Source organism: Loxodonta africana, chromosome 5 (assembly GCF_030014295.1).
Source record: "Loxodonta africana isolate mLoxAfr1 chromosome 5, mLoxAfr1.hap2, whole genome shotgun sequence".
Lineage (NCBI taxonomy): Eukaryota > Metazoa > Chordata > Mammalia > Proboscidea > Elephantidae > Loxodonta > Loxodonta africana.
Window position 1 is genome coordinate 117,553,553 of NC_087346.1, and position 72,089 is coordinate 117,625,641.

Below are 72,089 nucleotides of genomic sequence, written 5' to 3' on the forward strand. Positions count from 1 at the left end.
ATTTTTGGAAATGTGATCTGCTTTAGAATCACCTCAAGTGCTTCTTAAAAATGCCTTTTCTCAAATCTTGCCCAAGACAGCTAAATTAAACTCTTTGGGAGTGGGAATCTGCATTTTAATATCTCCTACAGATTTTATGCCCAGTAAAGTTAAGAATTATTCTCTTAAAGTCAGACTTAAAAATTCAGTTCATTTCTATCTGATTTGCCACTGTCGTCAAGAAGAAAATACTTATATTGTGAAAAAATGATAATCACTATTTACTCAGTGCTTATCATATGATTAAAAAAAAATTTTTTTTTTTTTTTTATCATATGCCAGGTTCTTTGCTAAGCAATGATACAGCCAGGTAGCAAGCAAACAAGTGTTGCAGATGAAGAAGCTTAGACTAAGAGATGAAGCAACTTCCCTAAGATTAATCAAAGAGTGAGTGGTGAAATCAGAGCTCAAATGCAGGTTTCTTTGACTTCAAAATCAGAGCCCTTGACCTGTGGTTTTCAGAGTTGAACAGCAAGTGCATCAGAATCACGCAGAAGGCTTGTTAAAACAAGTCATATCTGTATTCAAAGATGCCATCTGCAGACAAAAAATGAATTACATGACAGCCAGTATTGGGCCTGAAGTTGGTCTGAACGTTGAGTTCAAAGGCACACATACAAACTCGGTCACTACGAAGTAGGCTCAAAGTGCAAGACACTTGAACTCACCTATCAGAGGGACATTTTCTGAGGCTGGCATGATCTCTGCCACCATTAGTTGAAATACAGTCATGGCCAAAAGGATTGTCACTCCCAGGGACACCTTTTCTCCAGAGGCTGCTGGGAGGTAAAAACTCAAGGGGGCCAGAAAAGATATGAGGACACACGGGATGAGGAGGTTGACGATATAGAACGAGGATCTTCTCTTCAGAAGGAGAGTGAATGTCACATCCGGGTAAGGCTCAGAGCAGCAGCCGTAGGAGATCACATTCTTCACAGCGGGCATACCATGGACCTCCCACTCCACATCCTCAATGAAGTCAGAGAGGTCTCCGCTGTCCAGGGCATTGAATATGTCCACCTGATTGCCATTGTAGGTCCAGGAACCAAAGGTCAGGTTGCACTGCTGTTTATCAAAGGGGAAGTAGGTGACATCCACCACACAGGAGCTCTTGGTGATAGCTGGTGAGTCCCAGGTAATCAGCCCATCGTACCGCAGGACCACATTGGTGTTCACTGGCTCTGAAGATTCATCATCTGCCCTGAAAGTCAGAGAGGAAAATGCAAGCTGCTTTCTAGAACTTATCATCTTTCTTACCCCAGATAGCTCACTGCCCCATGCCTGTTACTTGAGTGTCTTTACCAGTAGATCACCATTTTCTCTGTCACTCTAACTTGAAAACTTGGAATCAAGTTTAATTTATATTTCTCCATTTCCTGTAACTAGTCAGGGCCCAAGTTTTCTCAGATTACTTAAAGCATCTCTACTGTATCTATTCCTCTCCATTCCCAATGCCACTCTCTTGGTCCAGGTACATCCAAACATCCAGACCAAAAAAAAAAAATCCTTGTTGAGGCTAAAATATGACAGGGAGGCTCTGTTTTCCTGATTTTGATAACTTTGGGAACCAGAACATTAAAACAGTTTTGTGTTGCTGTTATAAGAGTTGTACATGTTTACTAACGGACCACAACTACCACAGTCTCCACCAGACTGAGATGGTGCCCAGCTACCACCACCAACTGTTCTGACAGGAATCACGATAGAGGGTTCCAGACAGAGCTGGAGAAAAATGTAAAACAAAATTCTAACTCACACACACACAAAAAGACCAGACTTACTGGCCTAACAAAGACTGGAGAAACTCGAAAGTATGGCCCCTAAACACCCTTTTAGCTCAGTAATGAAGTGACTCTTGAGGTTCACCCTTTAGCCAAAGATTAGATAGGCCCATAAAACAAAACAAGACTAATTGGGCACACCAGCCAGGGGCAAGGACTACAAGACAGGAGGCTACAGGAAAGCTGGTAATAGGGAGCCCAAGGTTGAGAAGGGGAGAGTGTTGACATGCTGTGGGGTTGGTAACCAATGTCATGAAACAATATGTGTACTAATTGTTTAATGAGAAGATAGTATGTTCCATAAACCTTCATCTAAAGTACAATTTAAAAAACTAAAAAAAAAGAGTTGTACATGTTTGTTGTAGAACATTTGAACAACAAAGAAAAAAAATTCAATCACTCATAATCTTAGAGATAACCATTTATTATAGACATGTATTCTTTTTTGCTTTATCAACATCTACACCTGTCTTTTTTGGTTATAGAATCTCAATTTTCCTCTAGGGAATTACTCTTTCTCCACCACCACTGCAAAGTGGCGGAGCTGTTGATCAAAGGCGCCCCAGCCTCCCCAGGCCAGGGGCTGGCTGTGTGACCCAAGGTAGGTCCACCTGTTTCTCTTTCCCTGGATTTCAGATCCAAAGTGACCCAAAGACCAAAAGCAGTTGAAACAGTCACCTTTTAAGATCCTCTTTTAAGATTTGCCTTTGCCATCCATATTTGATGTCTCCATGTGGATGTTTCTTGAGTCCCCCAAACTGAACATGTCCCACACCAAACTCATTATCTTTTTTTCCCAAACTTCTTCCTCCTCCCTCTCCTTTACTCCCAATCTCATCTGAAAGTTGTGTCATTCTTTCAACCATCTAGATTATGACAGCTAACCTTAAAGCTAAATTCTAGACAAATCCTTCTGAATGCATTAGAGTACCCAATTCTTCACTGGTCTGAAATTCAACAATTAAAATCATTCATTAAGATCCAGCCATTAAATCTCTCCCATAATAAATGCAGATTTCAAATTTCTGTAGCTAACTCTTTACCTAATCTAAAAATGCCAGGAATCTTTGTAGCCCTTTTATTAGCCACCATCCCCTACTAGGGCTTTGAGCTCCAATTCATTTACCCCTTCACTGATTTAGTAACAGACACTGAGTCAGTATCTGCTTGGACTATTATGTTGCTGAAGAGCTCACAGCCTCCTGAAAAGATCTGTTGCTCAAGTTATTAGGGAAATTTTCTTTTGTTGAGTAGAATTTTCCTTCCTTTAACTTCTATTTATTGTCTTGGTTTTGTCCTCTGGAGCAATTTTCTCCATTGTCTCTATCCTTTTCTTTATGACTGTTCAAAACAACCATCAAGTCTTTCCATAGACTCCTGTCTTCCAGACTAAACACCAGAAAAATTCAGCTGCTCCTCATTGGCATACCTTCCAAGCCCATTGCCATCCTGATAGCTTCCTAATAGGTCTAACCCCATGGATGCAGATACCAACAATGAGTCTAGATGCCAAGCATCTTCCTGCCCAAACTATTCTTATCACACCAGACTGAATCACCTGTCGTGAAGCTCCTTTCCCTCCCCACCATCACTCAAGAAGCCCGTTTTGTGATCTGCAAGATACTATAACAGCTCCTGATAAGTGATGACATTATATCTGGGATCAGAAGATTCCTCAGGGTCACAAATTCAGATAGAAGGGCCAGAGTCAGAGAAACAGCCTTGACTGAGGTTTCTCCTTTGCCTGATTAAATAACTTGTCTATTCTCATTTTAGGAGTCCCTGAGTGGTGTAAACAGTTAACATGCTTGGCTGCTAACTGAGAAGTTGGTGGTTCAAATCCACCCAGAGGCACCCCAGAGAAAGGCCTAGTGATCTACTTCCCAAAAAAATCAGATGAAGCACAGTTCTAATCTGATACACATGGGGCTGCTATGAGTTGAAGTCAGCTCTGGCTTAGTATTCTCATTTCAGCTGGTTAAAGGAATGCAAATGCTACCCAACTATAGCTTCATTTAGAGCTCTTTAAAAACTACTGAATTACTGGGAAGGAGAAAACAAAGGAGAAAAAGAGTCAGAAATGGAATCGTCCACAATTGGAGAGCAGAAGACTAAAGAATCAAACCCAAGGAGAAGGAGTAAGTTGACTAATCAGTGTGATGAAAAGGCTCTATGTGAAAAGGGGATTTTTTTATACAACATCTCAAGGCCAATAATCTGGAGGGGAAGAGAGGGTAAACGGGGACAGAATTTATAAAAGCCACAGTAAGTTTGCGTGAGCTCATGAGCAGGTAATTAGCTTCTCTAATAACAAGGTGCTGGAGTAGGCCCTGGTGGCACAGTGGGTAAGAGCTCAGCTGCTAACCAAAAGGTCAACAGTTTGAATCCACCGGTTGCTCCCTGGAAACTCTATGGGGCAATTCTATTCTGTCCTATAGCGTCACTATGACTCAGAACCGACTCAACAGTATTGTGTTTGGTTTGGGAAGTAGGCTTAATTTAGATTGTCATGTATTATGAGTTGAGTTGTGCCCACCAAAAAGATATGTTCAAGTCCTAACTCTCCACACCTATGGATGTGAACTTGTTTAGAAATAGCACCTTTGCAGATGTAATTAGTTAAGTTAGCATCAGGTCATACTGCGGTAGGGTGGACCTTAATCTAATATGATTGATATCATTGTAAAAAGAGAAGAGACAGACAGATGCAGAGAAGAGAACACCATGTAAAGATGCAGACACAGAGAGAAAATGTCATGTGGAAAAGGAGGGAAAGATTGGAGTTATGCTGCCACTAGCCAAGGAACACCTGGGATCACCAGAAGCTAGAACAGACAAGGAAGGATTCCTCCCCAGAGCAAGGCCCTGCCAGCACTTGGATTTCAGACTTCTGACCTCTGGAATTTTGAGATAATAAATTTCTGTTATTTTAAGCCACCGAGTTTGTGGTGCTTTGTTACGGTAGCCCTAGGAAAGGAATACACCATGCAAGCTGGCAAAGATGCATTTCAGTAAAAGCTGGTGACTGCCTCTGCCAGTCAAAGCAGGATGGAGAAGAGGACCAGCATTCTATTTGTTTTCCAAGGAGAAAAAATTGTTAGAACTTATAGAATGCTATGAGAGATTTATGTTAACTGTATTCTTGGATTACTCTCCTACGTCCTGTGAGTGAGAGAGAGGTAACTGACAATATGGCTTATTTTGTTGCTGTGTGTGTGTCTGTGAGAGAGACAGAGAGCATCAACATGAGGAGGGAGGTGGATTGTAGAGATAAAGCACCATCCTATGAATGTTATCTTGCTTGGGGAGGGATATGGAAGATTCCTCTGACCACTCAGAATGAGAGAAAGACAGCAGGATCAAGGCTATCTATGATTCGGGAGGACGTGACCCTTAAACAAGTTCTCTGAGTAAGGAGCAACACGGGCTAAAATCCAGCTTCAACTTACCAGAGTTGCTTGCTGAAGGGAAACTCATGCCCACCAGAAGGCCCAGGGGACTCCCATCCCCTGCCTTAGTTGCCCCCATTCACCTTGTTCTGAGTTACAGGAGAACCTTTAGCAACCCACAGAAATGGGTCCCAGAATAAAACAAGAGAGAAGCCCCTTCAAGTGGATCAATTGAACTTGATTTTGTGATGCAGTGGTTTGGTTCCTTCTCAAAGTGCGGCCCACGGGCCAGCTGTACCAATATTATCTGGAAGTTTGGTAGAAATGGAGACCCTTGGGCTCCACCCTTGACCTACTGAATCAGAATCTGTATTTTAACAGGATTCATGTGTATATTACAGTTCGAGAAACGTAAACTTGATCTATGCATTTACATAAGGCTCCTTGCTCTGAGACCGAGAACAGGCCAACTGGTGGTCTTATGATCTAATTTATCCTCCGTCCTACACAAAATCCAAAATCCACAGCCTACCCTCTAGCCGGCCCATTCTGATTTAATTTTAGTGATATTATTGTTTTTGATACATGATCTTGGACAAGTGGGGGCCTTCAATTTTTTCACCTGAAAAGGAGGAATTTAGATTGATTAGATTCAAGAATCCCCTTCTAGTTCTAAGCTTTTACAGTCATAAAATTTAGATAATGAAATAATTGTAACCTATGGACACGGATTGGTACTTAACTCCGTGCATGTTTTAAATATTCCTTTTTTTTTTTAAATCATGTTTAAATTCTGTTCAATCAATAAGTTGAAGCTCATTCTTGATAAGCCACAGCTCTGATTTGCACTTACTTGTTATACAGGACAATGTCTGGCCTCCACACCAAGTCACTGGGGATCCTGATAGAGTCCAGCCCATCATACAGGTCTCTATCCCACTTGAGATATGCGTCATGCCAGATTTGGCGGATCCATAAGTAGGCCGTCAGAATTTGATTTCTTTCATCCTGCATAATGAACCTAGATGTAACTTTGTCTAGTGGGCACCTCAACCAAATGTCCTCCATTATGGATTCAATTGTGTCCCCTCAAAATATGTGTTAGAATTCTAACCCCTATGCCTATGGATATAAAGTAATATAATGAAATAACTTTCCACAATGCAATCTAATATAATGTAATCAATCAATCAATCAGTTGAGGTCATACCAGTATAGGGTGAATTCTAAACTTAATCACTTCTGAGTTGTATCAAAAGCAGCACAGACACACACACACAATAGAGAAGACAACTGTGAGGATCATCCATCTGCTTGTGGTGTTGCTGTTAAAGCAGCATTAGGAAACTAAGACAGCCTCCATCTCTAGAACACTTGCTCTTCACAATAGGAATTTCAAGGGCACTAACCTATTTTCAAGGAGTACTGGTGGTGTAGTGGTTAAGCATTTGGCTGCTTAACCAGACCACTCTACAGGAGAAAATGTGGCAGTCTGCTTCCATAAAGATTTATAGCCTTGCAAACCCTATGGGATAGTTCTATTCTGTCCTACAGGGTCACTATGAGTCAAAATCGACTCAATGTCAATGGGTGATTTGGTTTAGTCTTTACTGGAACAGACTGCCACATCTTTCCCTGAGTAGCAGCTGGTGGGTTTGAACGGCCAGCCTTTTGGTTGGCAGCTGAGTGCTTAACCACTGCCCCACCAGGGCTCCTTTCCATAAAAATTACAGCCTAGGAAACCCTATGGGGCAGTTCTACTCTATCCTATAGGGTTGCTAGGAATCAGAATTGACTTGACGGCAACAGGTCTTTTGGTTAATCTGTTTTCAACATGTGAGGTTTTTCATTCTATCTCTTTGACTACCAAAGCCATATTTTTTTCTGCTTGATTTAGGGTTCAAAATGTCAAGTGGACAAATCAGATCTTTGCATGGATCAATTACCCAAAATTTTCTGAAAAGCAATCAGCTAATGATATATTTGAATGAGAAAGTCAGGAAATATCTGCAAAGAACAGAAGGAAATCCTTGAGGTTTTATAGCTTTGTGTAATTAAATACCCATAAGCACTAAATAAGGCATGTCATCCTAAAACTCTAGTTTTTTTAAATTAAGGTAAAAGTTACATAACATAAAATTCACCATTTTAACCGTCTTTAGGTGTTTTAATACTAATAATTTTAATACTTAATAATCCAATGACTTGCAGTAGATTCACAATGTTGTGCAATCATCCCTAATTCCAGAACATTTTCATCACCCCAGAAAGCAGTCAGTTCCCATATTTGTTCATCCCAGCCCCTGGCAACCACTAATCTGCTTTCTGTCCCTATGGATTTGCCTATTCTGGACATTTTATACAAATAGAGCCATCCAACATGTAACAACACATTTCTTCAGACCATCTAAGAGGGTTACAGTTAATGGCCAGGATTAGGTAACATTTAGTGAAATTAATTTTGTGGAAAGCTTCCTCTGGAGCTGCCTTCTCCCTCCAGCTTGCACACAGAGCTGTCGGTTCTCATCCCCTTTCCAGTTCTGAGTAAAAACATTCTCTTTGGAAAGGACTGTTGGTTTTCATTCTAAGCAACACTCCAAAGAGTCACCAACATAGGTTACTCACCATATCCTTTATCTGAGAAAGTGTAATCTGCAAGGTGACATTCAGGACTTTATCTGTGTCTTCCACTGGACGGAGAGCATTGGAATAATCTTCAAACAGGTCATTAAACAACTTCTGAGCATATTTTCCATCTGCTGACTCTACAGCTGCTCAAAAAGAGGGACCCTGGATTAAAATTCGGAGTGTCATATGTATTTCAAGGCAAAGAACGCCAGACTGAGGTCTAAAATTGAGGATGACCCAGCATCAGTTAGAGACAAACTTTGGATTCATGGGAGTTGTTTTTTGGTGTCCCCAACTCAGATCAGGGAGTCCTTGGATGGTGCAAATGGCTAAAAGTACAGCTACTAACTAAGAGGTTGACAGTTTGAATCCACCTAGAGGTGGATCGGAAGAAGGGCCTGGTGATCTTCTTCCATAAGATCACCCTCCAACTGCCCACTGCTGTCGAGCCGATTCCGACTCATAGTGATACCACTGGACAGAGTAGAACTGCCCCATAGGGCTTCCAAGGCTGTAAATCTTTACAGAAGCAGACTGCCACATCTTTCTCCCACAGAGCCCCTGGTGGGTTCAAAATGCCAACCTTGTGGTTAGCAGCCAAGCACTTTAACCACTTCACCACCAGGGCTCATTCTGAAAGATCATAGCCTTGAAAACCCTGTGGGGTGCAGTTTTACTCTGAAACACATGGGATCCCCATGAGTTGGAACCGACTCTTTGGCAACTGGTTTGGTTTGGTTTTTTGGCCTAGATCAATACGAGTCAGTAAGAAGCAGGAACCATTTCCATGCAGTTAAATCATTTGTTCTGTCTTTCCTGCCCCACCTCACTCCACCCCCCACTAAAGAAATGGTCCCAGATGAGTCCAGGCGGTTACTTGCTGCCAGCCCCTCACCTCTCAGTCTGGAGGCAGCAAAGCAAATCCAACAAAAGGAGATGCAGGAATGGGGCCAGTTCATCTTTCTCCTGAGTCTACAAAGTCCCAGCCAGGCAGCGCTGTCTTCTACTTCCCTCTGTGAGGGGGAAGGGTCTCGGCACAAGACGCTACTCTGCCCAGTCTCACCGTGGCAGGTGGAGAGCTCAGGCGTGCATTGCTGAAAGGACCTGAGATCTTGAGAGCCAGGCCTGCTCTCACTCCCCCTCCAGTAATCTGAAACTGGCAGCTCCAGTGGCTGAGATGCCTGGAGCCGGGGTGGGTTTACATCGGGCAGTGTTGTTCTGGGGGAGCCATCCCAGATGAAGATCCCTAGGAGAGATAGGAGCATAACTCAGGGGAATGTCCGACACTCCAGTTCACCTAAGCAGAATGGGAGCTTTCTACATATGCAGCAAGCAAATTCAGTCTGAGCCAAGGGACTCATTAGCTGCTGTAGAGCTGGAGTCAGCCTCGACTCATGGCAACTCCATGCACAAGAGAACAAAAAACATCTGTTGCAGATCAGACTGTTGTGATCCATAGGGTTTTCAGTGACTGGTTTTTGGAAGTAGATCTCAAGGCCTTTCTTCTTACTCCATCTTAGTCTGGAAGCTCTGCTAAAACCTGTTCACCATCATAGCAATACACAAGCCTCCAGTGACAGAGAGGTGATGGCTGTGCATGAGGTACATTGTCCAGGAATCGAACCTGGGTCTCCCACATGGAAAGTGAGAATTCTATCACTGAACCACCAATGCCCTGGAGTCCAGGGACTAAGGGAAGCTAAACAGATCCAGCCATGGGGCAGCCAGACAGAAAGGCCCTATATGCTTCTAAAAAATCAAACCTGTTGCCATAAAATCAATCTGACTCATAGCAACCCTATAGGACCCAGTGGAACTGTTCCATAGGGCTTCCAAGGAACAGCTGATGGATTTGAACTATCAGCCTTTTTGGTCTGCAGCCGTAGCAGGCCATGGCTCTTAACCACTGTGCCACCAGGGCCTCTATGTGCTTCTAGCAGCACTTAAAGAAGGGAAGACAAGCAATTCCACAATCTCTAGAACATATTGAATTAGCATTTTGGTTTTCTTCTCTACCTTCTACTTCTGACCATTCTTCAGTGGTCCTATTGGGCCTGGACCTTCTGTAGTAAATCTCTGTGTGTGAGTATATGTGTGAGGGGATGTGTCAGATGGGAGAAGAGCATCCACTCCCTTAAGAAGCCACAACACTGTGAATTGGACTTGGAGTCAAGTGCCACCCCCAACACTTACTAGCGCTATGATTCTGGACAAGTTACCTAATATCCATGAGCCTTCCTGAACTATTGACTGGGGAAAATAATATTTCTTTTCTCCCAGAGATACTAGGAGATACTGTATGCAAAAGCCCTTTGTAAACTGTAAAGTGCTAAGTAAGTGTTCTACCACTTGTCTGTCAGTTTGTAGTACTACGGTAGCTTGCTTGTTGCTGTGATGCTGAAAGCTATGCCCACTGGTATTTCAAATACCAGTAGAGTCATCCATGGTAGACAGGTTTCAGTGGAACTTCCAGAATAAGACAGACTAGGAAAAAATGCCTGGCAATCTACTTCCAAAAATTAGCCCGTGAAAACCCTATCACAACAGATTATTTTCTGAGATAGTGTTGAAAGATGAGCCCCTAGGCTGGAAGGCACTCAAAATACACAACAGCCACAACAATGGACTCGAGCATACCAATGATCATGAAGATGGCACCTGGCAGCGTTTCATTCTGTTGTATACGGGGTTGCCATGAGTCAGAGCCAACTCAACTGCAACTAACCATAACATGTAAGTGTGAGGAATTTTTACCCCTGATTAGCTTTGCAGATTCAGAACTCCTACATTTTCCAAGTCACCCAGGATTTACCAGCTTTAAAAAAACTGGTTCAAAGGCTAACCAAATCAGTATGAGAATGATTCATAACCAATGATGATATTGCTAAGAATAATAGCTCTTTGCATTTGAATGCTACTTTATATAATTTCACATTTATTTCTCATATGTGATCTAATTTCGCTCCCACAAAAGAATGTCGATTTCCAGTTGCCACGTGATTTGGGAATTCATGTCTGTCCCTCCTCTTGCTGGGGGGAAACCATCTTTGAAAACTATTCGATTGCCTGGAATCAGAGCAAGGAAATTATAGAGCTCTATTTTTTTTTTTTTTATATCACCAGGTTATAGCTGTCCGATGAGTCACCCTGTACCTCTTTGGGAAGATATCCTCTGAGTGGAAAAGCCACTCAAGGCATCAGTTAAATGTGTTTCTTAATTGCCTATGCCCTTGTGTTGATTGTGAAGACAGTATTTTCCTAACGCCTCTGGTGAGTCACCCATCAAATGACACAATTCTTGCAGCTCGCGCTCAGGCCTCCTTCAGCAAACATCCTCTCTGGGATCTCAGAAGCTGAAGGTACTGTCAAGATTGAGTCTAATGTCTCAGTTTCACATGAGGAAACTGAGGCCCAGAGATAAGAAGTGATGGTTGGCCCTTGGCAGAATGCAGGCCTTCTCTCCAACCCAGATTGCTCACCACAACACTAATGCTGCCTTTCCTTCTCATTGTTTTTCATCAACTTGGCATTTGATGCCAGGTAGGTGGTGACTACCTTTTGGGCAGAGACTCTCACCTTTGTATTCTTTTATTCTTTACAATACTCAGAGCAGCCCCTGGTGAATAGGTACTCAGTGAATACTTGGTGCTAGCTGCTATAGTTGCTGCTTAAAAGCTCCCTCTAAGGTGATCATCTCTGGTAATCTTTAGTCGATTTTGAGTAATTTAGTTCATTCAGGGAAACCCTGGTGGCGTAGTGGTTAAGTGCTACGGTTGCTAACCAAGAGGTCGGCAGTTCAAATCCGCCAGGCAATCCTTGGAAACTCTATGGTGCAGTTCTACTCTGTCCTGTAGGGTTGCTATGAGTCGGAACCGAATGGACAGCAGTGGGTTTGGTTTTTCGTTAGTTCATTCAGCTGGACACCACTTTAAAAAAAATGGCAACAGTTAGTGCTCTCCTCTCAATGTTAACTTAAACCAAAAATTTGGGGAAAGGGATATTCGGCCTTTTAGAACAAAGATGATAATGACTAGATGGTAAAAATTTCATTCTAAAAACAGCTATGCATGAAAATTAAGAACTTCTAAACTGAAATAGTTTAACACTGTTTACTTGAATTAATATTTGAGCAGATTTGACCAAATTGAACTTAACTGGGACACTCAGGAAGCTCATGCATGTTTTCCCAAAGACCTGTCCAGCTTCAGCCCAATCAGTATCCGTTGCTCAGCTCCAAACCATACACTTAAAAAAGACCTGCAACCTAAATGGTCCTAGAGCTTTTAGGATGCTTGAATGGAAAAAGAAATCAGTTGAATCCACTGTTTAGGGTTTAATAAGGCTGGAGAGGATAGAGTGAACTGAATTACATTTCTGCAAAAAGACATGTTTTTTGGTCTTTGACAACATTATCAGTTAACATAAGATCATACTGTAGTAGGATGGGTCCTAATCCAATATGAGCAGTATATTTATAAAAGGGGAAAAGAGACACTGAGAGACAGATACAGGCAGAAGATGGCCACGAGACTACGGAATAAGTGTTGGGGCTATGCTGCAGCTGCAAACCAAGGAACGACTGCGGCTACCAGAAGCTGGGAAAGACAAGACAGGATCTTCACCTAGAGACTTCACAGACAGCTTGGCCCTGCTGACACCTTGATTTTGAACTTCCAGCCTCCAAAATTCTGAGACAATAGACTCAGATTGTGGTATTTGTTATGGCAGCCCTAAGAAACTAATACAGCAGGCAAACGTGGGTTGGACTGATTTTCTAAAATGTCGGCTCAGGCAATGAAAATAATCCAAATAAACTTCAGTTATCCAGGAATTTCACATCCAGAGTATATGCCACTTTCTATGAGTCGGAATCGACTCAAGGGCACTGGGTTGGGCTGAGTGTCCCAATTAACTTCAATTTGGTCATATCTGCTCAAATATTAATTCAAGTAGAGTGTTAAACTATTTAAGTTTAGAAGTTCTTAATTCTAATGCCAGCCCCTACTTTTTCTGAGGCTCATGAATGGAAATTCTGAATAGCAACTCACCATAGTTTGTGTAATATCATTACCCAAGAGATTACGTTACACCACATGTCTGTCAGTTTGCTGGATGCTGTGATGCTGGCAACTATGCCATATTTCAAATACTAGCCTGGTCACCCATGGTAGACAGGTTTCAGCAGAGCTTCCAAACTAAGACAGGTTGGGAAGAAGGACCTGGTGGTATACTTCTAAAACACATGGCCAGTGAAAACCTTACAAATACCAGCAAAATATTGTCTGATACAGTTCCAGAAGATAGATAAGCCCCTCTGGTTGGAAGGCACTCAAAAGACAACTGGAGAAGAGCTGCCTCCTCAAAGTAAAGTCGATCTTAATGACATGGATGGAGTCAAGCTTTCGAGATCTTCATTTGCTGAGGTGGCATGACTCAAAATGAGAAGAAATAGCTGCAAACACCCATTAAAAATCAGAACATGAAATGTACAAAGTACGAATCTGGAAAAATTACATGTTGTAAACAATGAAATGACACTCATAAAGATCAGTATCCTAGGCATTAGTTAGCTGAAATAGTCTGGTATTGGCCATTTTGAATAGGACAATTGTATGGTCTACTATGCCAGGAATGAGAAATTGAAGAGGAATGTCACTGCATTCATCGCCAAAAAGAATATTTCAAGATCTATCCTGAAGTACAGCGCTGTCAGTAATAGGATAATATCCATACGCCTACAAGGAAGACACATTGCATTGGGTAAATCTGCTGCAAAAGACCTCTTCAAAGTGTTGAAGAGCAAAGATGTCACCCTGAAGACTAAGATGCGCCTGACTCAAGCCATGGTATTTTCAATCACATCATATGCATGTGAAAGCTGGACAATGAATAAGGAAGATCGAAGAAAAACTGACGCCTTTGAATTGTGGTGTTGACGAAGAATATTGAATATACCATGGACTCCAAAAGAATGAACAAATCTGTCTTAGAAGAATTACAGCCAGAATGCTCCTTAGAGGCAAGGATGGCGAGGCTGCGTCTAACATACTTTGGACATGTTGTCAGGAGGGGTGAGGCCCTGGAGAAGGACATCATGCTTGGCAGAGTACAGGGTCAGCGGAAAAGAGGAAGATCCTCAACGAGGTGGATTGACACAGTGGCTGCAACAATGAGCTCAAGCATAACAACGATTGTAAGGATGGCTCAGGACCGGGCAGTGTTTCATTCTGTTGTGCATAGGGTCACTATTAGTCGTAACTGACTTGATGGCACCTAACAACAACAACAACAAGGAAGACCAGCTAATATGACTATTATTCAAATTTACTCAACAACCACTAGGCCAAAGATGAAGAAATTGAAGATTTTAACCAACTTCTGCAGTCTGAAATTGATCAAACATGCAATCAGGATGCACTGGTGATTGGGATGCAAAAGTTGGAAACAAAGAAGAAGGATTGGTAGTTGGAAAATGTGGCCTCGGTGATAAAAATGATGCCAGAGATCACACGATAGAATTTTGCAAAACCAAGCACTTCTTCATTGCAGATAACTTTTTTCAACAACATAAACAGTGACTATACACCTGGACCTCAATGGATGGAATACACGAGAATCAAATCAACTACATCTGTGGAAAGAGATGATGCAGAAGCTCAATATCATCAGTCAGAACAAGGCCGGGGCCGACTGGGGAACAGAGCATCAATTGCTCAAGTTGAAGCTGAAGAAAATTAGAACAAGTCCACAAGAGCCAAAGTACAACCTTAAGTATATCTCACCTGAATCTAGGGACCATCTCAGGAATAGATTTGATACACTGAACACCATTGATCGAAGACTGGACAAGTTGTGGGATAACATCAAGGACATCATACGTGAAGAAAGCAAAAGGGCATTAAAAAAGCCAGGGAAGAAAGAAAAGAGCAAAATGGGAAGTCAGACGGGACTCTGAAATTTGCTCTTAAATGTAGAGTAGCTAAAGTGAAAGGAAGAAATGATCATGTAAAAGAGCTGAACGGAAGATTTCAAATGGCAGCTCCAGAAGACAAACTGAAGTATTATAATGAAATGTGCAGAGAACTGGAGTTAGAAAACCAAAAGAGAAGAACACGCTTGGCATTTCTCAAGCTGAAAGAACTGAGGAAAAAATTCAAGCTTAGGGTTGCAATATTGAAGGATTCTATGGAGAAAATACTTAACGATGCAGGAAGCATCAAAAGAAGATGGAAGGAATATAAGAGTTACCATACCAAAAAGAATTGGTCGATATTCATCCATTTCAAGAGGTAGCATATGGTCAGGAACCAACAGTACTGAAGTAAGAAGTCTGAGCTGCACTGAAGGCATTGGCGACAAGGCTCCAGAACTGATGGACTATCAGTTGAGATGCTTCAACAAATGGATGCAACTCTGGAAGCCCTCACTCATCTATGCCAAAACATTTGGAAGACAGCTATCTTGCCAACCAACTGGAAATGATCCATATTTGTGCCCATTCCAAAAAAAGGTGATCCAACGCAATGCAGAAATTCTCGACCAATATCATTAGTATCACACACAAATAAAATTTTGCTGAAGATAATTTAAAAATGTTTGCAGGAGTACATTGACAGGGAACTGCCAGAAATTCAAGCCGGATTCAGAAGACAATGCGGAATGAGGGGTATCATTGCTGATGTCAGATGGATCTTGCCTAAAAGCAGAGAATACCAGAAAGATGTTTACCTGTGTTTTATTGACTACATGAAATTATTTGACTGTGTGGATAATAACAAATTATGGATAACATTGCAAAGAATGGGAGTTCCAGAACACTTAATTGTCCTCACTTTGAACCTGTACATAAACCAAGAGGCAGTCGTTTGAACGGAAGAAAGGGATACTGCATGGTTTAAAATCAGGAAAATGTGCATCAGGGTTGTATCCTTTCACCATACCTATTCAATCTGCATTCTGAGCAAATAATCCGAGAAGCTGGATTATATGAAGAAGAATGTGGCATCAGGATTGGAGGAACACTCATTAATGATCTTTGATATGCAGATGACACAACCTTGCTTGCTGAAAGTGAAGAGGACCTGAAGCACTTGCTGATGCAAATCGAAGACTACAGCCTTCAGTATGGATTACACCTCAACTTAAAAAAAAAAAAAAATCCCCACAACTGAACCAATAAGCAACATCAAGACAAAGGGAGAAAAGATGGAAATTGTCAAGGATTTCATTTTACCTGGATCCACAATCAACACCCATGGAAGCAGCAGTCAGGAAATCAAAATGTCGAATTGCATTGGGCAAATCTCCTGCAAAAAATCTCTTTGAAGTGTTCAAAAGCAAAGATATCACTTTAAGGACTAAGAAGCACCTGACCCAAGCCATGGTATTTTAAGTCACCTCATAAGCATGCGAAGTCTGGACAATGAATAAGGAAGACTGAAGAAGAATTGATGCCTTTGTATTATGGTGTTGGCAAGAATATTGAATATACCATGGACTGTCAGAAGAAGGAACAAATATGTCATGAAAGTACAGCCAGAATGCTCCTTAGAAGCGAGGATGGTGAGACTTCATCTAATGTACCTTGGACACTTTATATGTCCCTGGAGAAGGACATCATGCTTGGTAAAGTACAGGGTCAGCGACAGAGAGGAAGACTCTGAAGGAGATGGATTGACACAGTGGCTGCTATGATGTTCTCAAGCATAGCAACAATTGTGAGGATGGCTTAGGTCCGGGCAGTGTTTCATTTTGTTGTAAATAAGGTTGTATGAATCAGAACCAACTAGACAGCACCTAACAACAACAACATCCAGAAATTTCATATCCAAAATATATGCTAGTTCCTGAGTGCCCCAATTAACTTCAATTTGGTCATATCTGTTCAAATATTTATTCAAGATAACAGAGTGTATTAAACTATTTAAGTTTGGAAATGCATGTTTCTCATGCCAGCAGCTACCTCTCCTGAGGCCCATGAATAGAAATTCTGAATAGCATCTCACCAAAGTTTGTGTAATATCATCACCCAAGAGATTATATTCTAGCCAGAGAAAAGGGACCTAAAACTCAAAGAATTTCTAGAAAGCATGATAATTCTTTCAATATCTGCTCTTCTAAAAAGCAGGAGTCCCACATCAAAGTTCACAGACATAAAGTATTCTTGACACTTCAGAGTTGCTGGAAGCCAAGCCCTCCCACCCAGACTAATTTTGAACCTTTTGTTTATTCCAAAATATGGTAGCAAGATATTCATAAGATTGTCACATCAAAAAAAATTTTTTTTATTACCTGAGTAATACATGTCTATTGTAGAAAAATTAGAAAGTATAGAAAGGAACAGTGAAGAAAAAGAGATATTACCCAGAAGCATCCAACCAGGCAGAGACAGACAGGGTTAATGTAGTGGTCACCTTTGTGTTGTTGTTGAGAATATACATAGCAAAACGCAAACCAATTCAACCATTTCTACATGTACGATTCAGTGATGTTGGTTATATTCTTCAAGTTGTGCATCGGTTCCCACCCTCCTTTTCTGAGCCACTCCTTTCCCATTAATATAAATTCTGTCCCCTAAAGTTCCTATCTAATCTTTCGTGTTGCTGTTGTCAGTTTGATCCTATATAGATATTTTTTAAAAGAACATAATGCTCAAGGCAGACATTTTTTACTAGTTAAGCTACACTTATTGTTTGGTTTTAAGAAGACTCCAGGGGACATTTTTGGTTTAAGGTTTAAAGATTATCTCAGGGCAATGGTTTTAGGGGTTCATGCAACTAGTCATCTTTTTTAAAAGTTCATGTAACTCTGTTGTCATGTCATTCAAAATCTGGAAAAACACAGCAATTGCCAGAACTCAGTCTCAGTGCAGATCACAAACACATAGAAGTACAGAGAAAGCTTCCAAATATTCCTGTTTGCATGAGGTTAGGTTGTAGTTCATAAGGGTCTACCTTGGATGGTCTCTCTTTCTTTTTCCTTTTCTACCCCTCTGCTCTCCCCTCAAAGAGCCCTGATGATGCAATGGTTAAGTGCTTGGCTGTTAACCAAAAGGTTGGCAGTTGGAACCCATCAGCTGCTCCTTGGGAGAAAAGACCTGGTGATCTGCTCCCATAAAGATTACAGCCTTAGAAACCCTATAACCCATTGCCATCAAGTTGAATCTGATTCAGAGCAACCCTATAGGACTGAGTAGAACTGCCCCATAGAGTTTCAAAGGAGCACCTGGTGGATTCGAACTGCTGACCTTTTGGTTAGCAGCCGTAGCACTTAACCACTAGGCCACCAGGGTCTCCTGGAAACCCTATGGGGCAGTTCTGTTCTGTCATATAGAGTTGCTATGAGTCAGAATCAACTTGACTGCACACGGTAACAAGAAGTCCTCCCCTCAGAGTTCCCTCAACTCTTCTTGGTTGAAGCTGCTGAGAACCCTTTGCCCACTGGGGTTGAGTCTTCCCAGCCTAGCCTCTCATTCCCTGCAGTAGAGCTCCTGCCTGAAAAACTATCTTACTGAATTACAGTGAAAACGGTGAGATCCAGAACTCGACAGGACTCCCTCGTTTTATCAGATCTCAAAAGTTTTCCACCTTTGACAGGGTGCAGTCACCAGTTTTCTATCACTATTTAAGTGGAAAATATTTGAGTTTTCTTTCTCGGACAGGTTTCTGTCTTGCACAGGTTCCGGCTTTCACAGGTTTCACTGTATTTGCCAGCAGCATGGGGTGTGGGAAGGACCAAAAACAAAAACAAAAACTCATTGCGGCGGAGTCAATTCCAACTCATAGTGACTCTATAGGACAGAGCAGAATTGCCCCTTAGAGTTTCCAAGGAGCACCTGGGCGATTCCAGCTGTCCATCTTTTGATTAGCAGCTGTAGCTCATAACCACTATGCCACCAGGGTTTCTGTGGGAAGGACATAGGAGGTAAGAAGCACAGGTACCTTCATCCTGCTACATGCATTTTAAAATAAAAATAGCAAAAGTCAAACATAATGTTTTGCAAAGGATTTTTTCATCAATAAATACAACATGAATATTTTCCACATCTCGTTAAACAGAATCAGAACATTTTTAACCAATTAAGAGCTCTTGGAGACAATCTCGCTGAGCTCACTCAATTTATAGAGAAAAAAATGGAAGCTCACCAAGTTACTCAGTTTTCTCAAGGAGACGTGGCTATCCAGGCTAGCCATTCCCCTCTGACTCTCCGTGGAGTGCTCTGCACAACCAGAACAGCAGTGGGGAAGGCAGAGGCTTAGAAATGCTCTTCGATTTCAGCCTGTACCACATGGGGGGTGAGGGGGTGTAGGCAGGAAAGGATGTTAGTTCCCCAACAGAAACCAAGCCAGAGACTCAGCCTTCCTCAGGAGCCCGAATTCTTGGCAGGGCAGGGCTGTGACACTTGCTAACCAATGCTTCACAACTCGTTGAAATCTCAGGAGATAACCAGATATGTCTCCAGGCCTGAGGACCTATTTCATTGCTGCTTTCTAAACTTGATGGCTTCATCGTGGGTTTATGTCTTGAAACCAAAAATTCAAAGTTCTTTTAATGGTTATTGTTGTGTGCCCTCAGGTGGGTTCCAACTCATAGTGACCGTTTAGGACAGAGTAGAACTGCCCTATAGGGATTCCTAGGCTGTAATCTTTACGGGAGCAGATTGCTAGGTTTTTTCAGCAGAGCTGCTGGTGGGTTCAAACCATCAACCTTTCAGTTAGCAGCCCGGTGCTTACCCAGGGCTCCTTTTCTCTAATGGAATGGCCTCCAAAATCTTTTCACCATGCACCTCTAGCATCTGGGGTAGTCATACGAACCAGATTTTGGGATAAAGGGTGTTGGCTGGAGTGCCTAGTTGTGCCAACAAGACAACCCACTAAGCCAGTGCTCTTGGAAAAATTTTTTTTTCTGTCTTTGTTTTCTTAATCAAGAAAGCTAATATAGCATAGAGTTTAAGAGCATAGACTCTGGAGTCAAACTGCTTGGACTCCAATCCCTGGCCTGCCATTTTCTAGCTGTGTGACTTTGGGCTAATTAAGTAAACTCTCTGTGTCTCAGTTTCTTCATCTATAAAATGGGATAATTTATAACAGTGCCTACCTCTTAGGGTTGTTTTGAGGATTAAATGAGTTAATGTATGTGAAATTCTAAGAACAGTGTTTAACCATAAGAAGTGCAAATTAAGGGGGAAACATGTAGCCCATCAGTTAAAAAAAAAAAAAAAATTGAGCATGTGACCTGTAACCACAATTGTACTCTTTATTTAGGTCTGATTGTCTGTCTATCTATCTACCTATCTGTCATCTGTCTATCTGTCTATATCTATCTATCTAAGAAGCCCTGGTGGCACAGTGGTTAAAGTGCTCAACTGCTAACTGAAAAGTTGGCAGTTCAAATTTACCAGCCGCTCTGTGAGAGAAAAATGTGGCAGTCTGTTTCCATGAAGATTTTACAGCCTTGGAAGCCCTATGAAGCAGCTTTACTCTTTCCTATGAGTTGGAATCAACTCAACAGCAATGGGTTTGGTTTGGTTTGGTATCTATTCATCCCTTAATCTATCTATGTATCTATCTATCTAGTGTGGTCTCATTCTCTCTCCCAGCTTTTTCACAGATCTGATTAGAGCATGACTTTTATCTGACAAGCAACTTGTACTATGGATAGGAAAATATCAGTACTGCCATTTTCTTATTATCCCTTCTAATTGCAGTGTTGATATTACAATCAGTTCACAATAGATTTATTTATCTATTTACTTACTTAACAGCAATAAGTAAATTTGTAAATTTAAGGATTGGCTTTCCCATTTCTATGAAGAAGCCTGTTGGAATTATTTATTTACTTCTGTAGTAGTCTTTTTAAGTTGTGAGAATTGGCTTAGCTAAATCTATTACAGGCATTGACAAACTCTTTCTATGAAAAGTCGGATAGTAAATACTTCCAGCTTTGCAGGCCATATGGTCTCTGTAGCAACCACTCATCTCTGCCACTGCAGCATGAAAGCAACTAAGCAATACATACGTAAAGGAGTTCAGCTGTGTTCCAATAAAGCTTTATTTACAAAAATAGTCAGTGAGCCATAGTTTGCTGACCCCTAATCTAGGCCATCAACTCCGTAAACCCGCTTAACCAGGCTCAAACAAACTTAACCAGACTCCAGCAAATTTAACCAAGCCCAAACTAAGAAATAGATTAGCAGAGTTAACGATGAAGAAGGAGCATGGCCTGAAGGGAACAGAGTCACATTGCACAAGCTTCATTTGGGCAGATGCCTGGTGGGGCCAGGGCTGACACTGAGTATAGCTCAACCGGTTAAATTCAAACTGTCTTTCAGAGCAGGCTCCCAGGGGCCTCGTGCCAAATTCCTAGAGAGGGCACTGTAATGTACAGAAGGAACCTTTCCAATGACGAGCCAGAGGCGCATGGGAACTGGAGAGTGCATGGCAGCCTGTTTGATGACTGGAAGTCCGTAGGCCTTCTCACTTCCAAATAGTGATGTTAGAGACATGGACAAGGATTAGAGTCCCCAATATGGGTAACATATCCAGTCATGATAGAAACTGTGGCTTCAGCCAGGCCAGGGGGTGACAGCAATGAATAACAGGGAAGTGTTTCAGAAGTACACTGAGTCCCACAGAGGTTCCCATAAATGCGACAGATGGAGTTTATAGGGCAGGGCTATAGTAATTTCACTAGGAGGACTCGAGGCCCAGAGCATTGTTTTGTTTCTACGATTGGGACCCCAATTCTTCGGTTGTACTCACGTTAATTTGGTTTGAAGAACTACAGATTAAATCAGAACCAGAAGGATTTGGGAACAAGGGAAGATCTCCTGGGAAAATGGGAACCATGGGCTACATATCTCAGTGTGGTGCTGGCATCTGGTTGGAGGCCAATTCCTCTTTTTGGAACTGTACATCACTGTGTCTCCCTGTTTCCCCACGGTACTCTAGCAATGTCAGAAGTGTGCAGGACTGGAAAACTCTGCCTAGTAAAACCCAGCAATACAGCTTCTCTTGTGCTTCTGAGCATCATGAAGGAAGCATCCAACTCTTGAATTTTTCTAACCATGACTTAAAACAGGTCAAATTCCTGTGCGTCATCCTTGACTCCTCTCTTCCTCATACCTCACATCCCATCTGTCAATGAATCCTGATTACTCTACCTTCAAAACTTATCTGGAATCCAGCCACTTTTTGCTCCTTCACCATCCCTTTGTCAATCTGATTCAAACCTTTGCAGACTCTCATCTGCACCCCTGTTCTTGTCTCCTAACAACAAACATTGACCCCTACACTCTGTTCCCCATATACTAGCCAAGCGGTAGTTTGTATTTGTGTGTGTGTGTATCTTATTAACTGTGATAAATACATATATATATAAAACAAAACATTTGCCAATTCAACATTTTTTACACATGCAATTCAGTGACATTGAATACACTTATTGTGTTGTACAGCCATCACCACTATCCATTTCCAAATTATTCCAGCACACTTAACAGAAACTCGGTGCCCGCTAAGCAATACTCTCACCTTCTCCCCTCCCTCTTTCCTCTAGTAAACACTAATAAACCTTGGTTTCTATACATTTTCCTGTTCTAGATATTTCAGATAAGTGGTATCATACAATATTTGTCCTTTTGTGAATGACTTATCTTCACTCAGCATAATGTTTTCAAGGTTCAGACCATAGTTTTAAAACACAGATTGAATCAAGTCACCGCTCCGCTCAGTCGTCCAGTGAATTCTCATCTCACTCAGAGTAAAATCCTTACCAGTGACTCCAGGCTTCTACATTTCTCCCCCTGACTTTTCATTGCTAACTCTCTCCCTCTTGCTAGCTCCACTCAATCACACTTACTTGCCTCTGCGATTCCACAAACTCACTATGCCACTCCTGCTCTGGGCTTTTGCCCTCTCTGTTTCCTCAGCCTGGGACACCCTTGCCCCATATCCTTCTGGATTTCTCTCTCTCTCCCTTCCTTCTTGTTTCAGCCCAAATGCCACCTTATTGGAAGGCCCTTCCCTGACAACCCTACGTAAAAAACTGTTTTAGTTCCCTAAGGCTGCCATGGAAACCCTGGCAGTAAAGTAGTTAAGCACTATGGCTGCTAACCAAAAGGTTGGCAGTTCGAATCCACCAGGCACTCCTTGGAAACCCTGTGGGGCAGTTCTACTCTGTCCTATAGGGTCGCTATGAGTCTGAATCAACTCGATGGCAATGGGTTTTTTTTTGTTTTTTTTTTTTTTGAAGGCTGCCGTAACAAAACTACCACAAAGTGGGTGGGTTTAATTAGAAGGAATTTATTGTCTCTCAGCTCTGGAGGCTAGAAATCTGAATTCAGAGCATTGGCAGGGTCGTGCACTCAATGTTCACTCTTGGGGAAGATCCTGCCTTGTCTCTTCCGGCTTCCGGTAGACTCAAGAATCACTTGGCATTCCTTGGCTTTTAGATGCACCTGCTCATGGTGCCTGTCTTTCCCTGTGTGATTCTCTCTCCTGTTCTTCCCTCTTATAAGACACCACTACTAAGAAGGGATTGAAAGGAGCCCCGGTGGTGCAACAGTTAAGTGCTCTACTGCTAAGCAAAATGTTAGTGGTTCGAACCTACCCAGCAGCTCCACGGGAGAAAGAACTGGCGATCTGCTCTTGTAAAGATTACAGCCTAGAAAATCCTATAGGGCAGTTCTACTCTGTCATGTGGGGTTGCTACAAGTTGGAATCTACTGGACAGGCACACAACAATAACAACAAGGAATTAAGACCAGCCCTACACTAGCAAGACATCCTTAACTAATAGTGTCATCAAAGAAGAACTCTACTTCCAAAACAAGGTCACATTCACAGGTACAAGGTCTAGGAATTCTTTTGGGGGGACACAATTCAATCCATAACAGTAATACCACATCTTCTGTATTCATTGTCCTTGCTTTACTTTTTTCATAGCACTATGACCAGCTGACGTGTATGTGTTTACGTACTGCCAGAAATTAAGTTCCATAAGAGCCGGGACTTTGTCTTGTTGTGCTGTGCTTCCAGACATGCAGAGGATACCTACTGATTGAATAAATGAGTGACATCTAAAATGAGGAAAGGAATCTATGGAATTACAAAGTTAGGTGAAAGAACAGGGGAAAGGCTAGCTCTCAGACAAAGAGTGATGGCTATATTTCCTACAAGGGTATTATTTCTGGGCCTCAGTTGTTAGTCTACTGCTGTATTATGGGTTAACCTATGTCAAAGCAAAATTCCTGGAGCATACGGACCACAAACTCATACTTCTCTATATGCATATATATGGAGCCCTGGTGGTGTAGTCATTAAGAGCTCAGCTGCTAACCAAAAGGTTGGCAGCTCAAATCCTCCAGAGGCTCCTTGGAAATCCTGTGGGGCAGTCTTACTCTGTCCAATACGGTTGCTATGAGTCGGAATCAACCGAATGGCAATGGGTTGGGTTTATATACAGATTGTCATGGATTGAATTATGTCCCCCCAAATACGTGGGTGTAAGTTTGGCTGGGCCATGATTCTCAGTATTGTGTGATTTTCCTATATGTTGTAAATCCTGCCTCTATCATGTTAATAAAGGAGGATGGGTGGCAGTTGTGTTAGTGAGGCAGGACTCAATCTACAAGATTGGATTTCATCTTGAGGCAAACTCTTGAGATATAAAAGAAAGAAGCAACCAGAGACGGGGGACATCATACCACCAAGAAAGCAGTGTTGGGAGCAGAGTGCATCCTTTTGAATCAGGGTACCTGTGCCAGGAAGCTCCTAGTCTGGGGGAAGACTGATGAGAAGGTCAACAGAGAGAGAAAGCCTTCCCCTGGAGCTGACATCCTGAATTGGACTTTTAGCCTATTTTACTGTGAAGAAATACATTTCTCTTTGTTAAAGCCATCCACTTGTGGTATTTCTGTTATAGCAGCACTAGATATATATACACATCTATGTGTGTGACTTATATACAGTCCTAGCTCAAGGAGAACAACCACCAAAATCAACTAGCAGCATTCACCATGGATGCAAGAGGAAGGTGTGGAGGCATCTGCCCCATGTCTTTGCTGACCTGCTGCAATAGAAAGAACATAAGGACACAGGAGTTATCCTCATCCATACTCAGGCTCAAATCCTGAGGCCAACACTTACTAGCTAAGTGAACTTGAGCAAGTCACATAATTCCTCTGAATTTGTTTTCTTATTTGTAAAAATGAGAACTATAATACTTACCTAAAAGGGTTATCGTGAGGATTAAAGAGAAAACAAAGTGCCTCACACATACTTGGCATATAGCAGGTACTCAGTAAATATTACTATGATTCCTTTGGTAAAAGAAACCCTGTAAATTCCCAACAGAATAAAGAGCCAAGCTCATAAAGACACATTAGCAGGAGACAAGGGACATGCAGTTTTCTGGGTCAGGAGAACAGCTGATACATGACACAGGGTATCCAATATGCCCAGGCGAATGATCTGGGGACTGTAACCGGCTCTGATGTCAGTGCTTTGTCAGAGGGTGCAAGCTATTCGCCTTGAAACCCCCTAAGGGAATATATTTGAAAGCCACAACACTTTACGCAGTTGCACAGGGTGAGTATCTCCTGGCTTCCTCTTATTTCCAAGGTCTTTCTTCACCATGAACTGAGAGGCCCCCATCCTTGGGGCCCTCCTTGCCTCCTTGTTGGGCTACTTGCTTGTTGTGGCTTTTCTGCGATTTTCCTTTGCTGTTCAGTTTCTGTTCCTTTGTCACTCCTGTTTTTTTTCACCCCACTGGCTTTACTTCCTCTTTTCATGGCAGCTTATATGACTCCAGTTGCACAATATTTTCCTGCTATTTGCAACCCCCTTCCCTATGATGACAAAGCAAGAGTGAAATGAAATGCAAGCCCAAGAGCAGGCAGGAGGGGGCCCTCTTGTTAACAGCTGCATGCTAGTTTAAGGCTAGTTTAAGGTTGCTTATCCTCATGAAGAGGAATTGAGAACTGCAGCGGCAGCACCATGCGCACCGAACTGATACCTTTTCCAGGCTATTTTGGGAGTTATCTTAGCTTCCTAGTGCTGCTGTAACAGAAATACAAGTGGATAGCTTTCAAGAACAGGAGTTTATTTTCTCAGAATTCAGGAGGCTAGAAATCTGAATTCAGGGTGTGGCTCTAGGGGGAGGTTCTTCTTCATCTATTTCAGCCTCTAATAGTTGACAGCAATCCTTGGCATTCCTAGGCTTACAGATGCATCTGTCTCAGTCATCTGTCTTCCTCATCCCCCATGTGTGCATGCCTCTGTGTCTAATCTGCTATTTTTTAACTCAGAAGGGATTAGGTGTAGGATCTACCCTACACTGACATGACCTCAACTAGCTGATTGATTACATTACATTAGATTGCATTATGGAAAGTGATTATATTACATTACATTACACTACACTACACTACACTACACTACACTACACTACACTACACTACACTACATTACATTACACTACACTACACTACATTACACTACATTACATTACATCCACAAGTATAGGGGTTAGGATTCCAACACGTATTTGTTGTTAGGTGCTGTCGAGTCAGTTCCAACTCATAGTGACCCTACGCACAACAGAACAAAACACTGCCCGGTCCTGCTCCTTCCTCACAATCGTTGCTATGCTTGAGCCCACTATTGCAGCCACTGTGTCAATCCACCTCATTGAAGGTCTTCCTCTTTTCCGCTCACCCTGTACTTTATCAAGCATGAAGTCGTTCTGCAGGGACTGATCTGTCCTGACAACATGTCCAAAGTTCGTGAGACGTAGTCTTGCCATCCTTGCTTCCAAGGAGCATTCTGGTTGTACTTCTTCCAAGACAGATTTGTTCGTTCTCTTGGCAGTCCATGGTATGTTCAATATTCTTCGCCAACACCACAATTCAAAGGTGTCAATCCTTCTTCGATCTTCCTTATGCGACACCTATTTGGGGAGGATACAATTCAGTCTATAACAGGAGATATTAGCTCCCAACTTCCCCACAGATGTGCACCCCCCAGAAGCAAATGTCCCCTCAGTCCCAGATCCTCATTCATCCTGTCCCACACCCCTAGCCTGGTCCTGGTAAGGAGGAATGAAATGGGCACGCTAAAGCAGAAAAGTTGCTCACTAGAACAACACCTTCCTCTATCTCCTCTCTTCTGCCTCTAGCATCTGAGTCTCATTGTCTTGGGCCCACTAGCAAAGAGCAGATCAGTGTGAATTAGTGATTTAGGACCTTGTTTCTGAACAGCATGTTTGGGAAGAAGGGAAAGGAAAGTGTGCTCCTGGGGAAGAAGAGTCCCAAAAAGTAAAGCAGGAGAATTGAAAGATTTAATTCCCATTGTTTCCCTCAGAGCCACTTTTTAATTTTCTCTTTTCTATTTCTTCTTCTCTCCTATCATTGCCATTGACCTAGGTCCCTTATCAAAAAAAAAAGAGACCCAAACCTGTTGCTGTCCAGTCAATTCCAACTCATGGAGAACTCATGTGTTTCAGGGTAGAACTGTGCTCCATATGGTTTTCATATCTGTGACCTTTCAGAAGCAGATTGCCAGGCCTTTCTTTCCAGGCACTTCTGGTTGGATTCAAACTGCCAACCTTTTGGTTAGTAGCAGAGCACTTAAATGTTTGCACCTCCCAGGGCCTCATACCTGATATAAATGAGAAGAGACTAAGAGAATGACAGAAAGGACAAGGGAAATCATAGTGGGGGTGGGGTGGGGATAGGGGTCATAGATTTACTGACTATGTACAAGCCAGGTTAGGGGCTAGGCCCTCGGGTACATTAGCTCTTTTCAGTACCTTTCTGAGCCACATAGAAACTTGAAATAAAAGAAAAAATCATTAATACTTATCCTGTCTGTGACGTGATGGTTAATGTTATATGTCAACTTGGCTAGACTTTGATTCTCAGTGGTTTTGCAGACACTATGCAATCACTTTCCATTTCGTGCTCTGATGTGAGCAGCAATCAGTTGAAAGGGTATTTTCCTTGGGAGTGGGGCCCGCCTCCAGTATAAAAATGGATGTTCTGGCAAAGCTTCCTCTCTTTTGATCCTGCACTCTTCTTGTCACTTGATCTCTGGTTTTGGGGACATGAGAAGCCTTCAGTCTGCCACCTGACCTGCAGATTTTGAGTTCGCCAGTCCCTGCAACCACATGAACCAGCAGAAGCCTTCAGCTTGCCACCTGGCCCACAGATTTGGGACTTGCCAGCCCCTGTGATTGCATGAGCCATTTCCTTGAAGTAAATTTCTCTCTAAATGTCTATATACGTCTCACTGGTTTTGCTCCTCCAGAGTACTCAGATTATGATGCCGTGTTTCTTTGAAATTTTGATATTTTGTTCACCGTGAAGTTTTTGAATTAACTTTTATTTTTTAAAATATTGCATTGAAATATTATCTGTCTTCACTACTCAGTTTTTGGTGTTTCCTTAATTTTTTCCCTGAGGTGAGTACCTCACTCACCCTAGTCTCTGCTGGCTCTTTTAATCTTCACAACAACCTCATGAGGTAGGTTTTATTATTCCAACTACACAGGGGAGAAAGCAAGGTTTAGAGAGGCTAGATGCTTTGCCCAAGTCACATAGCTGGTAAGTAGAGGAGCTATGATTTAAACCTATGTGTACCACCTCCTGAGTTCATAAACTGTCCTCTTTGCCAAGCATTGGCAAACTATAGCCCATGGGCCAATGTTTTTATGAATAAAGTTTTATTGGAACATAGTCATACCCATTATTTTAGTATTACCCATGGCTACCTTTAAGAAGCACTGGTGGTGCAAAGGTTAAGCACTCAGCTGCTGACCAAAAGGTTGGCTGTGAAAACCCACCCAACAGCTCCATGGGAGAAAAAAGACCTGGTGGTCAGCTTCCATAAAGATTACAGCCAAGAAAACCCTACCTTGTCACATGGGGTTGCTACGAGTCAGAATCCACTCAGCAGCACCTAACAACAACAGCAAGGCAACTTTTACACCACAATGGCAGAGCTGAGTAGCTGCAGCAGAGACCATATGGCCCACAAAGCCTAAGATGTTTGCTATCCGGCCTTTCAGTTTGTCAGCCTGTGTTTTATACCATACATTTCCAGGGAGAAAAATCCACCATTACCTTTTCTTCACTCCTCACTCACCTTTGGTTTCTGAATTTAAGGTCTACTTAGGGTTGCTATGAGTCAGAATCAACTGGACAGCAACGGGTTTGGTTTTTTCTTTTTTTTGGCTTAGGGATATGGGGAAAACCTGGTGGTAGAGTGGTTAAGCGCTGTGACTGCTAACCAAAATGTCAGCAGTTCAAATCCACCAGGTGCTTTTTGGAAACCGTATGGGGCAGTTCTACTCTGTCCTGTAGGGTTGCTATGGGTCAGAATTGACTTGATTGCAATGGGTGATTATATTTATCCCAGCTGATCAGGCTGGTCAATTCACCTGGCTGATGGTTTCTTTAAGAAAGAAAGGCTGGAGGTTAAACAAATAACCTAAATAAATAAATAAATAAAAGTATACTTCTTAAATATATAACTGAAATCTTCCTAAAAGAATCAGAAGAAAGAATGGAATTCTCAACCACAAAAACAAACCCCATTTTAGACACAATTCAATTTGTTAAAGGGTTAGCAAAGCTAGGGTACTTAGTCAAACCAGCCACCAGGTGTCTCTGTAAACTCCCTGCAGGTCCCTGCACAGGCAACTGAAGATACATCATGTGTGAAATTTGCTGTTTTCAAAACCAGCTGTAAAGAGAAAATGAAAAAAGAAAAAAAAAAAATGTTTGAAATGTAACCACTGCAAAAACAGATCTATAGCAATTCATCATTTATCCAGAAAGGGAGTAAGCTAAGTGCTTACTATAATTCAATCCATTAACAGATTTAAGCTAAGAATAGGTTATTAGAGTCAATTTGTCCTAATCAACATACTTTCTAGACCATTCGTGCTTTACTTTTTTCCCACCTCTTAGGCAGATCTATGCCTAAAAGAGCACAATCCTGAAAACCAAAACGGACGATTCCAGGAGGGTCTGCGAGGAGCTAACTCCTTCACTGGTTTGTAGGACTAGATTTCACACCTGTAGGGCAAAGAATTTCAAAGTCAGTATTCAAACTATTTGCTTATGTTAAAAAATAAATGCATGAAATGCTATGGTCAAGGTCCAAGAAACAAAGTAGTGGAAAAGTTGTACCATTCTCCAGAAATGAGTTTAATTAGGCTTCTTATCATCCTTTCCCTTCACGCCACCTCACCCTGCCCTTACAAGAAAATGTAAATACTCCAGTGAACAGACTGCTTCCTCTGACAGTAATTTCTGTCTGAGTTAATTCTGCAAATAAGCCCTGTGTTCAACAACATAGAGGGACCACAGATACTTTCTTCAAGGGTTCAGGAAAATGCCTCTTGTGGGAAGTCTCTAGGGTAAATCTCCCTGAGCTTCTCCAGCTTGTCCAAGACAATATTGTTCTTCATTTTTAAATTGCTACTTATAGTAATCACAATAGGAACAATGGCTAATACTACTGAGTACTCACTACATACTTATCAGTGTGCTAAAAGAAACTGGCAAATACTATGTCCTTAAAGGTCATTTCTTCGGGTTTCCATGACAGTAAAACTCTTCTGGTTTTTTTTTACATTTCTGGGCAACCCCACCCCATCCAGCTCCTCTCTGGATGTTGTATTCCTCAGGATTCAGTCTCAGGCCCTCTTCTCTTGGTTAGTGTCTTAGTTATCTTGTGCTGCTAGAACAGAAATACCACAAGTGGATGGTTTTAAAAAACAGGAATTTATTTTCTCACCTTTTAGAAGGCTAGAAATCTGAGTTGACGGTACCAGTTCTAGGGGAAGGTCTTTGTTCTCTGTTGACTTTGGAGGAAGGTCCTTGTCTCTTTTCAGCTTCTGTTTCCTGGTTCCTTGGAAATCTCATGTGGCATCTAGCTTCCCCCATTTCTGCTTGCTTGCTTAATGTGCTCTTTTATATCTCAAAAGAGGTTGATTTAAGACACACCCTACACTAATACCGCCTTACTGACATAGCAAAGAACCCTATTCTCAAATGGGATTATAACCACGGTATAGTAGGATTTAGAACACATGTTTTGGCAGGGACACAATTCAATCCACGCAATCATGTATGAGAAAATCTTAGCAGTTAAGATGAAACCTCAAACTATAAGAAAAGAGGGTGCAATAGGATGTTCCAAAATGATAAAGTACATGTCCCAAAGAGGAGCGCTAACTGCAGACTTGGTCCCATCTCTCTAGGTAGATGAATTCTTTATGTTGGTGCTTTTCAACTTTAAAATGCAATGGAATCTCTGGGGTGTCTTAGTTAACTAGGGCTGCCATAACAAAGGAAACCCTGGTGGCATAATGGTTAAGTGCTATGGCTGCTAACCAAAAGGTCAGCAGTTTGAATCTACCAGGCGCTCCTTGGAAACTCTATGGGGCAGTTCTACTCTGTCCTATAGGATCGCTATGAGTCGGAATCAACTCGATAGCAATGGGTTTTTTGGTCATAACAAAATGCCAAAAGTGGATAGTTTTAAAGAACAGGAAGTTATTTTCTCACAGTTCTAGAGGTTAAATGGCCAAATCAGGGCCTCGGCTGTGTTAATTTCTCTGTGGGCCTCTCTCCAAGTTTCTGTCATCAGCTGGCAATACTTGGCATTCCTTTGCTTGAAGACAGGTTTACACACAGCCTCTGTCCTCCCCCTGTGTGTCTCTGCGTGTATTCTGCGCCATTTATAAGACACCGCTCAGAAGTGATCAGGCTTAGAACCACGCTATTCTGGTATGACCACATTAACATAACAAAAGAGAAACCCTATTTCCAAACAGCATCATATTCACAGACATAGGGGTTACTTTCACATTTCTTTTTACAGGACACAATTCAATTCTTAACACCAGGGGATTTTGATAAAATGCAGATTCTGAGTGAGTAAATCTGGGATGAGGCTAAGATTCTGCATTTTTAAAAGGTTACCATGTGCTGATCCATGGACCACACTTTGAGTGGCAAGGCCCTATAATTATAGTCAGACTGATAAAACAAATATAAGTTGCCAATAACACTAACAGATCAGATCAATGTATAATAATGAGTGAACTGTGGGATGGGGAATGTAGATCATGAAAATTTTAAAGCATACATGCTTCAGGTTTCCAAAAATCAAAATTTATTTGAAAAAAAAAAGAACGTAAAAGTTTTGTGACATTGAAAGTGACATTTAATTATTTTTTTTAAAGAGCTCAACCTAAAGACTAATTGTACATTTTGGTCAAAGATTCTATAGAAGAATCCTGATAAAAAGGGGAAAAATGCAGAAAAGAATTTGAAATTCCCAGGGACTCTAGACTTTCTGGAGCCATGTAGGCTGGATGAATCCCTGAAACTACTGTCCTGAGATAATATTTAAACTCTAAATCAAAAATATCCCCTGAAATCTTCTTAAAACCAAACAATAGTTTAGCTTAACTAGTAAAAAATGTCTGCCTTGAGCATTATGCTCCTTTAAGAACTATCTAAAAAAAAAAAAACTATCTATACGGGATCAAATTGACAACAGCAACACAAAAGGTTAGTTAAGAAGCTTAGGGGGCATGGAGTTTACGTTAATGGAGGAGGAACAACTCAGAAAAGAGGGCGAGAATGGTTATCCAACTCAAAGAATGTAACCAATGTCACTGAATTGTACAGGTAGAAAGAGTTGAGTTGGTATATGTTTTGCTGTGTATATTCTAAACAACAACAACAAAATACATAAAATTTAGAGAAAAAAGCACATAACCTAAAAAAAAAAAAAAAAAGACTAATTTGTGCACATGTGAATTGCTAGGTCTGGTATCCCCATTAAGAATCAATCAGCTGATAACCCAAAATCTGCAACTTTGGCTAGTCTGAAATCTTTTTTGGGAGGTGGAGCATGGTCTGTGTGATTATTGCAACCCTAAACTGAGACCGAAATAGAAATTCCAAGAATGAATAAAATAAAAATATCAAAAATAATGGAAGATGATGGAAAAAAATCTTAAATCCACCATATTAGCAATTTTTAAATCAATTTTATGTAATTTTCCCTAGTCATGACAATTCCTGTGTGTTTTGTCAGCTTTTAAAGGGTTTTTATGAGTTGGAATTGACTCAACGGCACTGGGGGTTTGTTAATGTATTTAAGAAAATCCAATGTGTTACAGTGGTGATTTTAATGAAATAAACCGAACTTAATTTCGGCTTGCAAGCAACACTAAAATGTTTGGGAAAAATTATTTTCTTAAAATCATAAGGTTGCTCTAATACATACATCATGTGTAGATACAGAAATATTGACCATTTGGTTTGGAATGTTAATTGTTTAATGGATTTATGAGATAGATTAATAAATTGGATATTAAACAAAGAACAAATAGTAATGAGCATCTCCCTCCTGAAACAAAAGCCCTTCACACATTAAAGAATCTATCAAAACTCTTCCCTATCCACAGATTCTCCCCTGGGGATTTCATGCAGTCCACCCTGTATACACTGCTGTCACGTAAATGTGAAACTAGCCTGAACCTCTCTAAGTCTGAGACTCTTACTCAACTGCCCACCCGATATCACCACTTGGATGTCCCATGGGCATCTTACATAACACATTCAAAACCAACCATTGTGTGTGTGCGTGTGTGTGTGTGTGTAAAAAGTTAAACACAAAAGTAAAGCATATAATGAATGTTTATGTAAGCATCACTCAGATTCAACAATTATCGATTCATGATCAGTGTTCATACATTTACTGCTCCTTTGTTATTTTGAAGAAAATGCTGGTCATTATACCTTTTCACGCATAAATATTCAATATGTATCTTTAAAAGATAAAGACTTAAAACCCATAACCACAATACCATTCTCTCCCCCACAAAAGGAAATTAACAATAATTCCTAAATATCATTAAATAATCAGTCAACTTCCAATATACAATTGTTTCATGAATATCAGAAATGTTTTCTGTTTGTTTTGCTTTTATACTGTGTTTAAATCAAGATTCAAATAAGCTCTATATATTATAACTGATGTTTCATCTCTTTCAATCTATAGGCTTTCCCTTTCTCTCTTTTATTTCCTTGCCATGTATTTCTGGAAAAATCTGGGTCATTTTCTAGTAGAATTTTCCACTTTTTGGATTTCATTAAATGCTTCTCCATGGCGTTGTTTAACAGGTTCCTCTGTCTTCCATATTTCCTGTACATTAGAAGTTGGATCTAGAGGAAACTTAATTCAGCCCCTTTCCCATCCCAGCCTTCAAACTCTCATCTTTCCCCATCTCAGTAAGATCCCCACCATGTGTCAGAGCCTCAAGCCTGAAAGATTGTTTTCCTCTCTCTCCCACTCACCCCATATCCAATATAACAAGTTTGGATAGCCCACTTCTACAACTACCACCAAAACAACTAGTCTCCACCTATGGACAGTTGATCTTCGATAAAAGGCCAACGTCCATCAAATGGGGAAAAGACAGTCTTTTTAACAAATGGTACTAACAAAACTGGATGTCCTTTTGCAAAAGAGAGAAAGAAACGTGACCCATACCTCACACCAAATACAAAAACTAGCTCAAAATGGATCAAAGGCCTAATTATAAAACCTAAAACTATAAGGATCATGGATGAAAAAATAGGGACAATGCTAGCAGTCCTAATATATGGCATAAATAGAATACAAAACATAACTAAAAATGCACAAACAGCAGAAGATGAACTAGATAAATGGAACCTACTAAAAATTAAACACGCTCATCAAAAAAGCAAAAAGTGAACCTACAGACTGGGAGAAAAATTTTGGCTACGACATATCCGACAAGGGTCTAACCACTAAAATTTATACAATACTTCAACACCTCAACAACAAAAAGCCAAACAATCCAGTTAAAAAATGAGCACAGGATATGAACAGACACTTCACCAAAGAGGGCATTCAGACAGCTAACAAATACACGAAGAAATGCTTGCAATCATTAGCCATTAAAAAAAAAAAAAAAAAAACCCAGTGCAGCCATTAGAGAGATGCAAATCAAAAACTACAATGAGATGCCATCTCACACTGACATTACTGGCACTAATTAAAAAAAAAAATAGAAAATAACAAATGTTGGTGAGACTGTAGGGAGATTGGAACTCTTAAATACTGTTGGTGGAAATGTAAAATGATACAACCACTATGGAAAACAATATGGTGCTCCCTTAAAAAGCTAGAAATAGAAATACCATTGACCCAGCAATCCCACTCCTAGGTGTATACGCTAAAGAAATAAGTGACACGAATAGACATATGCACACCCATGTTCATTGCAGCATTATTCACAACAGCAAAAAGATGGAAACAACCTAAGTGTCCACCAACAGATGAATGGATTAACAAATTGTGGTACATACACACAATGAAATACTACACAATGACAAAGAATAAATGTCCAATACGTGAAACATCTTACAACATGGATGAATTTAGAGGACATTATGCTGAAGGAAATAAGTCACTCACAAAAGGACAAAATATTGTTAAGATCACTGTTATAAACAAGAAAAGGTTTACACACAAGAAAAAAAAATTCTTTGATGGTTACCAGGGATGAGAAGGGGAGGGAGGAAAAATTACTAAATAGATAGAAGACACGTGTTAATATTAGTGAAGGGAAACGCAATACACAATATGGGGGAAGTCAGCAAAACATGACCAAAGCATGGGAGGACACTGAGAGAAACGCAAGAACAAAGGGCAACAACAGTAATTACTATAATATACACAATCCTGCAACAATAGTATTAACAAACACTAATTTACAAATGGATACATAGGTAGATAGATATGCCAAGGGGTGTAGAAGGGTGTAAGGGAACACACTCATCTGCAGATATAGGTTTGGTGGTGGATATCTCTACATACATAACTGTAGGTGCTGCTTACATATTAATATAAACAATAGAGCTCACAAGGGCCACAGTCAGGGCAACTTCTTAGACATAACCAAACACCTCACAGGATGAAGTTTCCAGGCTGGAAGGTGAAGGGTCATGGACTCAGGGAACATCTACAACATAGTTCATAAAGACAAAATTCTGCATCTTACTTTGTTGAGTAGAGTCTGGGGTCTTAAAAGCTTGTGGCTGGCCATTTGAGACACATCTGTTGGTCTCTTGGAAACCCTGGTGGCATAATGGTTAAGTGCTATGGCTGCTAACCAAAAGGTTGGCAATTCAAATCTACCAGGTGCTCCTTGGAAACTCTATAAGGGAGCTCTACTCTGTCCTATATGGTCACTATGAGTCAGAATTGACTTGACGGCAGTGGGTTTGGTTTTGGGTTTATTGGTTTCTTACTGTCCGGAGCAGGGGAGAGTGAGGAAGGCCAAAGACTCAAGAGAACAATTAGTCCAAAGGACTAATGGACCACATACACCACAGCCTACATGACCCCGAGACCAGAAGAACTAGATGGTGCCTGGCTACCACTACCATCCACTCTGACTGGGATCACAACAGAGGGTTCCAGACAGAGCAGGAGAAAAATTGTAGAACAAAAAGTCAGATTCACAAAAAAGACCAGACTTAACTGCTCTGACAGAGACTGGAAGAATCCCTAAGACTATGGCCCTAAGACACCCCTCTGAATAGAAACTTAAGTCATTCCCAGAGACCACCTTTCAGCCAAACCAAAGACAGGCCCATAAAATAAACAACAACACCGGAGAAGAACATGCTCCTTAGAAAAATCGATTATGTGAGGTCAAAAGGGCAACATTTGCCCAAAACCAGAGATAAGAAGGCAAGAAGGGATAGAAAATCAGGACAAAAGGAAACGAGGAAACTAGGACAGAAATGGGGAGAATGCTGACACATTGTAGGGAATGCAACCAATGTCATGGAAAACTTTATGTACAAATTATCCAGTGGGAAACTAATTTGCTCTGTAAAATTTCACCTAATGCACAATAAAAAATTAAAACAAAACAAAAACAGGTCTCCTTATACCCTTGAAACCCGTCCAACTCATTCCTCGCAAAGCAGCCAGAGAGTTGTTTTTGAAGCCTAAGTCAAATTACGTCATCCTTTGTAAGCTCTAGCAAAGCCTCCCATTGTCTATAGATAAAGCCCTTGTCATGACCTTCAAAGCCTGGCATGATCTAACCCCTGCCTGCCCCTCCAGCTTCAATGTACATGGCCTTCTCTCTGATCTCTAAGCATTGGTCCCATTAGCATTTTAGTTAGCAAACAGTTCCAGATCCCTGCCAACTCAGGACTTTCGCAGTTCCTTTTTCCTGGAATGTACTTCCCCCTATCGTTGCATGTCTGCTTGTGTGATCACGTCCTTAATGACTCTCTTACCCTGGATTGTAAATTCCACAAGAGTGAAGACAGTTTGCCATTGTAATCTTTACATCCCTGTGAAGTTTTTATTATTATCCCCATTCACAGATGAGGAATAGGCTTAGAGAGTTTTAAATAACATGTCCAAGTTGCAGATCTCAGAGGGAACCAAGATCCTTCTTATTCACATGCTTATTATTATTACTATGCTGAATCTGATCAACGGTGATGTTTAATGCTGAATTATGCTGCTCAGTCTGCTGTGCTCTGCAAACACAAAGTCACAGATTTACAGAACCTCTCAGAATACTCCCACAAATCTTTGAATTGGCCCTTCATTGAAGGACCAATCATGAAGGAACACAAGGAAAATATACACCTATAATTTAGGCCTTAGTATAAATAATGCCACTTGGCCCTTACAAAATCCATGTACTGATAAGAAGACAAAGGCTCTGAAAAGTTGTATTTCATGTATTTTTACATAAAGAGGCAGCATTGCATAGTACTTAAGAGTCCAGATGGGGTTCAAATCCTAGAACTTTCATTTTTCAGCTGAGTGGCCCGGGGTAAGTCACTTAAGCTCTGTGTCCCAGTTTACTCATCCCTAAAGGAGGAATGGGAGCATTGGTGGTCCAGTGACAGGATTCTCGCCTTCCATGAAGGAGACCTGGGTTCAATTTCCAGCCAGTGTAGCTCAGGTACAGCCACAGCCCATCTGGAGTGGAGGCTTTTATGTTGCTATACTACTGAATAGGTTTCAGCAGAGCTTCCAGACTAAGACAGACTAGGAAGAAAGGCCAGATAATTTACTTCCAAAAATCAGCCAAGGAAAACCCTATAAGAACGTCGAACTGGCAAATGTTGTGCTATCTTTATTTTACAACAATAAAAGAGAATCTAATCATACACTACAAAAAACAAACAAGCAAACAAAAATTCATACAGCCTCACACCCAGAAATCTCATGCCTGGTTATTTATCACATAGAAATAAAAGCACCAGTGAAGGAAAAACAAATAAACACCAATTAAAAAAAAACCCACCACCACCAACAAAACCCTATGGCTCGGAGGTGGAGCCAACATGGTGGAATAGACAGAAGCTTCCAGTGAGCCCTCTTTACAACAAAGACCCGAAAAAACAAGTGAAATGAGTATATTTATAACAAGCTATGAGCCCTGAGCATCAAACACAAGCTTAGAAAATGAACAGAGGGGGAGGGAGAGGAAAAGACGGTTCAGAAGCAGAGAGGAGTTACCAGACCTGAATCACGGGGAATCCTCAGGCACCATCCTGGAGTGGCAGCAGCGGGCTGCTACTAGCATTTGGCTGCAGTTTCTTCAGGGAGAAGCAGCCAACCACACAGCCTACTCATACCTCTGGAACCACAGAAGAATGGTGCTCTCGGCAAAAGCTAAGTACTTGCGTATATTTTACCTCGCCCCCTGCCCCCAAGCTGGCTTCAGCGGCTGAATTCCCTGGGCCTGAGATAGGCCCTGTTGAGCACCTACAGCCATCCTCTTGGGCTTGGAGAAAGGAAAAAAATTGCAATTGGAGGAAAAGATAATTTGCCAGCTCCACTAACCGGGGGAGCTCAGTACAGAAGTGGCTCCTGTCCGGGCATAAACAGCCTGTGGACTTTGAGCACCTTTGCCCTCTGCATGGACCTGTGTGGGCCTGTTCCAGGACAAGAGGACTTTGTTGGCAGGCTCCAACAATTTCAGCCGTGTGGTGGAGAGGTGAGTGTTTGATGTTTGACATTGCTTTGCCTATTAAACAGGGACCTCACCTACCCACATCAGGGGCCTAAGGACTAGGAGCTTGACTCAGGTTACCCACCCACCCATGACAGGGATCCAAGGGTAAGTGGTACCTCACAGTCCTTTCAACCAAAAACAATGGGCACCCATGGTCCGTCTGCAGGACCAACCCACCTGCACGCTCTAGGGAACAGGGACGCACTTTCCTCAGAGACACTCAGATGTCAGTTCTCAGCCCCCTGCCTTGTTCAGAGCATATTGGTACATATACCAATCACCCTTGCCCCTCTAAGACTGTAGGACAGAGCCTGTACCACACACTTGATGATCAGCTACCTGGACACTTGAGCTGAATTCATACAAGAAAAGTGAATGGACTCCTAGACTGATATACCTGATAACAGCTCTAGCCATCTGGGGACAGTACGTCAGAGCTCAAAAAGCAAAAATAATCAAGCTGGCTCACTCAAGCAACCCATCTGGGCATATCGAAACAAAACAAAGCAAGAAGCTACAACACAGTAAGCAAGCATAAACTAATGCAATAACTTACAGATGGCTCAGAGACAACAGTCAATATCAAGTTACATAAAGAAACAAACCATGATCACCTCAACAAGCTCTCAAAACAAAGAATCCAGGGGTCTTCTAGATGAAAGTGCATTCCTGGAATTACCAGAGGCAGAACACAAAAGATTAGTATACAGAACCCTTCAAGACATCAGGAAGGAAATGAGACAATATGTAGAACAAGCCAAGGAACACACAGATAAAGCAATTGAAGAAATTAGAAAGATTATTCAGGAATGTAATGAAAAATTTAATAAGCTGGAAAAATCCATAGACAGACAGCAATCAGAAATTCAGAAGATTAACAATAAAATTACGGAAGTAGACAACTCAATAGAAAGTCAGAGAGCAGAATTGAGCAAATAGAAGCCAGAATGTCTGAACTTGAAAATAAATCACTTGGCAGTAATATATTTGAAGAAAAATCAGATAAAAGAATTTTAAAAAATGAAGAAACCTTAAGAATCATGTGGGACTCTATCAAGAGAAATAATCTACAAGTGATTGGAGTGTCAGAACAGGGAGGGATAACAGAAAATGCAGAGAGAATTGTTGAAGATTTGTTGGCAGAAAACTTCCCTGATATCATGAAAGATGAGAAGATATCTATCCAAGATGCTCATCGAACTCCACATAAGGTAGATATTAAAAGAAAGTCACCAAGACATATTATAATCAAACTTGCCAAAACTAAAGATAAAGAGAGAATTTTAAGAGCAGCTAGGGATAAATGAAAAGTCACCTACAAAGGAAAGCCAGTAAGAATAAGCTTGGACTACTCAGCAGAAACCACGAAGGCAAGAAGGCAATGGGATGACTTATTTAAAAAAAAATTGAAGGAAAAAAATTGCCAGCCAAGAATCATATATCCAGCAAAACTGTCTCTTAAATATGAAGGAGAAATTAGGACATTTCCAGATAAACAGAAGTTTAGGGAATTCATAAAAACCAAACTAAAACTACAAGAAATACTAAAGGGAATTCTTTGGTTGGAAAATCAATAATACCAGGTATCACCCCAAGCCTAGAATACTGGGCAGAACAATCAGAACTCAACCCAGACAGGGAAATAAAGTTAAAAAAAAAAAAAAAGCTCAAAACAGGGTAACAATGATGTTATTGTATAAAAGAAGGCGACATTAAAACAATAAAGAGGGACTAAGAAATGTAATCAGATCTTTCTACATGGAGAGGAAAATATGTCAGTACAAAGAAATAAAAGTTAAGTTTAAATTTAGAAAAGTAGGGGTAAATAATAAGGTAACCACAAAGGAGACAAACTATCCTACTCATCAAAATATAATACAAGAAAAAAATAGAGACTCAGCAGAAACAAAATCAACAACAACAAACATGAGGAAAGGACAATATGTATAAAGATAATCTCCTCAGCACAAAAAATTAAGTGGGAAAAAGAAACTGTCAACAATACACAAAAAAAAGACATCAAAATGATAGCACTAAATTCATACCTATCCATAATTATGCTGAATGTAAATGGACTAAATGCACCAATAAAGAGACAGAGAGTAGCAGAATGAATTAAAAAACACGATCCGTCTATATGCTGCCTACAAGAGACACACCTTAGACTCAGAGACACAAACAAACTAAAACTTAAAGGATGGAAAAAAATATATCAAGCAAAGAACAATCAAAAAGGAGCAGGAGTAACAATAAGAATTTCTGACAAAATAGACTTTAAAGTTAAATCCATTAGAAAGGATAAGGAAGGACACTATATAATGATTAAAGGGACAATACACCAAGAAGATATAACCATATTAAATATTTATGCACCCACTGACAGGGCTGCAAGATACATAAAACAAACTCTATCAGCTTTGAAAAGTGTGATAGACAGCTCCACAATAATAGTAGGAGAATTCAACACACCATTTCAGTGAAGGACAGGACATCCAGGAAGAAGCTCAGTGAAGACATGGAAGATCTAAATACCACAATAAAAGAACTTGACCTCATAGACATATACAGAACACTCCACCCACAGCAACCAAGTATACTTTCTTTTCTAGTGCACATGGAACATTCTCTAGAATAGACCACATATTAGGTCATAAAGAAACCGTTAGCAGAATCCAAAAGATTGAAATATTACAAAGCATCTTCTCTGACCATAAGGCCATAAAAGTGGAAATCAATAACAAAAAAAAAGCAGGGAAAAAAAAATCAAACGCTTGGAAACTGAACAATACCCTGCTCAAAAAAGCCTGAATTATAGAAGACATTAAGGATGGAATAAAGAAATTCATAGAATCCAATGAGAATGGAAACACTTCCTATCAGAACCTTTGGGATACAGTGAAAGCAGTGCTCAGAGGTCAATTTATATCAATAAATGTACACATCCAAAAAGAAGAAAGGGCCAAAATCAGAATTATTCCTACAACTTGAACAAATAGAAAGAGAAAACAAGAGAAACCCTCAGGCACCAGAAGAAAACAAATCATAAAAATTAGAGCAGAACTAAATGAAATAGAAAACAGAAAAACAATTGAAAGAATTAATAAGACCAAAAGCTGGTTCTTTGAAAAAATCAACAAAATTGATAAACCATTGGCCAACGTGACAAAAGAAAAACAAGAGAGGAAGCAAATAACCTGAATAAGAAAGGAGATGGGCAATAGTACAGCAGACCCAACCGAAATTAAAAGAATCATATCAGATTGCCACGAAAAATTGTATTCTAACAAATTTGAAAACCTAGAAGAAATGGATGAATTACTAGAAACACACTACCAACCTAAACTAATACAAACAGAGGTAAAAAAAAAAAAAAAAAAAAAAAAAAACCAGCGGTAGAACAACTAAATAGACCCATAACAAAAGAAGAGATTGAAAAGGTAATCAAAAAACTCCCAACAACAACAAAAAAAAAGCCCTGGCCCTGATGGCTTCACTGCAGAGTTCTACCAAACTTTCAGAGAAGAGTTTACACCACTACTACTAAAGGTATTTCAGAGCATAGGAAAGGACAGAATACTAACAAACTCATTCTATAAAGCCGCCATATTCCTGATACCCAAACCAGGTAAAGACACCACAAAAAAAGAAAATTACAGACCTATATCCATCATGAACTTAGATGCAAAAATCCTCAACAAAATTCTAGCTGATAGAATTCACCAACATATCAAAAAAACAATTTACCATGACCAAGTGGGATTTATACCAGGTATGCAGGGATGGCTCAACATCTGAAAAACAGTTAATTAAATCCATCACATAAAACAAAAGATGAGAATCACATGATTTTATCAAATGATGCAGAAAAGGCATTTGACAAAGTTCAACACTCATTCATGATAAAAACCCTCAGCAAAATAGGAATTGAAGGAAAATTCCGCAACATAATAAAGGGCATTTATACAAAGCCGACAGACAACATCATCCTAAATGGAGAGAGCCTGAAAGCATTCCCCTTGAGATCGGGAACCAGACAAAGATGCCCTTTATCGCCGCTCTTATTCAACATGGTGTTGGAGGTCCTAGCCAGAGCAATTAGGCTAGATAAAGAAATAAAGCGCATCCAGATTGGCAAGGAAGAAGTAAAATTGTCTCTATTTGCAGACGACATGATCTTATATACAGAAAACCCTAAGGAATCCTCCAGAAAACTACTGCAACTAATAGAAGAGTTCAGTAGAGTATTAGGATACAAGATAAACAGAAAAATCACTTGGGTTCCTCTACACCAACAAAAAGAACATCGAAGAGGAAATCACCAAATCAATACCACTTACAGTAGCCCCCAAGAAGATAAAATGCTTAGGAATAAATCTTACCAGAGATGTAAAAGACTTATACAGAGAAAACTACAATACGCTTCTGAAAGAAACCAACATAAGTGGAAAAACATACCTTGCTCATGTATAGGAAGACTTAACAGTATAAAAATATCTATTCTACCAAAAGTGATCTATATATTTAATGCAATTCTGATCCAAATTCCAACAACTTTCTTTAATGAGATGGAGAAAAAAATCACCAACTTCATATGGAAGGGAAAGAGGCCCCGGATAAATAAGGCATTACTGAAAAAGAACAACAAAGTGGGAGGCCTTACTCTACCTGGTTTCAGAACCTATTACACCGCCACAGTAGTCAAAACATCCTGGTACTGGTACAACAACGGATACATAGACCAATGGAACAGAATTGAGAATCCAGACATAAATCCATCCACGAATGAGCAGTTCATATTTGACAAAGGCCCTAAAACAGTTAAATGGGAAAAGACAGTCTTTTAAACAAATGGTGCTGGCATAACTGGATATCCATCTCCAAAAAAATGAAACAAGACCCATAGCTCACTCCATGCACAAAAATGGGCTCAAAATGGATCAAAGACCTAAAAATAAAATCTAAAACAATAAAGATCATGGAAGAAAAAATAGGGACCACTTTAGGAGCCCAAACACATGGCACCAGCATTGTACAAAACATTACTGACAATGCAGAAGAAAAAGTAGATAACTGGGAGCTCCTAAAAATCAAACACCTATGCTCATCCAAAGACTTCGCCAAAAGAGTAAAAAGACCACCTACAGACTGGGAAAAAGTTTTTAGCTATGACATTTCTGATTAGTGCCTGATCTCTAAAATCTGCATGATACTGCAAAAACTCAACTGGGAAAAAGACAAATAATAACCCAATTAAAAAATGGGCAAAAGATATGAACAGACACTTCACTAAAGGACACATTCAGGTAGCTAATAGATACATGAGGAAATGCTCATGATCATTAGCCATTAGAGAAATGCAAATCAAAACTACAAAGAGATTTCATCTCATTCCAATAAGGCTGGCATTAATCCAAAAACCACAAAATAATAGATGTTGGAGAGGCTGTGGAGGGATTGGAACACTTCTACACTGCTGGTGAGAATATAAAATGGTACAACCACTTTAGAAATTGATTTGGCACTTCCTTAAAAAGCTAGAAATAGAACTACCATATGCTCCAGCAATCCCACTCCTTGGAATATATCCTAGAGAAATAAGAGCCTTTACACGAACAGATACATGCACACCCATGTTCATTGCAGCACTGTTTACAATAGCAAAAAGATGGAAACAACCAAGGTGCCCACCACCAGATGTATGGATAAATTAATTATGGTGTATTCACACAATGGAATACTGTTGTTGTTGTTGTTGTTGTTGTTGTTGTTGTTGTTGTTGTTGTTGTTAGGTGCCATCGAGTCAGTTCTGACTCATAGTGACCCTATGTACAACAGAACGAAACACTGCCTGGTCCTGCGTCATCATTACATCGTTGTTATGCTTGAGCTCATTGTTGCAGCCACTGTGTCAATCCACCTCATTGAGGGTCTTCCTCTTTTCCACTGACCCTGTACTCTGCCAAGCATGATGTCCTTCTCCAAGGACTGATTCCTCCTGACAACATGTCCAAAGTATGTAAGCCGCAGTCTCGCCATCCTTGCCTCTAAGGAGCATTCTGGCCACACTTCTTCCAAGACAGATTTGTTCCTTCTTTTGGCAGTCCATAGTATATTCAATATTCTTCGCCAACACCACAATTCAAAGGCATCAACTCTTCTTCGGTCTTCCTTATTCATTGTCCAGCTTTCACATGCATATGATGCCATTGAAAATACCATGGCTCGAGTCAGGCACACCTTAATCTTCAGGGCAACATCTTTGCTCTTCAACACTTTGAAGAGGTCCTTTGCAGCAGATTTGCCCAATGCAATGCATCTTTTGATTTCTTGACTGCTGATTCCATGGCTGCTGATTGTGGATCCAAGTAAAATGAAATCCTCGACAACTTCGATCTTTTCTCCGTTTATCGTGATGTTGCTCATTGGTCCAGTTGTGAGGATTTTTGTTTTCTTTATGTTGAGGTGTAATCCATACTGAAGGCTGGGGTCTTTGATCTTCATTAGTAAGTGCTTCAAGTCCTCTTCACTTTCAGCAAGCAAGGTTGTGTCATCTGCATAATGCAGGTTGTTAATGAGTCTTCCTCCAATCCTGATGCCCCGTTCTTCTTCGTATAGTCCAGCTTCTCCGATTATTTGTTCAGCATACAGATTAAATAGGTATGGTGAAAGAATACAACCCTAATGCACAACTTTCCTAACTTTAAACCAATCAGTATCCCCTTGTTCTGTTCGAACAACTGCCTCTTGATCTATGTAAAGGTTCCTCATGAGCACAATTAAGTGTTCTGGAATCCCCATTCTTTGCAGTGTTATCCATAGTTTGTTATGATCCACACAGTCCGATACCTTTGCATAGTCAATAAAACACAGGTAAACACCCTTCTGGTATTCTCTGCTTTCAGCCAAGATCCATCAGACATCAGCAATGATATCCCTGGTTCCAAGTCTTCTTCTGAAACCAGCCTGAATTTCTGGCAGTTCCCTGTCGATATACTGCTGCAGCCATTTTTGAATGATCTTCAGCAAAATTTTGCTTGCATGTGATATTAATGATATTGTTCTATAATTTCCACATTTGGTTGGATCACCTTTCTTGGGAATAGGCATAAATATGGATCTCTTCCAGTCAGTTGGCCAGGAAGCTGTCTTCCATATTTCTTGGCATAGACGAGTCAGCACCTCCAGCGCTGCATCTGTTTGTTGAAACATCTCAATTGATATTCCATCAATTCCTGGAGGCTTGTTTTTCGCCAATGCCTTCAGAGCAGCTTGGACTTCTTCCTTCAGTACCATTGGTTCCTGATCATATGGTACCTCTTGAAATGGTTGAATATTGACTAATTCTTTTTGGTATAATGACTCTATGTATTCCTTCCACCTTCTTTTGATGCTTACTGAATCGTTTAATATTTTCCCCATGGAATCCTTCACTATCGCAACTTGAGGTTTGAATTTTTTCTTCAGTTCTTTCAGCTTGAGAAATGCCAAGCGTGTTCTTCCCTTTGGATTTTCCATCTCCAGCTCTTTGCACATGTCATTATAATACTTTACTTTGTCTTCTTGAGAGGCCCTTTGAAATCTTCTGTTCAGTTCTTTTACTTCATCAATTCTTCCTTTTGCTTTAGCTGCTCGATGCCCAAGAACAAGTTTCAGAGTCTCCTCTGACACCCATCTTGGTTTTTCTTTCTATCCTGTCTTTTCACTGACCTCTTGCTTTCTTCATGGATGATGTCCTTGATGTCATTCCACAACTCATCTGGTCTTCGGTCACTAGTGTTCAATGCATCAAATCTATTCTTAAAATGGTCTCTAAATGCAGGTGGGATATACTCAAGGTCATGTTTTGGCTCTTGTGGACTTGCTCTGATTTTCTTCAGTTTCAGCTTGAACTTGCATATGAGCAATTGATGGTCTGCTCCACAGTTGGCCCCTGGCCTTGTTCTGACTGATGATATTGAGCTTTTCCATCATGTCTTTCCACAGATGTAGTCGATTTGATTTCTGTGTGTTCCATCTGGTGAGGTCCACGTGTATAGTCACTGTTTATGTTGGTGAAAGAAGGTATTTGCAATGAAGAAGTTGTTGGTCTTCATTCGATCTCCGGCATTGTTTCTATCACCAAGGCCATATTTTCCAACTACTGATCCTTCTTCTTTGTTTCCGACTTTCGCATTCCAATCACCAGTAATTATCAATGAATCTTGATTGCATGTTCGATCAATTTCAGACTGCAGAAGCTGATAAAATCTTCTATTTCTTCATCTTTGGCCCTAGTGGTTGGTACATAAATTTGAATAATAGTCATATTAACTGGTCTTCCTTGTAGGATTATGGGTATTATCCTATCACTGACAGCGTTGTACTTCAGGATAGATCTTGAAACGTTCTTTTCGACGATGAATGCAACACCATTCCTCTTTGGGTTGTCATTCCCAGCATAGTAGACTATATGATTGTCCGATCAAAATGGCCAATTCCAGTCTATTTCAGCTCACTAATACCCAGGATATCGATGTTTATGCGTTCCATTTCATTTTTGGCGATTTCCAATTTTCCTAGATTTCTACTTTGTACATTCCAGGTTCCGATTATTAATGGATGTTTGCAGCTGTTTCTTCTCATTTTGAGTCGTGCCACATCAGCAAATGAAGGTCCCGAAAGCTTTACTCCATCTACATCATTCAGGTTGGCTCTACTTTGAGGAGGCAGCTCTTCCCCAGTCATCTTTTGAGTGCCTTCCAACCTGGGGCGCTTATCTTCCAGCACTATATCAGACAATGTTCCGCTGCTATTCATAACGGTTTCACTGGCTAATGCTTTTCAGAAGTAGGCTGCTGGGTCCTTCTTCCTAGTCTGTCTTAATCTGGGAGCTCAGCTGAAACCTGTCCTCCTTGGGTGACTCTGCTGGTATCTGAATACCGGTATCTGAATACCCAGTTGTCTGTCCGTTTGTCATACTGTGGGGGCTTGTGTGTTGCTGTGATGCTGGAAGCTATGCCACCGGTATTCAGATACCAGCAGGGTCAATGGAATACTACCCATCGATAAAGAACAGTGATGCATCTGTGAAACATTTCATAACATGGAGGAATCTGGAAGGCATTATGCTGAGTGAAATTAGTCAGTTGCAAATGGACAAATATTGTATAAGACCACAATTATAAGAACTCGAGAAATAGTTTAAACAGAGAAGAACATATTCTTTGATGGTTACAATAGGGGAGAGGGAGAGGGGTATTCACTAATTAGATAGCATAAAACTACTTTAGGTGAAGCGAAAGACAACACCCAATACAGGAGAGGTCAGCACAACTGGAGTAAACCAAAAGCAAAGAAGTTTCCAGAATAAACTGAATGCTTTGAAGGTCGGGGTAGCAGGGGCAGAGATTTGGGAATCATGGTTTCAGGGGACATCTAAGTCAATTGGCATAATAAAATATACTAAGAAAACATTCTGCATCCCACCTTGGAGAGAGGTGTCTGGGGTCTTCAAAGCTAGCAAGCGGCCATCTAAGATGCATCAATTGGTCTCAACCCACCTGGATCAAAGGAGAATGAAGAACATTAAGGACACAAGGTAATTAAGAGCCCAAGAGACAGAAAGGGCCACATAAACCAAAGACTACATTAGCCTGAGACCCGAAGAGCTGGATGGTGCCCGGCTACAATCGATGACTGCCCTGACAGGGAACACAGTTGAGAACCCCCGATGTAGCGGGAAAGCAGTGGGATGCAGACCCAAAATTTTCATATAAAGACCAGACTTAATGGTCTGACTGAGACTAGAAGGACCCAGGTGGTCATGCCCCCCAGACCTTCTGTTGGCCCAGGACAGGATCCATTCCCAATGCCAACTCTTCAGACAGGGATTGGACTGGACAATGGGTTGGAAAGGGATGCTGCTGAGGAGTGAGCGTCTTGGATCAGGTACACACTTGAGAGTATGTTGGCATCTCCTCCCTGGAGGGGAGGTGTGAGGGCGGAGGGGGTTAGAAGCTGGCAAAATGGACACAAAAAGAGAGAGTGGAGGGAGGGAGTGGGCTATCTCATTAGGGGGAGAGCAATTGGGAGTATGTAGCAAGGTGTACATAAGTTTTTGTGTGAGAGACTGACTTAATTTGTAAACTTTCACTTAAAGCACAATAAAAATTAAAAAAAAAAGAAAAATTAAAAACAAAAGAAAAAGTCTCTATAAAGGGTTCTGTTGTATACTCCCAATTGAAACCTTCTGGATTAGGTGTCATGAGAAAATGGAGAAATAAACAGCTTACAATGTTTACGTTGTAAAGCAGAACAAAAAACAAACAAACAAAACCCTCACAACTGTCTGAGGATGACACAGGACTGGGCAGAGTTTCATTCGTTTGCGTGGGGTCGCCATCATTTGGGATAAATTCAACAGCAGCTAACAACAACAACAGGAAAGGGATAATAAAGAACCTACCATGAAGTTCTTCTGAGGATTGAAGAAGCTAATACACTTAAAGAGCTTAAAGCAGTGACTGTATCTCTAAAAGCAGGTAGCAAACATTCACTAAGTTTTGGATAATCTATTACAGACACTCAATTAGTTAGTAAAGGAATTAGTACTTGAAGCCAGATTTTAGGCTCTCGCCTCTTTTCCACCAAATCAGATCTCTGTCCTGCTGATTTTGGCTGGGACTTGGTAACATTTTTACCCTGGAGGCTCCACTTGCCCTCTAGGTGCCCTTCTTCCTCATTTCCACGGCTGCATTTCTTTTCACTGTGTAATTGAAAACCCCAACTGCAGAGGCAGGTTTATTTGTAGCTGGAAAAAATTAGTGTTATCCAGCTTGAGCTTCTTTGCAGCTATTAGTCCATTACTGTAAGAGCACCCCACCTGCATTTACCTTGCAACATAGTTCTGTTTTCCCAGTGCCCTATAATCATTAATTAGCTACTCAAAACAATGTTTATTGAATTTCTAAAGAGAAAAAAAAGCCTGCTTCAGCCTTCTTCCGTCAGAAACCAACATCTTCCCTGAGCCTAGACTCCCACATCCAAAACCAGTTGGTGTCGAGTCAATTCTGACTCATGCTGACCCCATGTGTGTCAGAGTAGAACTGTACTCCATAGGATTTGCAGTGGCTGATTTTTTGGAAGGAGATTGCCACGCCTTTCCTCCAAGGTGCCTCTGGGTGGATTCAAATTCCCAACCTTTTAGTTAGCAGCCGAGAGTGTTAAATGTTTGCACCACCCAGGGACTCCTAGACTCCCACATACCAACCACTGCCTAGATAGCCCTACTTGGGCATCCCACAGGCACTTTAGACATGGCCAAAATTTAACTCACCATCCTCCCTGATTTCTACCCAACTGATTTTGGTGAATGGAGCCACCATTTTCCAGTCCCATGCCAATACCTGAGAGTTGTCTTAGACTCCCCTCATCCACGCACCACATCCCCACTGTCACCGGCCTCCGTCAACCCCATCTCCACTGGGAGAGGACAGTGGGAGTCAAGTCCTTTGGGTCTTAACCTTACTGTGCACTTACCCTTGCCAAGCGTGGTTCCCTTAGATGGAAACCTTAAGAGAAAGATGAAATAAGCCCAAGATATACATGCACTTGGCAGAGAAGTCGACTACTTGTTCCTCAAGTCCAGCAGTGTCCCAGAATGTCAGAGAAGAACCTTGTTGCAGAAGGGCTGTGCTGGATTGGCATGGTAGTTGACCGATCCCAGTCAGAATGGAAGGAGCTAAGTGAATTCACATCCCACCATTGCCCCACATCCAGTGTGCTAAGAGCCAAAACACCTACATGCTAGAGAGTCTAAGCTTCCAGAGAAAAGAGACCCAAATTTAATTTATCTTAGTTAGCAAGCCCCTCAGAGGGGAAAGAGTTTCCCAAAAAGGTTTTTTTGTTTGTTTGTTTTAATGAGAATAAAACGTTTCCTTGAGATAAAAATTAAAACTATTTTCTGGTTTCCTAATACAAACAAGCACTGGGAGATAAGTTATGTTCAGAAACTTGCTGCTAAATTCACTCATACTGCAAATATTCGTTGAATGCTGGGCAAAGGGTTTATAGAGCAATTAATACATAGTCTCTTCCTTCAAGATGCTTCTGGACTATTTAGGGAAAACAAGACAAACATTTAAGTTGAACAATAAAATATTTCAACAATACGAGTATGCATTACAGGGGTGATCCACTGCCAAATGAGAGGTTCCGACCAGGAGTTCAGAGAAGGGAGAGGACATTGGACTGACTAAAAGGAGGCTGAAGTCTCTTACTGGTGGCGTTCTCACCAGAGCAGTCTGACCTACAAAACAAAGGATATGGTAGAAAGAAAAGAGCAGATACTTTGGAATTTGGGTTCTGCTGTGTATTGGCTAGAAATCTCGAGCATTTTTTTACCCCCTCTGCATCTCAGTTATATCATCCAAATGATAGTCATAGTATCCATGTCTAATTCAAGGCAACAAACATTTGTGGCACCTACTATGTGCAAAGCCCTTGTGGTAAGCCCTGGGGTATAAAGATAAAAAGAGAATCGTCATGTCCTCAAGATACCACTTGACGAGGGGTCAGTATAGGTTAGCCCTCCCTCCCCCTCTTTACCCTTCCCCTCGCCACTTCCCACCTTTCTTTAGGCTCCAAGGTGTTTGTCATCTTAAGGAAGGGATGGTCAGACCCAGGGATCCATTATTAAGTGGAATGCAGGACGTGTGTGTAGTGTCTTGTAGACCAGTAGGCTCTTCAGCATCTACTTTGAAAGATTCCTGCCCTCCTGCCTCACTTCCTGTGAAGAAGTGTGTCCACCCCTTCTGGGGTCAGAGTTCCCGATTTTCAGCCTCGCACTTGAGCTTTGATCGAGTCTGAGAGGTGAAAGTTCAAATGCAGTAAACCCTTAGTCAAGGGCTGTCATTATCCAAAACACCTGCTGTTTACTTTAAGTCACTTCACTTTTTTATCATTACCAAAGACAACCACAAGGAGGCCTCGGAGTGAGAAGCTGAGCTCTTACCCTATTCATAGACCAAAACCCTTTAGTTCTTGCTGAAAATTGCACTCAAGGTCAGCAAAACATACACCGGGAGCTGCAACCAATACCTTTCGCGCCTTCTGCAAACCCTTAGTAAAGAACACGTCCTCCTCTAAGCTAAAAGACTTTGTTAACTCAGCCCATCTTCTACAGCCCTCCACCAACCCAGGGATTCTTAGCCCTGATTCCACTCTTCAGTGTTTCCTCCTGATTAAAAGCCCTTTGGCTCAGCAGGATTATCTGTGATGAAAATAAATGGCTCACGCGATGATGAGGCAGTCTCTTCACCTTGCGCGGCAATCCGTCTCACAAAGCCTTGTAACTGCCTGAATTCACAACCCTAGATTCTCAACAAAGCCATTGAGCTCTGGTTTTTGTTTTCTACCCCAATTTCCCACACTGTGTGCAAACTTGAATATCCATCTGTACCCACCTATGGCAAGCCTCATTAAAATCAAACAGTAATTTGCCAATAAGATAAAAATCTCAGGCCCCTGAGTGCCTCTGGGATCACTATCACTCAAGCCCCAGTGTCCAAAACATTGTGGCAAAGCTTACTTTTCCTTCCAGGAGTCTGCTTTCACAAGGGTTTACGTCTTACGTTCTCTTTGAGACACTCTCGCACACTCCAGCGATAATGGAAAAGAACATGATTTCCCAAGCAGGTTGCCTAGAAACCACGCCTGTGCTTCCGAAACTATTTTAAACATGAAAATTCAGCTCCTGACTCATGCCAGCAATGCGTGTCATGGTTTTCTCAGTATTTTACTTTCTTTTTCTTTCAGATTACAAAGTAATAAATGCTCATTGCAGAAAACTGGAAAAGAGTATGAAAATATAAATGTCCAGAAAATGAGCAATTTCCCATAATCTCAACTTCAGAGGCAACCACAGTTGTCATTTGGAGATATTTCCTTTTTTCTTTGATTTATTTATTTGTTTGTTTGCTTGCTTGCTTGTTTGTTTTTGCTGTTGTTGTTGGTAATATACATTGGGGATATTTCTTCCAGATTTCCCTTTTTTTTTTTTTTAACGCCTTTTTAACTGAGTTGAGATTATGCTGAATTTACATGGTTCTTGCTTTTCCTACTCAGCATGTTGTCAGCATTTCCCCGTCTAGTTAAAATATTCAAAAAGTCAATTTTTATAATGGCTGCTGTCTTCGTTATCTAGTGCTGCTATAACAGAAATACCACAAGTGGGCAGCTTTAAAAGCAGAAGTTTATTCTCTCACAGTTAGGAGGCTAGAAGTCTGAAATCAGGGTGCTGGCTTTAGGGAAAGGCTTTCTGTCTGTTGGCTCTAGGGGAGGTCCTTGTCTCTTCTGAGCTTCAGCTCCTGGGCTATCTTTCTGTGGCTTGGCATCTCTCTTACCCCTTCTCTGCTTGTCTAATCTGCTCTTTTTGTATTTTGTAAGAGACTGACTCAAAACACACCCTACATTAATCCTGTCTCATTAACATAACAAAGACCACCCATTCCCAAATGGGATTATAAGGTATTTACAACACATTTTTTTATTTTTGGGGGCACAATTCAATCCATAACAGCTGCTTTATAATACAGTCTATTTTTCATTATTTACTCAACTATTCCTTTAATGCTAGACATTTAGGTTGTTTCTCATCTTTCACTATTAGAGCAAACACTGTATTGATTATCTAGGTACAAAATATCACATCTCTATTTCCTGGGGATGGCCCAGTGGCTAAGAGCTATGGCTGCTATCCAAAAGGTCAGCAGTTCAAACCCACCAGCCGCTCCTTGGAAACTCTATGGGGCAGTTCTTCTCCACCCTATAGGGTCACTATGGGTCGGAATTGACTCCTTGGCAGCAGGTATTTCCTCAGGATGGAATCATAAGAGGAATTTTGAAGGGCCTGAGTATTTTTAAAGCATTTTTTTGAAACTATTGAACTAAAACATGATTATGATTTTTAAAAAATCAAGCAGTACATTAAAAAGTAAATTTTCCCTCTCTCTTCTCCCTTAAGTACCACTCCCTAGAGATAACTATGCATTTTCTATGAATATAAATCAGTTGCAGTCAAGTAGATTCCAATTCCAGGTGACCCCATGTATGTCAGAAAACTGTGCCCCATAGGGTTTTCAATTACTGATTTTCAGAAGTAGATCAGGAAGCCTTTCTTCCTAGTCTGTCTTATTCTGGAAGCTTCAGGAAACTTGTTCAGCATCATAGCAACATACAAGCCTCCACTGACGGACGGGTTGTGGCTGCAATGAGGTGCTTTGGCCAGGAATTGAACCCCAGGTCTCCTGCATGGAAGGTGAGAATTCTACCACTGAACCACCCCTGCCACCATCCTCACAAATATATGTAGATCCAAATGGAAGAAGAGTGTTGCTACACTTTGCCCTACCCACCAATTCTGCAAAGATTTTTGGAAATTCACTTGTGCTTGCATTATGAAGTTTATTTTGATCCGTGGTTACCTTGCAGAATGCTTTTAAAGCTAGTTATCATTTTACGAGCTTTGTTGTTGTTATTGTTTTGTGCTGCTGAATTGGTTCCAACTCATGGCAATCCTCTGTACAACAAAACGAAACACTGACATCCTGCACCATCCTCACAATTGTTGCTGTTTGAGCCTATTGTTGCCGTGATTGTGTCGATCCATCTCATTGAGGGTCTTCCTCTTTTTCCCTAACCCTCTACTTTACCAAGCATGATGTCCTTCTCCAGGCACCGGTCCCTCCTGATAACATGCCCAAAGTAAGTGAGACGAAGTCTTGCTATCCTCTCTTTTATAGAGGATCCTGGCTATACTTCTTCTAAGACAGATTTGTTCGTTCTCCTGTCAGTCCATGGTATATTCAATATTTTTCTCCAATACTATAATTCAAAGGCATTGATTCTTCTTCGGTCTTCCTTATTCATTGTCCAGCTTTCCCATGCATATGAGGTGATTGAAAATACCATGGCTTGGTCAGGTGCACCTTAGTCCTCAAAGTGACATCTTTGGTTTTTAACACCTTAAAGAGGTCTTTGGCAGCAGACTTTCCCAAAGCAACATGTCATTCGATTTCTTGACTGCTGCATCCATAGGCTTTTTATGAGCTTTAGCTTAATTAAAATTAGATAATGTATTTCATAAATCCACTTAACCAGGCATATGTCCAAACCAGACTCTACCATCTTCTACTTCAAACCTGCTCCTCCTACCATCTTATGCATGTCAGTTACATGACTCCAACCACCCATTTGCTCAGGCCAGAAACCTTGTGGCTCTCCTTTGCCTCCTTTGCTTCTCTCAACTGCACATGGAATTCACCAGCAAATCCAGTTAAGTTCACCTTCAGGACATATCCAGAACTGGAGAGCTTCCCATCCCTTCCCTGGCAGAGTTCTGGTCTAATCCACCATCTTCTCTCACTTACATTATTTTAATGACACCCTGGCTGGTCTCCTTGCTTCTGCCCTTCCCTTCAACAATCTCTTTGCATCACAGCAGGTTGTGTGAGACACAAACACATCATTTTTTTTTTATTTACAGAAAAGTTGCAAGAATAAGAATAATGAAAAGAATATCCATAACCCCTTTACCCAAATCAACCTGTAGTTAGCATCTTTGAGCTGTGGTGTTTGCAGAGAATATTGAATATACTACGGCTTGCCAGAAGAATGAACAAATCAGTCTTAGAAGAAATAACAGCCAGAATGTTCCTTAGAAGTGAGGATGGCGATATTTCATCTTGCTTACTTTGGACATGACAGAACCAATCCCTAGAAAAGGACGTCATATTTGGCAAAGTGGAGCCTCCTCGAAAATGGAGGAAACCCTAAATGAGATGGATTGACACAATCACCTCAACAATGGGCTCAAACGTATAAAAGATCATAGATATGGCACAAGACCGGACAACATTTTATTCTGTTATATATAAAACACAATGAGTCGCAGCCTACTCTACAGCAACTAATATCAACTATCTATCGATCTATAGCATTGATTAAGCTCTTAGCTGCTAACCAAAAGTCTAGGGTTCCAACCCACCAGCTTTATCCACAGGAGAAAGACATGGCAGCCTGCTTCTGTGAAGATTACAGCCTTAGAAGCCCTATAGGGCAGTTCCGCTCTGTCCTGTAGGGTCTCTATAAGTCAGAATCAACTTTTGGCTAGTAGTTGAGTGGTTAACCATTTACACCACCCAAGGATTCCTTACTGCTTGGTAGTTCAGTGCATATTTCCTAAGAATATTTTCTTGCATAACCACAGTACAGTTACCAACCTCAGAAATACAGCATCAACACAGTAATTTTATCTAATCTAGCATCTTCTTTCCTATTTTGTCAATTTTATCTCCTTTAGTACAGAATCTGGCCTAAGATCAGAGTCATGTGTTGCATAATTGGTGGGCAGGACTGTAAGTGTATTTAGTTGTCATAACTCTTTAATCTCCTTTAATTTGAGAATTTTTACACAGCCTTTTTCTCTTTTGTGCTTTGTCTCTTGGTGTGCCCCATACCAGAGTCTCCTCCAGTGCCTAACTCTGCCCCCTAACCCCCGTTCCCATACAACAAAAGGAAAAGAAAGACTTCTTTGTTCTTCTGTGGCAAACTTCTTTTTTCAATCTTGCTCCGCCTGCCTATGTTTTTAAAGAATACTGCTTCTCTACCTTCCACTTTTTTTTTTTAATAGGAATTTCCACATTTAAAATTTCTGATGTTTCCTCATCATTAAACTCAGGTTATGCATTGCTGGGCAGAACATTACATCCGTGATGTTGTGTATTTTCAGGGTATCGCATCTGAGGGCCCACGAGGTCCATCTGCCCCTCATTGGTAGCATACATTTTGATCACCCAGTCAAGGTACTGTCTGATTTCTCTGATGTATTAATTACTATTTTTTTTTCTTGCAACTCATGAGCAATTTGTGGGCCGGCTTTTTAAACCATGCAAATATCCTGCTCCTCGTTACAATTTCTGCTTAGATTTAGTGACCATTGATGATTCTTGCTTGAGTCAGTCTTTACTCAGATGGTTGCAAATGATGGTTTTTCAACTCCAGCACACTCTTCACATTTACCAGTTAGCAATCTGCCTTTTACTATGAGTAAGGTCCTTCCCTTCCCCCATCTATTTTTCATTGATATGACACGTGCTTCCTATATTTCAATAGTTTACCATCCATTGTTGTTGTTGGGTGCTGTCGAGTCGATTTTGACTCATAGTAACCCCATGTGACAGAGTAAAACTGCACCACAGGGTTTTCTATGCTGTAATCTGTATGGAGCAGATTACCAGGTCTTTCTCCCGAGAAACCTCTGGGTAGGTTCAAATCGCCAACCTTTCAGTTAGCAGCCAAGCACTTAATGGTTGTGCCACCAGGGCTCCTTTATCATCCATTACTATCCTTAATTATTTTGGGGGCTCGGATTGTCCCAAGTTCAGCTAGTGGTAGTCCCTTCACGCTGGCTCCTGGGTCGGTATTTTAAAATCAGATCATGTAACTCCCCTGCTCTAAAGCTTTCAGCCTCGTCATCTCCAAATGAAGGGCCCGCTTATGGCCCTGGTTTTAGAGAGTTCTCTGAAATAAATAGCACGCTTCCCTGGACAGCTTCAGGATATAAAGAAGGATTAATGCTGAAAATTCGTGAGTTAAGAGGTCTCTGTGAAAAATAGCCCAGCACTTGTGTATAAAAATAGCCCAGCACTTGCGTATGTGCTGGCTTAATTACTGAACCCTCCCGAGGGCCAGGCACTGTGCACTGGGCATGGAGACTCATCGAAGACAGAACTCTGGAAACACACGGGCTAGCTCAGAAGACTGACGACTAACCAACAATGCAAAGACAGGCAGTGTAGCATACAGTTACGAGCACGGTCTGCTTGAACTGCAATCCAGTTCTTGCACTTCATAAAGCAAGCTACTTAACCTGGCCGTGCCTCACTTTTCCCCTTCTGTAAACTGGGGATAATTCTGGTACATCTATCTTATAGTACTGCTGTAACGAGTAAATGAGTTAGTATGCCCAAATTATTTAATTCAGCATCTGGCCACAATAGTAATGTTGTTGTTCTTGTGTGCCAGACACTGGCCTGTGTGCCGCCAAGCACATTCCAACTCGTAGCAACCCTATGTGATAGAGTAGAACGTCTCCCTAGGGCTTCCTAAGCTGTAATCCTTAAGGGAGCAGGTCACCGGGTCTTTTCTTCCTTGGAGTTACTGGTGGGTTCGACCTTGACCTTTTGGTTAGCAGCAGAGTGCTTAACTACTGCACCATCAGGGCTCGTTTTAAGCTCTCAATAAGTTGTGGCTGTTGTTACAATAAGATGTAGTAAGTAGATGTGCTATAAAAACCTGAGCAAACAGGATGTAACTTGTTGGGAGTTTTGAAGGAAGTAACTAGTGAGCAAGGCCAGAAGGAGGAGCAGGAGAAGGATTCCCAGGCTTACTGGGGACCTCTGGTCATAGAGGCAGAATTCCATACAGTCAATGAATAATTTCTTATTGACACACTTGGTGTTTTGCCTTTGTGTCTCCCTGCCTCTCTGACTTCTTGGTTTCCTTATCACCGAAGGAATGAACAAGCTGACCAAAATGTACCATACCCCATGACACATTGATGGCATTTCATAATTTTATGTATCTTTTTATATACTACTTCAGCTCAAATAAGATAGACTCTCTGCTCGTCTGATCCCACCTCCCCAGGCTCTAATGTCCTTACCAGTCCTGCCCTCATTTTTTTCCAGGCCTAGGCATTGAGGAACCGGGGAGCCAGTCCAAGGCCTGCCTTGGGGTGAGGAAGGGATGAGGCAGCGTGACAAACTCACATATAGGAAAGTAGCCAAAATGAATGAAAAGCAAATAATAAGACAATAGGGAGTAGTGCTGTACTGTGGAAGCTGATGCTCTCTGGACCAACTCAAGGCATTCCAATTCATAGTTTGAAAACACTATACTGCCAACAAGGAGCCCTGGTGGCGCAATGATTAGGCATTTGGTTGCCAACCAAAAAGTTGGCACTTCGAACCCACATAGCTCCTCCATGGGAGAAAGACCTGGTGATCTGCTCCCATAAAGATTATAGCCTAGAAAACCCTATGGAGCAGTCCACTCTGTCACATAGGGTCAGTATGAACAGAAATTAACTTGAGGGCACCTAACAACAATAACGACACTGCCCAGGGTGATACTAAAAGTAATTAACAGCTGGTATTTTATGGCCCAGGCACTGACTTTTTTTATATATATTATGGCCCAGGCACTGACCAATCAGAATAAATAGCTGCATAAACAACCGGCAGGACCCATACCTCACACCATACACAAAAACTAACTCAAAATGGATTAAAGACCTAAAGATAAAGGCAAAAAGTATAAAGATCATAGAAGAAAAAATAGGGTCAATGCTAGAGGCCCTAATACATGGCATAAATAGGATACAAACCATAACTAACAATACACAAACACCAGAAGATAAGCTAGATAACTGAGATCTTCTAAAAATTAAACACTTAAGCACATCAAAAGACATCAACAAAAGAGTAAAAAGAGAACCTACAGACCAGGAAAAAATGTTTGGCTATGACAAATCTGAAAAAGGCCTAATCTCTAAAATCTGCAGGAAAATCCAACACCTCTATGACAAAAAGACAAACAATCCAAATGAAAAATGGGCAAAGGATATGAACAGACACTTCACCGAAGAAGACATTCAGGCAGCTAACAGACACATGAGGAATGCTCATGATCACTAGCCATTAGAGAAATGCAAATCGAAACTATAATGAGATACCATCTCACCCCAACATTACCGATGCAAGTAAAAAAAGCAGAAAATAACAAATGTTATAGAGGCTACAGGGAGATTGGAACCCTTATACCCTGCTGGTGGGAATGCAAAATGGTATAACCATTTTGGAAAATGATATGGCACGTCCTTAAAAGCTAAAAATAGAAATACCGTATGATCCAGCAATCCCACTCCTAGGAATATATCCTAGACTAATAAGAGCCATCACACAAATAGATGTATCCACACCCATGTTTATTGCAGCATTATTCACAGTAACAAAAAAGATGGAAACAACATAAGTGCCCATCAACAGATGAATAGATAAACTACGATACATACACATAATGGAATATTATGCAACAATAAAGAACGATGATGAGTCTTTGAAACATCTCACAACATGGATGAATTTGGAAGGCATTATGCGGAGTGAAATAAGTCAATCACAAAAGGACAAATAGTGTATGAGATCAATTTTATAAAAACTCATGAAAAGATTTACACACAGAAAAAACAATCTTTGATGGTTACGAGGGAGGGGAGGAGTAGGGAGGAAAAAACACTAACTAGAAAATAGATAAGTGATAAGTTTGGTGAAGGGTAAAACAGTACACAATACTGGGGAAGTCAGCACAACTTGACCAGACAAAGTCATAGACTCTTCATAGACACATCTAAACTCCCTGAGGCACCAAATTACTAGGCTGAGGACTGGGGACCATATAAGGAAAATGTTCTGCATCCTACTTTGGTGAATAGCGTCTGGGGTCTTAAAAGCTTGCGAGCAGCCACCTAAGATACTCCACTGGTTCCACCCCATCTGGAGCAAGGAAGGATGAAGAAAACCAAAGACACAAGGGAAAGATTAGTCCAAAGGACTAATGGACCACAGCTACCACAGCCTCCACCAGACTGAGTCCAGCACAACTAGATGGTGCCCAGCTACCACCACTGACTGCTCTGACAGGGATCACAATAGAGGGTCCTGGACAGAGCTAGAGAAAAATGTAGAACAAAATTCAAACTCACAAAAAAGGACCAGACCTACTGGTCTGATAGACAGAAAAAACCCTGAGAGTATGGTCCCAGACATCCTTTTAACTCAGTGCTGAAGTCACTCCTGAGGTTCACCTTTCAGCCAAAGATTAGACAGGCCTATAAAATGAGCAATAATACACGTAGCTCAACCACGTATATGAGACTGAATGGGCATAGCAGCGCAGGGGCAAGGATGAGAAGGCAGGAGGTGGCAGGAAAACTGGATGAATGGAAATGGGGAACCCAAGGTCAAGAAGGGGAGAGTGTTGACACATCGTGGGCTTGGCAACCAATGACACAAAACAATATATGTGTTAATTGTTTAAAGAGAAACTAATTTGTTCTGTAAACCTTCACGTAAAGCACCCACACACACAAAAATAGTGGGGGGCTGTGTCAGTGAATTCACGTCAAAGCAGGCAGTCAACAAAGCTGACATAGGAACTGTCATCCAGCAGTCAGGAAGAAGGGGACCAAAATGCTGGGCGGCTGGAAGGGAAAAATTGCTCTCACTTAACTGAGGAGTCTGACAGTTTTTATCTGGAGTTCCAGGCACACTCTGCCTGGTGCCAGAACTTTCTGGATTCTCTCTCTTTTTATTCCAGGCTTGGTCTTCCTGACCTTGAGGAGTCATTCTGCTAAGAAGGAAGATATTACCCCAGATGGCACACTGCAAGTACCTATCCTCATCAGCCAGACCAGTGTCTGGGAGCATCTTCCAGTCAGGAGCAAGAGCTGAGGATCTGATAGGCATGCCAGCTGGCGCCTCATTTCCTAGTGGATGTCCTATTTTGTCCTCCACTTGCCGCCATACAGCTCATCCACCATGCCACACAGAGCTAGAAAAATTCTCTCTTAGCCATGGTGACCAACCAGCAAACAGGCTTGCTATCTGGCCACAAGAAACAGACAAGGTAACTTTTTTGTTTACAGACTAGCTGTTTATTAAGCCACAGGTGCTAATCCTCGTTGGCTGTTGTAAGGAAGTTAAGCGATGGTGGGTTATGGCGTTTTTCCTCTTGAGGTGATGGTGTGTTTTTTCAAACATAGTGTGTCTCAGCAACCGAAAGGAACTCTAAAGGGCTTCTTTCTGGTCTGTGGCTAATCCAGGTGCCTTTGGGATCCCTATTTCCTCAAGATTAGAGTGCTCACAGCAGATACCCCTCTTTATCAATTGGCAGCATATGCTTCCTGTCCCAGTGGTTTGAGATGGGTGATTGCAGCCACTACAACCGGAGATCAACAGAGACTTTACAACCATGGGGCTCTTTGTCAGATGCTTCAGACCTTCTGTTTCCAGAGCCTAATGGGAAAATAAAGCGGATCTCTTGGCCAGAGACTCCATTTCTAGCCAGTTTCTGCAGGAAGGAGTTCTGCTGAAAGATGGCAAGGTTAAAACGATAACTGGGGTCCAGCGATTTGGTTATCTGTTCTTAATTATTTGCAGCCTTTAATGTTCACAGTAAAAGAGGGCATTATGTTTGGTAAAGTAGAGGGTAAGCGAAAAACAGGAAGACCATCAACCAGATGGACTGACACAGCGGCTGCAACAATGGGCTCAAGCAAAAGCAACAATTGTGAGGATGGCACAGGACCGGGCAGTGTTTTGTTCTGTTATACACGGGGTCACTATGAGTCGGAACCAACTTGATGACACCTAACAACAACAATATTTAAGTGTTGATTAGAGACACCAAGACAGTGAGATATAAAGTTGTGTTAGAGCAGGGAGGGACTCTACAGACAGAATTAAGTAACCTCATTTTAGAGAAACTGACGCCCTGGAAGGTTAGGCAACCCTTTCAAGGTCACACGATGGCTACAGGCAGAGCCAAAACGTTCACTTGAAGCTTAACAAAAGTTAATTAAAAAAATAATAAAATAAAAAAAATAAATGCCACATCTCCCAGCATGACTTATGATGAACTCAAACCCAAGTTTGGGCCAGTGGGATGTAAGAAAGGATGGTAAGTGCATTAAAGCAATAGGATTTACCTTGCCTCCTTACCAGTGACTGGGATGCTAACACAAGTTCTGGAGCTGGAGCAGCCATCTTGGGCCACGAGGTAGAAGCCATGTGTTAAAGAAGGTAGAACGATAAGATAGAAGGAAACTGGTGATCAGGGAGCTACCATACCAGCCCTGGGTTGCCTCTCTTTACATGGAAGATGAATACATTTTTATCTAGTTTAAACCCCATATAATTTGGGTTTTCAGTCACAAGCAAAACAGTCTAATTAAAATCAGCAGTGAAATGATTTTGAAAAGCTTCTTGCAGAATTGCCTGAAAAGAAATACAACAATTTTACTCCCTGGACCTAGATGCCTACTTAAAGTAAGGATCTTTTTCCTTAGAAAAAACTGGGAGTCAGGAAAACACCTCATCAAATAAATATAGCCACTTCGCTTTCTGCCAATTTGAGTTCCTTTGGTTGTTAAACCAGTTCCTCTTTTACAGCAAATGCCCCCTGGGAAAGCTAAGCTCCTTAGTTGTTCACACCTAAGAATCAGAACATTCTCTACTGAACTGTAAGAAGTTTGGGGAAAAGGAGGAACTGAGACTAGGCTAGAGGAAGAAGTGGAGGAAGTTTAGGGGAGGGTAGGCTGAGGCAGGGTGGGACCCATGAGGGTACAGGGAATGCCAGAGGGCAGGGAAACAAACAGGTGAGAAATGGGCCAGAAAGGGAGGTGCTGGGGGCTACCTGGTAGCAGGTCTACTGTGACTGTCCATGACCATGAGACAGCCAGCCCAAACCCAAAAAACCCATTGCTGTCGAGTCAAATCTGACTCATACCAACCCTACGGGACAGGGTAGAACTGCCCATAGGCTTTCCAAGGCTGTAGTCTTTACAGAAGCAAACTGCCACATCTTTCCCCCACAGAGCAGCTGGTAGGCTCAAACAACCAACCTTTTGGTTAGCAGCCAAGCATTTAACCACTGTGCAACCAAGGCTCCTTGAGATGGCCAGCAGCAGAGTAAAATTCCAGAAACTCTTTACCAGGCAGCTAACTTTAGGTCCCCAGTGTGACCTAACCTGGGTCTCTCTGGTTTCCTTTGTCCAAAGTGGTCCTCCCTGACCAGGAGGAGTGGGGAAGGAGTCACTTCACTGAGCAGAGAGGCCGTGCCAGCAGCTTCCATATGCAGTAGTTCAGAGTTCACTGATGACAGTCATTGCCTTCATACAGTCCACTTTTTGCCATCTCTATATTACACATGTAGCATTTTATTAAAATCAACTTTAAATTGAATTGCATTTTTTTTACTTATAATTGCTCTAAGCAGTAAGACCTGTGAAAAGACACGTTGAGTGTGTCAGTTGTATATATCCACCACTCATCTGCTAGTTTCTGATACTGTAGTGGCTTCCATGTTGCTACCATGTTGGAAGCTATGCTACCCGTATTTCACATACCAGCAGAGTCACCCATGGTGGACAGGTTTCAGTGGAGCTTCCAGATTAAGACAGACTAGGAAGAAAGGCCTGATGATTTACTTTCAAAAATTAGCCCATAAAAATCTTATGGATTACAGCAGAGTATTATTCGATATAGTGCTGAAAAGTGGCACAGGACTGGACACTAAGGTCACCCTGAGTAAAAGCTGACTTGATGGCAACTAGCAACAACAACAACACACACACACACAAAATGAAACCCGTTGCTGAAGAGTCAATTACTACTCATAGTGACCCTACTGGACAGAGTAGAACTGCCCCACAGAGTTTCCAAGGAGCGCCTGGTGAATTCGAACTGATGACCTTTTAGTTAGCAACCAAACACTTAACCACTGCGCACCATGACTACACACATATAAATATATATATGTGTATATATCTATTTATGTAAGTATATGGCATAATTATTACAATTAAAAGTCTCTGTATCACCAGAAAATCATCTTGCTACCGCTACTGGTATGCATGTTACACTCAGAGAAACATCACATTATTTCATTAATGCCCCCAACGATCCAATGAAGAATAAATTATTTTCATTCTCAATTTATAAATGAGGCAACTGAGGCTCAGAGAGGTTAAACAGCCTCTCAAGAATCCTCATCAGAGCCGGGCTTTGAACCAATGCCTGTGTGGCTTAAAAAGCTCCCTTGCCGGGGGTTTGGGGACCATGGTTTAAGGGGACTTCTAAGTCAATTGGCAAAATAATTCTATTATGAAAACATTCTGCATCCCACTTTGAAATGTGGCGTCTGGGGTCTTAAATGCTAACAAGCGGCCATCTAAGATGCATCAATTGGTCTCAACCCACCTGGAGCAAAGGAGAATGAAGAACACCAAGGTCACACGATAACTAAGAGCCCAAGAGACAGAAAGGGCCACATGAACCAGAGACTTACATCATCCTGAGACCAGAAGAACTAGTTGGTGCCCGGCCACACCCGATGACTGCCCTGACAGGGAGCACAACAGAGAACCCCTGAGGGAGCAGGAGATCAGTGGGATGCAGACCCCAAATTCTCACAAAAAGACCAGACTTAATGGTCTGACTGAGACTAGAGGAATCCCGGCGGTCATGGTCCCCAAACTTTCTGTTGGCCCAGGACAGGAACCATTCCCGAAGACAACTCATCAGACATGAAAGGGACTGGATAGTGGGTAGGAGAGAGATGCTGATGAAGAGTGAGCTAATTATATCAGGTGGACACTTGAGACTGTGTTGGCATTTCCTGTCTGGAGGGGGGATGGGAGGATACAGAGAGTTGGAAGCTGGCAAAATTGTCACGAAAGGAGAGACTGGAAGGGCTGACTCATTAGGGGGAGAGCAAGTGGGAGTATGGAGTAAGGTGTATATAAACTTATATGTGACAGTCTGACTTGATTTGTAAACGTTCACTTGAAGCTCAATAAAAGTTCAAAAAAAAAAAAAAAGCTCCCTTGCTTTCTCCTGAGGAGAAGGAAGGTGGAAACCCCCAAAGCTAAAGAAGAGGAGGAAGAGGAGCAAACCACCCCCAAACTGGGATCAGAGGAATGTAGACTGGATGCCCAGTCCTGGGTGAACATTCCCCCTTCAGCTCTTCCTCACTTCTTCCTTTTCCTTCTTTGTCTTCAACTTCTTACCAAAGCAGAACACTCCAGAATACAGCCCTTATGAAAAAGACTGCTGACTCCTCCTCAGGAGTAAAACTCCCTTTGGAAATTTTTATCTCTTCTGAAATAGCAATGAAGAAACAGCTGTTTATAGTACTGGATGCATCGGGAGGGTGGAGGAACTAGCTTATGGAGAGCACCAAAAAGCCGGCAGTTCGAACCCACCTCGCAACTCTGCAAGATAAAGAGCTGGATATCTGCTTCTGTAAACATGACAGCCAAGAAAACTTTACGGGGCAGTTCTACTCTGTCGCGTGGAATCGCTGCGAGTTGAAATTGACTTGAGGCACCTAACAGCAACAAAAACTTCCCCTGCAAAGTGGACTGATCATGGTGAGTTTGTTTACCTGAAATGACCACTCATACCTGAGAATTTGGGAGGTCAGTTGTGGTGGACAGAGAAAACCCCAGGCTCTGTCACTTACCAGCCCCGTGACCTTGGTTGGGCAGGCTACTTAACCTCTCTGAGTTTCAATTTTCCCATTTGTAAAAGAGGGTAATAATAATCCCTGTCTCAGCATTACATGAGGAACTTATAAGTTAGTGCTAAAAGTCATGATTATTATATATTATTCTAATTACTGTTCAGGTAACAAGGGCCTTCATATTCAGAACCCAATCAGCTTGAAGTAAATTGCAGTACTTGGTAAACATTTCCTCTTCTGCTGGAAAACCTTACTTAAAAAAAATTGGAGGATGTTTTCTCCATTTGGTTGCCCCTGTTCTCTAAAATTAGCATAACTAAGTAATAAGCCTTATTTTAAAAGAAATTATTTTCCTATTGTGATCAAACAAACATTTGGTAACTTTAGAACATATTCCAAAGTGATCTTTTTAATCAACGCTATCTAAACTTCTGATAATCTCTGCACTCAGTGAGCATGGACATTTAAATAATAAAAAAATAAAGAACTGCAATATAAAAAAAAAAAAAAAACTGGGGGGAAGTAAAAGATAGAGCAAAAGGAAATTGCTGAATTTTGAATTATCCTTGACCCCAAAGTCCCACTTCAGGCACTGTTCCTCTTTCCCAAAATGCAAAACCTCTTGCCTCTGCCCCAGTGCCCACAGGAAGAACAGACAGGACAAATCTTTGCCCAAATTAGATTCACTTCCCCCCAACCAGCCCAGGGTCCCAGTGATGGAGAACTGCCTCCATGCCACTGGGGGCTGCATTTCAGTTTTAATCAGTACAAGATAGACAAAGAGGTTTAAGTCAGAAACTTGTTGATCCACTGCATTTTCCAGCTGCCAAATTTTTAACTAGATTAGCACCTCTTCACATGTCTTTGTCTCTCTTTCTAATCCCAAATTCAGCAGGCGTCCATGTTGCCACTAAGAAAGCCATTTCTTAGCACTGTGGTAAAGAGCGGTCTTTTCATGGAGAGTTACCTAGTGCACGCAATGAAATCACCAAGAAGCCTTCTGAAAACCAAATCCTTGTCCTTCTCAGAACCACTGCCAGCCCCTAAAACTCTTTGCAAGCCTTATCTCCATCCTCCTGTTCTATCTAAGCAAGCACAAACATGAGCTGTAGAACTACAAATAGCCTTGGGAGCACCATTTTCATTGCCTCATCAACATTTCTAATTTATATCCTTCTTTGCTCATATTTAGACAATGATATTCAATCACCTGAGACCCATTCTGAAGAAAATGCCTGATTGAGCAAGGGGAGAGGATGCCTTTTTGTTACAGCCTAAATGAAGACATCTGGGACCCCTATCCCATCCCTCACCACTGGAGGGTAATGGCTACGTCATAGACAACTCCATTTCCGAGTATTTTATCCTTCTAACTAATCAGCTGAGGGTGTTTGGAGCTGTCAGACACCCACCCATAGCTGAAAGAGAAAGAAATATATTAAAAGAACTGTTTGCAGTCACTTCATGCTTATGAAACTCTCATTAGTCTTATGTGTAAAAAGTTGGCCATTGGCTTTGAATGGAGTTTCACTGATGCTGTTGGACAATACTTTATTTCGCTAAATAAAAATAAAGATGCAGTGCCTCTCTGAAAAGGCAGAAGGTACGAGATAATTTTTAAAAAGTTGGTACAATTCTGTTCGATGTTTGATGACATTCAGCGTCCCAGAGCATCGCTCTGAGAATTGACTGTTTTCTCCTTTGATCTCGTAAACAGTATAAATGGACATTTATACAAAGCAATGACCTGGGCACATATGCTAAAACAAAAGAATTTGCCAGGAATGGAAAAAGCATACTTATTTAAATAAGCAGAAACATTAAAACTTCTGTCTGGCTAACTATTAAATTGTAATTCCTTCTCTATTCCATAACATAGCTAACAGTTAATCGGCAAGGTCTTTCAGTGTAAAGAGAATTGTTTAAAATATATATATATATATTTTTCCCCCCAGATTTATCTTGTCTTGCTGCCAGATCAAGCCTTCCCATGCATATCTGCCATCCACCTCTTCCACAGTCCCCTCGCCAGGGAGTTGCACTGGTCTTGATATAAAAACTCTGGGTCTTTAGCATGATCTGATGCTGCCATACAGTCTTCTCAAATGCCTCTCTACCACTTTCTTTTCTTGCTTTCCCAGATCAATTACAAACCACCGTCTTTCTTAGTTGAGCTCTCTGGAGAAAGAAAACCAGTAAGAAATATATATAAATATACACAGAAAGATTTACTTCAAAGAAATGTTTCACACAATTGTGGGGACTGGCAAGTCCCAAATCCATAGGAGAGGTGGCAGGCTGGAGACCTTTTCTGGCTCACAGGACTATGGAGGCTGGCAAATCCAAAATCTGCAGGTCAGGCAACAGGTGAAGACATCTGCAGGCTTACTTCCCAAGATCCAGAAGTTAGGCAACAGAACATCCATTTATATCCTGGAGGCAGACCACACTCCCAAGGAAACTCCCCTTTCAACTAATTGGTTGATCACCTCAAATCACATCGTGGAAGTTAATTACATTACATGACATTACACTACATTACATTACAGAACAGTAACCAATCCAATGTCTGCCAAACCATTGAGAATCATAGCCTAGCCAAGGCGACACATAAAATTAACCATCACACCTTCCCACCCAGATACTTCCATCCCTGACAGTTTTGTCCATGATCTTCATTGCCTCCTCCTTCTGATTAAAACAAAAAAAAAACAACCCATTGAGATCGAGTCAATTCTGACTGATAGTGACCCTATAGGACAGAGTAGAACTGCCCCATAGAGTTTCCAAGGAGCACCTGGAGGAATTGAACTGCTGACCCTTTGGTTAGCAGCTGTAGCACTTAGCTACTACACCACCAGGGTTTCCATTCCTTCTGATTAGGCCAGCCTTATAGCATCTGCGGTGGGGGCTCTGGTGGTTCAGTGGTAGAATTCTCACCTTTCATGCAGGAGACCCAGGTCCCATTCCCAGGCAACCCACCTCATGCGCAGTCACCACCTGTCTGTCAGGGAGGTTTGTGTGTTGCTATGATACTGTACAAGATTCAGTGGAGCTTCCAGACTAAGAAGAAAGGCCTGGCAATCTACTTCTGAAAATCAGCCAATGAAAACCCTATGGGTCATAGCAGTCCAATCTGTACTAGCCATAGGGATCCAGGTAGCATTTCATTCCATTGTGCATGCGGTCACCACAAGTCAGAGGCTGACTCGAAGGCAGCTAACAACAATAATAATGACAACATAGCGTCTGTGAGGCTGCATGATACTGTATGCACACAGGTCAACAGAAATATGTCAAAATCCTGGCTTCCTACTTCCTTGCTGTGTGATCTATGTCATGTTAAAGTAAGTTTTCTTATCCTTTCTTCTTAAAAAACAAAACAAAAAAAAAAGCTATAATACTACCTCATAGAATTTTTGACATGTTTAAATGACAAAATGTATATAACATGTATGGCACGTTAAGTGTTCATTAAATAGTAGTTCTTTCTTCTTCCCTTCTGCTCTTCCCAGATAGTCCTGACCATTTCTTTGTCACAGGCTATCTCTAATTTTTCTAATGTTTGGTATTACTATAACTCCCTTTTTATAACTTTCACTCATCATTCCAAGGAACACACTAGCTTGTCAGTTTTGGCACCTGCTATTGGGGAGGTAGTAACATTTCTTGTCACAGGTCATTTTCATAATTGGGCCTTTTACCCTCACATAAAAGAGAATGGTCTTCTCAGATTGAAACTGTCGGGATCTCAGTGGTTTCATGCTTAGCACCAGGAAGCCTCTGTCGGCCCCTTGGGAACCAAAAGAGTAACAACTGAGAAGTTTCTACTTCACTTCCACTCAGAGAGCGCTGCCAAGAAAAGGTGAGACGGCTGCCCATTCGAGTGTGGCTGTCAAAAGCGGGTGGGGATGAGAGAGAGAGGAAATGTGGTACAGAATCCTGTGAACCCTGAGACATACAGCTGCAGCCCTTAGGCTGTGGGGAATAGTGGCCCCTAACCAACCATTTGTACAAATCAGTTCAAAATCTGAAAAAGAAGCCTTCTGTAAACAGAGCCTCTGAGACATAGACAGGGTTTTCTAATATTATTTTTATCATAATAAATTTCCAATATTATTTTTACTGTACCATTATGCCTTTCCCCGAAACAATTGTCCTGAGATCATCTTTAAGCCTTAAACCAAAAATATCCCCTGAAGTCTTCTTAAAACTAAACAATAGTTTAGTTTAACTAGTAAAGAACGTCTGCCTTGATCATAATGCTCTTTTAAGATCTATTTATATTGATAGATCTTATTGACAACAGCAACTCAGAAGATTAGGCAGGAACCTTAGGAGGCAGTGAGTTTATGTTAATGGGGGAGGAAGAGCTCAGAGAAGGAGGATAAAAATGGTTGCCCAACACAAAGAATGTAATCAATATCCTTGAACTGTACCTGCAGAAACTGTTAAACTCATGTTTCCATGTGTATATTCTCAACAACAACAAATAAATTTTTTTTTTTTTTGGTAAAGATTATGCCTCATTTCAGCTCTAAGGGAAATTTGCTTTGATGTTACCTACAGAGGTCCCATTTACAAGGAAAAACAACTTGCAAAATTATGAACTTTCTCTTCTTTTATTTACATATCCATTCCAAAGTTTCTTGGTGTTGAGCACATGACACCTGGTAGCACCTCCAGGAGAGGAGCCCCATCTCATGGAGAATAGTAACCCAAGTTGACCCACATTTTGGGGGAGGACACAATTCAATCCATGACAATCCCCCATGGCCAGTGGTCTCACTCCAAAGCCTAAACAAGGCATTGGTCTGCATGCACCCCTCTGTAGGAGAAGAACCGCATTCCTTCCCTACTGGGGTTGGCCAGGTACTGCATAAAAAATACGCTTAGATAAGTAGTTGCCAGGAATGTTGGCATGTGCTCAGGGCATGAGGGGAGAAATGTGTTAATAGGGCACCTCTGGCTATGGGATTATTTGAGTCAAGAAGCCACAGAAAGGGAGTTAGCCCACAGTCTCATCCCATCCAAGAAGCCAGGCTGATACATCCGATCCTAAAAACAGGGTTCATTCGTATGTCACAGGAAAAGGCAACATGCTGTGTTCAGATTGCCCCTTTCCACCCTTGGTTTAAGCCAGTGGCCACAGGCCCAATCACAAAGAGGGATGCATTAATTAAGGTAGAGCTGAGGCTGCTGTTAAAAAGAGACACAAAAATGGAAGTTCATTTTTCTGACCTAACAGTCAGAGCATAAGCTTTCCAGAGCTTGTGGTCTCATGATGTTGGGGACCCAGTCTTCTCTTTTTTGCTCTGCTGTTTTCAATACAGAAGTCCCTCGGTGGCACAGTGGTTAAGTGTTTGACTACTAGTCTAAAGACTGGCAGTTTGAACCCACCCAAAGGTACCTTGGGAGATAGACCTGGTGATCTGCTTCCGAAAGGTCACAGCCTTGAAAAACCTATGGAGTAGTTCTACTCAGCAGACATGGGATCCCCATTAGTTGGAACTGACTCAACAACAACTAACAGTAACAACAACCAACAACAAGGTCTCAATACCTGCCTTCCATCTTGTGATGTCAGATGGCTGCTCCAGCTCCCATTATCAAGTCCACATTCCAGTGGGCAGAAAGATAAAAAGGAGCAAGGGAAGCCGTCCTGCTTTCCTTTGAAGCACAACCTGGTAACTCCAAAATCAATTCCACTTTTATCTCATTGGCCAGAACTTAGTCACATGGCCACACTCAGCTGCAAGGGAGGCTGGAGAGATATAGTCCTAGGTGGGCAGTCAGA

General features: G+C 41.4%; 1 protein-coding gene and 1 long non-coding RNA gene across 7 annotated transcripts in view; both read right to left on the reverse strand.

Annotated features, from left to right (window-relative positions):
* The window catches only part of CHRNA9 (cholinergic receptor nicotinic alpha 9 subunit), a 14,257-nt gene extending 5,179 nt beyond the window's left edge, over positions 1-9,078 (reverse strand). Inside the window, exons 1-4 of the mRNA XM_003411309.4 lie at positions 8,733-9,078; positions 7,835-7,980; positions 6,063-6,217; positions 708-1,240 (exon numbers count right to left, since the gene is read on the reverse strand). Coding sequence (XP_003411357.3) covers positions 708-1,240; positions 6,063-6,217; positions 7,835-7,980; positions 8,733-8,796 — 898 coding nt within the window. The 5' untranslated portion in view covers positions 8,797-9,078. The remainder of the gene's footprint in view (positions 1-707; positions 1,241-6,062; positions 6,218-7,834; positions 7,981-8,732) is intronic.
* A 9,026-nt stretch (positions 9,079-18,104) lies between these two features.
* On the reverse strand, positions 18,105-53,576 carry LOC111751055 (uncharacterized). 6 transcript variants are annotated; one of them, XR_010322109.1, is made up of 6 exons: positions 52,518-53,576; positions 51,558-51,792; positions 48,416-48,489; positions 29,801-29,915; positions 27,292-29,580; positions 18,105-26,785 (listed from the first exon to the last, which is right to left on the reverse strand). It is a non-coding gene; the product is annotated as an uncharacterized LOC111751055 (long non-coding RNA). The 6 variants fall into 6 exon arrangements; XR_010322106.1 differs by adding an exon at positions 51,114-51,236 and having other exon boundaries at positions 51,558-53,573; XR_010322108.1 differs by having other exon boundaries at positions 27,292-27,495; positions 29,496-29,580; positions 51,558-53,565.
* Positions 53,577-72,089: the final 18,513 nt, after the last annotated feature.